Source organism: Lepidothrix coronata, unplaced genomic scaffold (genome assembly GCF_001604755.1).
Source record: "Lepidothrix coronata isolate B3197 unplaced genomic scaffold, Lepidothrix_coronata-1.0 Scaffold3, whole genome shotgun sequence".
Lineage (NCBI taxonomy): Eukaryota > Metazoa > Chordata > Aves > Passeriformes > Pipridae > Lepidothrix > Lepidothrix coronata.
In genome coordinates, this window is record NW_016690183.1 from 6,891,233 (window position 1) to 6,962,836 (window position 71,604).

General features: G+C 41.3%; 3 protein-coding genes across 5 annotated transcripts; 1 reads left to right on the forward strand and 2 right to left on the reverse strand.

Moving 5' to 3' along the window:
- Positions 1–16,739: 16,739 nt before the first annotated feature.
- CUNH7orf25 (chromosome unknown C7orf25 homolog) lies at positions 16,740–20,440 on the reverse strand. Of its 3 annotated transcripts, none has more exons than XM_017823619.1 (2): positions 20,350–20,440; positions 16,740–18,313 (listed from the first exon to the last, which is right to left on the reverse strand). In XM_017823619.1, the coding sequence occupies exon 2, from the start codon at positions 18,295–18,297 to the stop codon at positions 17,029–17,031; it is 1,269 nt and encodes a 422-aa protein (XP_017679108.1). In that variant the 5' UTR covers positions 18,298–18,313; positions 20,350–20,440; the 3' UTR covers positions 16,740–17,028. The 3 variants fall into 3 exon arrangements, with proteins under 3 accessions (XP_017679108.1, XP_017679127.1, XP_017679117.1); XM_017823638.1 differs by lacking the exon at positions 20,350–20,440 and adding an exon at positions 19,932–19,949; XM_017823628.1 differs by lacking the exon at positions 20,350–20,440 and adding an exon at positions 18,586–18,831.
- A 2,847-nt stretch (positions 20,441–23,287) lies between these two features.
- On the reverse strand, positions 23,288–30,182 carry PSMA2 (proteasome subunit alpha 2). The gene is made up of 8 exons (XM_017822493.1): positions 30,073–30,182; positions 27,869–27,945; positions 27,179–27,311; positions 26,663–26,785; positions 26,222–26,303; positions 25,065–25,138; positions 24,555–24,612; positions 23,288–24,473 (listed from the first exon to the last, which is right to left on the reverse strand). Exons 1-8 carry the CDS (start codon positions 30,111–30,113, stop codon positions 24,357–24,359), a joined length of 705 nt encoding a protein of 234 aa, XP_017677982.1. The 5' UTR covers positions 30,114–30,182; the 3' UTR covers positions 23,288–24,356.
- Positions 30,183–30,321: 139 nt separating this feature from the next.
- MRPL32 (mitochondrial ribosomal protein L32) lies at positions 30,322–32,842 on the forward strand. Its single transcript, XM_017822506.1, has 3 exons — positions 30,322–30,577; positions 31,474–31,658; positions 32,226–32,842. Exons 1-3 carry the CDS (start codon positions 30,337–30,339, stop codon positions 32,478–32,480), a joined length of 681 nt encoding a protein of 226 aa, XP_017677995.1. The 5' UTR covers positions 30,322–30,336; the 3' UTR covers positions 32,481–32,842.
- The last annotated feature ends 38,762 nt before the right edge of the window (positions 32,843–71,604 follow it).

Below are 71,604 nucleotides of genomic sequence, written 5' to 3' on the forward strand. Positions count from 1 at the left end.
TTATGTACATATGACCAAGTGTAACAGAGTGCTAGTAGAGCAAAGGCAAACAGCTCGGTCTCATACAAATCTGAGAGTACTTGGGGAATTTGGGTTTGATGAGAAATACATATAAATATTATAATCTGTGACAGATATAATCTTGTTCCAATATTTTCCGCTTTATTTAAAAGGAAAGCTACCTATTTTTTTCAATCCCACAGTCTGGAATTTACAAAGATAAAAGTACCTTTCAGCATAAGCAAACTGCAAAACGTATTTGAAGATAAATTTGCAATGACAATTGGCATTAAACAATTTATTTTCAAATACATTCTGCAGGCAGTTCATTATGGGGGGCGCTTTTATCTTCTGGATGCTGCTAGGCTGAGCAGAGATGAAGTTTCCTCTTAACTCTTCCAGTACCTTACAAAGAGCAGAATCGATCAAGATTTTCTTGATCAAGTTCTTACACCTGTATTAGATGAACATCACATTTCAGGGGCTCAGTTTCTAGTCCCAAATAAGAAGCAGATAACCACAGCTCTCCCACATCTGACACCTACTTCTAAGTCAAAGAATATTTCTTCCTTAATACAGTCCCTTAATGCTTTTTCTCAACAGAAACCCCAATTGCTGTGCCAACAGTGCCTTTTTGGTTAGCTACCAATCATAGCAGCTTTACCTACTAAGTAGCAGGCACGCTTCACAAGACCAGAATTTCCTGTCTCCCAGGTGGGAATCAGCATCTTACAAATAGCTCCTTTGTTGACAAGGGAAAGGCAAGCTCTGCCTCCATTTCTGGCATCTGTTCTGCTTTGTGTGCCTTGATCTTCACTGCAACTTAGTTGCTTTTAAAGTCACAAGGTAAACCATGACCCTGCTGAACTGTGTAGTCCATTCTCCACACCTCTGCCTTGCTACTATTATTACTATCCTTTCCCTATACAATGAACCAGGACAGAAAACAAATTCAGCAGAAGTCAACCTTTTTTGTTTTGAGTCCTTTTTCAGCAAATAGTTCCCCTGGCTTGTCTGACTGCATAGCTAGACAAATGTTGCAGGGGCAAACTTAGAGGGTGGGAATAAGAAGTCAGGCATGGGGGAGTGGTAGACACCTATTCCCAGCATTGTGATTTTTTGTTGCATTTAAAAAGTAACTGCATGACTTCAGACTAAAATAGAGGTACAATAGAAGCTTCGATATCAAATTCTCTCTTAGACCCTAAAGAAAATTGGGATTTGGAGGCATATACATTACCTGGTAGTATGAACCACCTAGAGACTGCACCACTGTGCAAACCTACCCATTATTTCCATTCCAGCTTCACGCTGTTAAATAGGGAAACTAACTAAACAATGGAGAACAAGAAGCGTCTAAAGACAGGCAGATCGTTCTCGATGTCACTGGAATTTAGACTGGGCTGTAGAATGTAATCCTGCCTCTGTGAATACTCCATTTCTATTTTGAGTAGAATGAGAAGAAATGGAAATCATCTGAAGACAGGCCTTAAGCAGTAAACATTACAAGACAAAGAAATTCTGAAACATTCATTTCTGCCCAGCTTGCTGTCTCAGGGAGGAGGTGGGTAGGGGGAAAGTTGGAAATTATTTTGGATCACTACATCCAGCCCCCAGCTATCTCCATCAGATCACATAATCACTTTCTATTTGACAGGTTAAATTTCCTTCATACTTATCCAGTGCTGCATTCACAAAGATAAACAGCACATGCCATAACTGCAAACTGAGCAGAATCCACAGATATTCAAGCCCACATCTAAGAGAATAATCAGGATGCTAAGGAAAGCTATTGCTTGATCCAACAGGTGCTGTGCTCAAGGGCTGTTGATATGGAAAACTTATCAAGAGTGATAACAATGAAGTTATAAAGTTGGAGCAAAGGCACATACCAAAAAGGTATTCATGGAGAATGAAAAGTGCCAGGTGAGATTTAGGTTAGATATTCCTGGAGGTTTTTGAGACTGGATGTGGCGCTTAGTGCCATGGTCTAATAACCGCGGCAGTAGTGGATCAAGGGTTGGACTTGATGATCTCAGAGGTCCTTTCCAACCTGGCTGATTCTATGATTCTATAATTCTATGAATCCAACCTACTGGTGTGATATTAACCTCAAGAGGAACATTCTGGAAGGGGAGCAAGATGACTTTTTTGTTTATATAAGATTAAAAAATGCAGAAAATATGACCTCTAGCATTCTTCACAGCTGCTTTCACTGAAGTTGATAATGCATCTTCCATTAGCTTTACAAATACTAAAAAAGGAAAAACAATTCATGATACAACATGCTTCCATGGTACAAGAAATCTATGGCTTTATTATGGTGCTCACAAGCCATTTCTAAAGCATACGGTGTATTTCTGAGCAATGTTTCTGTTTGTTCCTCTCATAAACAGAAATTATACTCTTGCAGACAATGTTGCTGTGTTGTATGAATATTGCCATCATTCGGTGTGTCATACAAAAGTTTAAAAATTATTGAGAGCTACAGAGTCTTGAAACATTTTTTTAAAAGTGACAGAGGAAAATAATAAAATCATTTTGCATTGCATCTTCCACATTTCATGGAGATGTGTTCTGCATGGCTCCTGCAGAAGAGCCAAGGTGTCTCTGCTAAGCATTCTCCCATTTCCTCATAAGCTGCTGGAATTGGGATACTACAGTGAACACCCTTGACAGAGCAGGTGACCTCTGGTTTCTGTGCTGCTATGGTACTTGTTTTTCCATAGACCTTTCCCTGCATGAAGCACTCCATTTCAGAAGAGCTTCCAGAGGTAGTGGGAAGCCATTACATATGGAGCCAAATATGCTGCTTGGTAAGCCAAAGATTTCAGCGATTGAGAAGGGTCACATTATCTCTGAGTAAGCATTTTTGCCCTCCGGCAGAAAGCTGAGAGGATGAAGTTTTACAGATAAGAAAATATTTCTGTCCACTCCTTCCTGGAAAAGTTCAGGTGAGCTCCTTCCCTCCTGACCTCCTTCAGATGACCCTCCATAGAAGGGAGACTAAAGCTGTCTTATGAAATAGTGATAAACATGCATTTAGAAAAGAGTGACAGGAGAAAACAGATGCAGAAAGGAAAGGCAAAAGGGCTGAAAGGACATGACGCTGTTGTGACATGAAAAGACAAGGAACAGGAATACAAAGTGGAAATTGTTGTCTTGATAAAAGCAGGAAAAATATTCAAGCCAGCATCTCCTACTAAACACACTAGCAGATTAATACATCAACTAATCCCATTTGTCTGTCTTTCCTCCGCAGAGTACCACTGCATATTGCACATCTGTTTTGCTAGCTCATACTTTCTTGCCTGGTCTCAAATGTCAGTCCCTGGCACTGTCAGTAGCTATGGACAAAGCCAGGGTGGCATGAGAATTTCCACTAAAATCAAAGAGGCTTAGGGGGAAGCCCCAAGTGCACTTCAGAGCTGTAACACTGCAATCCACAGCTCTGTCTGGTGCTGCCAACTCTACTTGTGACAGAACCTGCATGGGGGCTCTTCTGATACAGCATTATTTTGTCTGACCTAAAGCTGCCACTGCCAAATCAGCTCCATTTGGACTAATTACTGCCAACTTGTCCTTACATAGGCAAGGACTAACTACAACACTAATTTCAATTTATGTAAAGGCTTTTATATCACTTCAGATGCAAGAATTCAAATTTACATCCAAATATACATGGCCAAAATTAGAGTACCCTTAATAAAGAACAGGAGAAGTAAAGATTCACGTGCTCTGTCTTTTACGTTTCTCCACTCCTTCAGCTGGTACAATTAACAAGAAGTCAGAGTGAAGTGCTTAAGCAATGTGGAAGCTGTCTACAGAGGAATCTACACAGCTTCATAAAGCTCCCAGCTTACTATATTCTTTTAAACTGAAAGTCTTAGCAGAAAAGACAAGTTATAAACCATTTCCTCTGTTGTTAGAGCTTTAGAGAAGCTGCCTCTTATTTCTCTACAGTATTTTCATTACATTCACCGAGTAACATTATATTAGGTTACATTACCTAATGATTAGGTGTTCTGGTACCAGACTTAAATAAATAGCACACAATTCTCTGTGGAAGTGCATGAACCACTCCTGGGAGATGACCATTTAAGCAAAACAGAATCAGATCACTCTCTTCAACACACTGAAGTGGCTTAAAGTTGCCTTACTCGAGCAGTTGGATATTCCCTTTACAAAGTGGACCTGTGGGTTGATTTAGTTAGTCAAACATCAAACCCAGTTCTCAAATGTCTTTAGAAAGGAAGACACATAAAACCTGTGACTTCTGACAGCTTTTCTGCAAAGATCAACTCTCCACCTTATTATTGGCCATGCATCATGGATTAATTTCTCAACCATTTCATTCATTTTTCCATCATTAGCTCATGGAAATCTCTTTCATCAAATTTAACAAGGAAAAAAACGTAACTATTCCAGAAGCACTTAACTTTATTGGAGAGAATGAGACAATCCAAATAACACCCACACAGAGCAGAAACAAACATGGGATTTAGACCTCCCCAAGCATGTAATTAGTGACAGCTAGAAAGAAGGGCTCTCTGGGGCAAAATTGTCCAATTAGAGCTTACTACATGGCTTCTTCACCCTCTCTGTGATAAAAGTGGACCTCAGCTTTGTGCAAGGCTCAACTGAGGACAGCAGGACCTGTTTCAACTTTAGCATTCATGAGTTGTTCTGCCTACAAAGAGCACACACCCAAAACACCAATTCCTTCTGACCTACCAAAGGTATCTTAACTTTCCATAACATCTTTCTCTCTCTCATGACCTCCTTCACCTCCTCTATACGGCTCCTCCTCCCCCACCCTCCCCCTCATTTCTGGAAAACCTGAGATAAATACTTTATTTTGAGACATTTTTGAGAGGTAGCAGGTTATCATTCATTCAGTCTTGTAGTCTTATTTGTGCCTCTATCCCCAGCTGTGAAGTGACAAAAACTTATTTACCTTTATAAATTACATTGAACATCGGGGAGGGGGGAAAGTGTCTATGTTCCAAGTAGTGCTGAAAGTCTGGCCTGAATCACAAAACATTATTTCAAACTGCTGTATTTAGAGCTTCTGATATGTAACTTAGCCTACACTTATCGATATATAAGAGATCCTGACTTAATATTTTTCTCAGATTTTCCAGAAAAGGCCAAAATCTGCCTTACCGACAAACCAAAACAATCAAACAGTTAGTTCCAAAAAGCCTCCTGAAACATTAAACAGTAAAGTACACAAAACTCTTCTTTTTCCTGTGAAATTTGACTAGAGTCTTTGACTTTCCTTTTCTCTCATGTTAATCTCCACAAAAAAGGAGAACTCTTTGCAAAACAAAAATAAAGTACCTGAAGGGACAATACCACAGATCCTTTTCCCAAGACATGGTTATATCTTACACAAGATGCCCCAGAGCACTTACATTTGTAAGCCCTAGGGCATTAGCTCACAAGAAAAGAATGCACTAGTCTTAGCATCCTTCACCTTTCCGGAAAGTCTGGTCCTTAATGCTAACAAAAAAAAAAACTTGCTTTTAAAACAGAAGTTTCTGTCTCACGTTGTGTGATCTAATCTCACAGCTCCTTAGCACTGAGCCTACTTCTCTAAATTAAACAGTTTTCCAAATTATCTCCTTTGGTAAGATGGCAAAACTAAAAATTATTCTACCTAAAAGGTATTCTGCAAAACTCACCCAAAAAAACAACCATATAAGAATTTGCTTATTTTTCAAACAGCAATGAAAATAATGAGAGACATTTGGTTTTAAGTGTTCTGCAGCTGTTTCAGAGATCCAAATTAGAATCAACACCTTTCCCTCCCCTACACTAGTCTAACAAAGGATGCTATTCAATATGTTTAACATAACCCAGTCTGACCAAGGATCCATCTAACCTAGTGCCCCATTTACAAAGGTGGCCATGAGTTGATGCCCAGAGAGAAGAAAAAATTTAGAGTAAGTCTTTATATTCTATTCACATAATAGAATGTAATATATCAGCCTCCAGCTAATACTGTCTCACTTTCCAGATATTTATGAAGGTTATAAAAAGGCTTGACAGTGGCACTCAATGCAAGAACAAGAGACAACAGGCATAAGTTAAAACATAGAAAGTTCAGACAGAATATAAAGAAGCACTTTTGTACCACAAGGACTATCAAGCATTGGAGCAAGTTGCTCAGAGAGGTTATGCAGGCTCTGTCCTTGGAGGCTTTCAAAACCAGGCTGAGTAAAATGGTATAATGCAGGTGACACTCCTTTCAGTGGGACATTGGACTAGAGATCTCCCAAGATACTTTCCAAGCTGAATTAGCCTATGGTCCTATTTTTCATCTGAGAAACTCTTGATCTGGATGTTGCTTCCATATCCTAAGTTGCCTCAGTTTTACTTTTATATGCAGTCTTCTCCTGAGCCTGTATAAACTTCTGACAACTAGTTCTTCCACCATCTGACAAATGACATCCCTTGCTTTGATCCTAGCTCCACTGAGCTATATTTCATGATGTTGGCTTGTTTTCAAGAGAAAGAGATAAAAAATAGCAGCACGGGAAGAAAAGAAATACATTTTTAAAAATTATTTTAGTATCTTTTATTCACAATATTCTTAGTCCATGAAAACACTTTTAATAAATACCCTGCACTACATTTCCAAATTTGGAGGTGAGAAGGAAAGGAGGCTACATATCACACGCAGTTACCATTACTTGCTGTCAAAACCTCTTAGCACTGTGCTTGCTTGCACATTACACCTTTGGCATACTTGCACTCAATTGTTAAAATGCAAAATAAGTTCTCACATCCAGTCATTGCATAGGCACAGAAGCACAAGAAGGAAGAATTGCTTGTCTCTCACCTGCTAGAGTCCCAGCTGCAAGTCTCCATATCAACCAAGGCACCTGGACCAAAAAAGTACTAAGAATGAGTGACGTTGGCCCTCCACAGAGATGGTTTGACACAGTAGCATGACAGCCAGTCATACTCCAGGTGTCAGCAAACAGTTTCAGTCACTATCGGGTTTCTATTAGGTATCCTTCAAAATTCTAATTCAGTTAAGATAGAGTTCACTTCTCTTGTCCTGACTAAAGAGGCTCTGTGGACACTTGCACAGCTTTCCATCTTCTGCACGTGAGTGAGGCAGACATAGTGTATGAATAGTTTGTACAAATGTGCCCACTGTGCTGCAACCTCCTGCATTTTAACAGAGACACCAAATATTTTCCACCACCTCACAGAGGAAGGTGGTGATCCATCTCCACAGTATTAAAGTCATATTTGCTGTTCCCTAGGAGTCCAGTATCAATACATAATCTGGACAATTAAGACTCAAAAGACCACAAGGCTAAGAGGAACCACTGGATAATCATGCCTAGGGTTTTTTTTAATCCACCAGGTTTTTAAATACCACTCAGTTTCCTCATAGTAAATCCCATGATTCAAGCCACAGTCCCTGGCTATACCTCTATCCATCCCACTAATGACTGCTTTAGGACCCAGCTTTTTGGGGTTTTCCCCCTGATGGAGCAACAAAACATAAGTCAATCCTGTATCCTTCTTTTCTATAAAATAAACATATTTGGCATCTGAAAGCATTTCTTCCTTCATAGGGAGAATTTTTTTTCACCAATAAACATTTCCTTCTTTACCGTCTCTAGCTTGGATATATTCTATAATGGATGTCAATATTTGGACTGAGGACCACGTTTAGGAATACAGGGAGGGAAACTGTTGAAGCAAGACATTTCCAGGTGCAGCTGCCATTGCTTAAGTGCAGCTTTTATTCCTTTATTCTGTGCATGTAACTTGCTTTGTTGGCTGGGGCTCATTGAAAAAATTATAGTTAAAAACAGTGGATCTGTAACACACCTCTGTCCTCAACATTACTTATTCTTTCAGCAAGGTTAACTGTATTTACTTTCAGATTACTGAAGATATTAAACAGTGACAGGTTCTGTACTAATTCTAAAATCCAAACAAACTTTTTGAGATTTCTCCTTAACAGTATGACTGGCAGCAGTGAAAAAACAGCAAAACTAACTTTGTCTCCAGACAAACTAACCTGAAACCCTGCCTCAAAATGCTTGAATTCCCTGCTTCAAATTTTTAGAAACCGTAATAATGAAACAAGCAGAGGAATCTGGAAAAATCAAGACGGGCAACTCTGCTCAGTGAGCCTTGTTAAAAGGGAAGATAAATACTTCAGAGACAAAACTGAGATCCACTGAGGCAGTAACATGACAATTCCTCTTTCCTTGTATAGTAATAACTCGTTAAGAGTAACGGAACCTGTAGCATATTTGTTTACTGTTCCTACACAACTAACAGTCCCAATACCTCATGAAAATATGTGAAATTGTGTGTAGGAAAAACATTTTCAAGGATGCAAAACAAGACTTCTTAGTCTATACTGAGGAATTTTGCTCATTGCAGACAGTTATGTGCAGATTTCTGGCCTGTGCATCATATTGTTACCTCTTACAAGTGAGTCAGGAACAAATTCTTTCATATTGAAGAAATATTCTTCCACATTTGAAAAAGAAGAATTGTTACATATCAACATTCATTTGAAGCCAACAGCACAGGAGAAAGCTATGGCTGCAGACATGTATCAGTAGGTGTTCATGGGCATTGGTATTTCTTTTTCTCTTCAAGAAAAAAATAAAATCCTTCTGTTGCAGCATAAAAAGCTTGATTAGAAGAATAATGCCTCAGGCTAACCCTAGAGGTAGAAGCAACTTGAAAGAAACACTGTGCTGAAGAACTAAGCTGATGCAATATTAAACAAGTGAAATCAGGGAAAAAGGGTGGGGGGAAATCTTGAGAGCCAGATTCTGAATTCCTTTACACTAATTTGATATTAACCTAATTCTGCTAATTACTGCAGAATTGCTAGTTAGAACAATTACACCATTCACTCATATGAGTGTAATGTACAGAACCAGGCCCACAGTTCTCTATCTGCAACACAGAGCTGCACACACAGCCCTAAGTTCCACTACTACCCCGGCAGACCCCAAAACATAACTAACCTGGTTACAGTTACCACAACCTCTGAGTGTCTGATCGTGATGCACTTCCATGGATGGGGAAGGTCATGGGGAACTGAATCACATGCATGCAAACAGAGCAACTTCTCTGCATCAGAAAGGTCCCTTGGAACAATCGTGCATTGGTGATTAAACCACATACAGGAGCCAGGTCCTCCTTGGAAATTTGAATGGTTCTGTCCAAGCCTTTCAAGTGCATCATTCTGGGACCAGGATACTGCCTAAGATATCACAGACTGAACACACACGCACGCACAAACACACAACTTTTCAACAATGAAAAAGGAAAGGCTTCCCAAAGAAATGCTCTTGATCCTTGACCAGAACATCACAGCTCTTTCACGTTGTTATTATTTTCTTACAACACAGAAGTCAGCTGCACAATTTTTAGTCACACCTCACCTTTCACCTTTTTCCATAAGGTACATTCAATTTGTCAAGTGTCATATCAAAGGATTTTGAAGATCCTCATTCGAAACCAACAGGATCAACTGCTTTGAGAAATCAGCATTGCCAGAGGCAATCTTGTGACGCCACTGTCAGCGCTACTGCAATCTAGGCCACCACAGTCCCACCTCTCTGTCCCCAAAGTCCTTTACGCCTTGCAGAAAAGGTTATCTCACCCTGAAGCAAAGGGCAGGAGCTACATGATTACAGTTCCTGACAGGTCCTACATTTGTTTTGAGAATGTAATTTGATGCTGTTTTTGCAACCTGTTATTTTCAGGAAGGTGCCAAAGCATGCAGAGGTACGAGCTCGCCTTTAAATACCCAGAGTTTTCTGTCTGTTACTCACTTCAAGTTTTGCTCCAAAGGCTTAGGCTTAACGCAGCGTTTAGGTAACAATGACAAGAAAGACGGCAATCCTTTCAGCACTGCTGATTCTGGTTCTGGTTGATCTGCTAAAGGCACACGGTGAGTCAAAAACATATCGGAAAATCCACCTTTGTCAATTTGAAATAAGATTCACATTCCAGATTGTACTTTATTCTTTTCCCCTCCCTAAACTCCTACTTGGGCTCTCTGATCTATCAACCAACTATGTACATGTTCAGATATCCCTAGAAATACCTTGGTTTTTCAAACCATCCTCCTCATCCATGTAAATTCCTTTCGTTTCATTCACAGGTACCTCTGTTACTCCAGTGCTTGAGGCAACAAGCGTGGAGCAAAGCAGAGATCCCAGCACGCAACCAAGCACAGAGCTGCCCCTGGACTACAGCGGAGACTCACACAAGGAGAATGGCACAGAGCAAGTTGGGAACACTGGAGTGCAAGAAGGTGGACAGATCACTTGGGAGCTGAGCGGAGAGCCAAGTACCGAGTTTACCCCTAAGCCGAGTGTGGAACCAAGCCAAGAACCAACCCAGGAGTCATCCACTGAAATATCTGGTAAGACCAATTTTGTCTTGGATTGCCCACGTTATTGTTATCTACATTTTGTTACTCCAGTGCTCCTACCTTTCCTGCACTAATGCAGCAGGTCCATGTAGTCGATTTCTAGCGGGGTATCTGGCATGCCAGAGATCTAGTCATCTTCTTCTCCTCTCCTCATTCCAAAAACATAAATAAATTGCCAGCAACAGAGAGAAAGGTAATGCTCCTTAAGACAAATTGTATTATTATGGATGAGTGCATTTTACAGCTGTATGTGAAGTAAAGAGGTCACACTTCTCCTCTCCATGGAAGAGATTTCTCTTGTGAATATAGTTAAGGCTGGCTTATAGTGCATTTTTCTAATGTGGAAAAAAACCATGAAGCCAACAAAATCAAAAATATTTATATGGTCAAGTTTCATTGTTATGAAGGTTTGTGGTGCACTTGAGTTACATTTTGCTCTGGTGAACATCATCCCCATAAAGATGGGCCAAATTAATCCCTACAGAAGAAAAACCTGAGAAGGATCTTGGTACCTACACAGTGTAAACTTCTGTGCCCTCTATCTCCATGTTTCTCAGTACCACAGCGAGTTGCTTTAGCATGTACTCAGTCTCATTAATAAATAAAGGGGCACAGATTCATTATCAGATGTTGTTAATCCCTTTGGGGATTTGGGGGAGGTTGGGGTGGTATATATTTTGTTGGTTTGAGGTTTGTTTTGGTTTTTTTTTATTAAGAGATTAATCTCTTATGTAAGACATTATAAGCGAGGATCTTTTAAATTTACACAAGGATCTTCTGAAAAATGAAAGTGTGTGTGTGTGTGTGTGTGGGGGTTGTTTATTTGTTCTTTACAATAGTTTATACAGGAACAATCTTGATTTCCATGCATTGATAGGAAACAATTTGCAAAACCCCAAAATCGCAATTCTGAGCAGTGTAGTAGTTTTACATTCACTGTCTTTGTTTTTACTCTAGAATAAATTGCAACATTAAAACTTGATGGAAAAGCAACATCCACATATCTACAGAGGTGACTTCATCAACAAGAGCACACGTGAGGTGCCTGTAGCAAGCTAGATGGCAGAGCTGTTCCTAGAAGTACGACTTGCAGGAAAACTGTAACCATAACCTTCAGTTAAAGAACTCCACCTAATTCTTCCTTACTTTACCAGGTTAATTAGATACCAGGTGACCTGTGCTGTTTTGCTTGCACAATAACCTGAAATAAAGAATGTCACTGCAACTATACATGCTTCGTCATTATTGTAATCCTTTTCTTGGTCCACTTTAACAAAAAAGATTAAAAAGATTTTAGGATTTTTTTTTAATAGGTCTCCTCTCAAACACATTCCAAACAACTGATGCTTATGTTTTCTTATTTTGTTACTGCTGTGACCAAGCCTACCTTCAGTTTGCAGGAACTAGGGGCAGGGTTGTGAAAATATTTTCAGACAGTCTCCAGACAGTATCATCAGATGAGAGGGGCAGTTCAAAACACAAACTACTATTTAGCCCATTAAACTACCAATGAATAACAGTTTTACACAACAGTGGCTACAACACCAAAAACTACCTCTGACTGTTTTCACAGCTTGCAAGTACAATGACAAACAAGTCATTGATCTGCAAGTTTTGTCAGACAGAGCAATAGCAAGTAAAGAACATATACAGAAACATGAATGTATTAACACCTTAACTTATTGATTTATTTATCACATAATATCCAAGTGCTTTCTACTGTCTGGCATCAATTGCAGCATTCCTTTTTGCTATTCTTACTGTTGGAGCAAATAGAGCAGGCTGAGCACTGCACAGAACAGAGATGCTGGCTCTCCTCAGAGACTATAGAACCATACAGAGATAATGTAAAATAAATTTAAAGTGTCAGAAGAACAAGGTTCCCTGAAACAGTTTAGGAATTCATCTTTGCAAAAGAACTTAATACTGAAAACTTTAACTGAAAAAACCCCAAACAAAATCCATAGCAGCAAATGAGATGTCTCCAGATCCTCTAATGCCTGGTGTAGCATAGACAAAGCAGTTGTGTGATACTGGAAGAAAGGATAAGCAGTCTTAGATTTCCATTTTTTTCAACTTAATTGCAAACATAATTTTGTATTTTCTAATTACTCATTTGGAAAGTCATAAATAAGGGAAGTTCTATGTCTAATCCCCTATTTGTGAAATTAAGTAGAAGATATCTAAATGCAACAAACCAGAACACTGGTTTATACATGTAGATCACCAGTATATTCAAAGGTAGTATAAAAACCATCAAATATTACACATTTTTTCTCCAAGCCAGCATTCAGTTTTGGGTTTCATCTTATAAAATAATTTTTACAGCCTGTCAACATCACACTTCTGTTTGACTGATAAGCCAGATAACCACTGGACGGAAAAAAAAAAAATCCACATTCTGAGTTTTTTTATTGCAAAATGCAACAGGGAGACAGAAAATAGCAATAGAACCCTCAAGTTGCACAGGGGCATGCAGGAAGAGTTTCATATTCCTAAAATAATGCTCATATGATTGGAAGAAATTAGTAGAAGAGAAAATTGATTCAATAACAAATAGCACATTGGGCAAAAATGACTGGTAATGACGAAAATCACCACACGATGGCTCCAGATACAGAGGCTTTTAAACAAAGTTGCACTTACTAGTCATACAAAAGTATCACTACAAAACAAGTCAGCCAGCTCTGCAGCAGTAGGGGTGAAGGAATACAGCAAACAGAGCTCACCCACTCCTAATCCCGGTAATAGAGAGGTTACTGGCTTTTCACAGCTTTTCCTGGGTCACCTACCATGTACAAATCCAAGCCACTGCCCTCTCATCCATGGTTTGGAGAAACTTCCTTAGAGAGTGCCCAAGATTGCTAAATGGAATACTACAAGGAAATTGATGGAAACCCACTCCTCGAGTCACAGCGAGAAGCAGAAGGAAGCAGCTGTCTCCCATTTATTCATCCAAAGTCCTCATCACTTTAAAAAGGCTGCAAGCAAATTAACTTAAATACAAAGGATTAGTTCTTAAAAGGCCATAATGAATTACCATGCATAAGTGCACTGTTACCATGCACCTAGCTTCAAATATACCCTGTAATATTGAAAAACAGATTAATCAGTGATAAGTCATTGGTGAAGAGGGGGCATTTCCAGGAGCACTGAGGGAGATTTAAACAGCTTCAGGGAACATGAGAGACCCAGGCTGGCAAACAGGGTGTGGCGCAGGCAGTTTGCCAGACAGTGTGCAAAGATAGGGCACAAAACTTTGGGAGTGACTAGAAGAGGACTAACTGTGCTTTCAGCTCTGTCAAAAGCCACTTTCAGAAGGAACATGATGAGCCAGATGGACCTCACACAGCACCATGCAGTTGTCCAGGTCTCCAGCTGCAGTGACTGTCTGAGCTTGTCGCTGATACCAGAGGACAGTGGAGACAGTATCTGTCTGAGGTGTGAACAGGCTGACAATCTGCTCAACCTGGTGGCACAGCTGAAAGAAAATGTGGAGAGGTCAAGGAGTATGTGCCCTGGTGGAAGACCTCCAGAAACAGGTGATCAAGCTGCAGGAAATGCAGGGAGGGCATTAACACAGGCTTGGGAAGTTGTGGGCAAATCCCGCCCCCCAAAAAAACAAACAAACAAACAAAAAAAAAACCCAAACCAACAAAAAACAAAAACCCACAACAATAACAAAAGAAGAGGAAAGGAACTAATAAAAGGAAGGAACTTCCTTCACAACCAAACAGGGTGATTCTCCCCCTATACTCTGCTCTTCTAAGATGCCACCTAGAGTAGTGTGTGCAGCTCTGGTGTCCCCATCATAAGAAGGACATGGAACTCTTGGAGCAAATCCAGAGGAGGGCTTGGTAAAAGGACTGGAGCCCCTCCCCTATGAAGAGAAGGTGAGAAAGTTGAGGTGTTCAGCCTGGAGAAGAGAAGGTTGCACGGAGACATAGCAACCTTCCAGTATCTGAAGGGGAAACAGGAAAGCTGGAGAGGGACTCTGTCAGGAACTGTACAAATTGAAAGAGGCGAAATGTAGGATAGATATTAGGAAGAAATTTTTTAATGTGAGGGTGGTTAGCCACATGAACAGACTGCCCAGGAAGGCTGTGGATGCCCCAACCCTGGCAGTGTTCAGGGCCAAGCTAGACTTGTTCAAGGCCTTGAGCGACCTGGTCTAGTGGAAGTGTCCCTGCCATGGCAGGGGGGTTGGGATTAGATGATCTTTATGGTCCAACCCCTTAATATTTTCTGTTTCTATGATTCTATTAAATAGTAAGCTGTCTGTTGGGACCTCAACTTTTACAGGTCTGAGTTGCAAACAAAAAGAAACCCTCTCTCCCAGGCTGTTTGTTCATAAATTATTCACTAGGAGGTTTCTTGTATCTTCTTTCAGGACTTGATACAAAACAGAAACACAGTTCTTTTTCTCTATGAAAGATGACCTTCTCCACCTCTATTCCCACATCTACTGGAGAGGAGAGCCATCATACATGTGGCCAGAGCAAGAAGTCTCATGATAGGGATGAAAGGCACTTTCCTTCCAGCTGTTTCTAACATTTCATAGACATCTGTGGTTGTGCTCTGGTAAATGATCATACCATGATGCCTCCCTGAGCTCCTGTATGCTGTTAACTACTAAGGCAGACTTGCATTTCTGCAGCAAAGCCAACATATTATTTATATTGTTTCATTGTGTTGGTCCTCCTTTCCCCTCAGAAGAAGTTTCAAGAAAATTAGTGGATACAGTGGGGGTTGTATCCTGCCAGGAGGTTTCATTACACTGTGTTAGACTGTAGGAACAAGGTAGATGTTTTGTTGGAACTCACCACGGAGGAACTGTGAAATTGGCAGGTAGTAAGTACAGCGGATGCTGAAGCCACAAAAAACCCAAATCCAGTTCCGCTCATCTTAATTAAACCCCTTGTACTACTTCAGCAACCCACAGAAACAAGGGGCAGGTAGAGAGCAGACTGCCCTCTGCATTGTTAAAAGTTTAAGGTAAAGCTATGCAGCATGTGGTTACTGGTGACAACCACTAAGAGTTTACTCTACGGGCATAGTAAGAGCAGAGCAAGTCACGTGGACAAGAAGCACACTTTTGCTCCTTGGAGTTCAGCTTATTCAGCTAGATGAGGCTGGCAGAGTGGTTTTGTGGGCACACCAGTATCTTTACATCACTGTTGGGGACCAGAAAGTAATGGGTTGAGGCCATGGCTAAGGGCAGCACTGCAGCCACACTGTACTGTAGGAACAGATTTAGAGTGGAGGGAAGGAGGCAAGAGAATGTTCTTTGCCTGAACCATAAGCTGCATAACAATCCTATCATGTTGAAACAACAGCCTATAAAATATTCAGTGGTTATCTCTTTCACTGACCTGATAAAAATGTATAGCTCAGGGCCGAGAGGCTCACTCTGACATCTCAAAATTTTACACTATGAAACTGATGCAAATTAATACCAAAGAGCAAGTGCTGTCATTACAGCATTCAGGAAAAAACATGAGAAACATTTCTAAAACAGCAAAACTCTCCTGGGGAAAGAAAAAAAAAAGAAAAAAAGACAAAAAAAGGAATTGTTTATTCTACACGTTGAATAAAATCAGCAATTACAACACCAGTGAAAAGGCTTCTCTCTGCTACAGAGCAAACTAGGATTTAACAACATACCCCGCAAACCTCCTCATCTGCCACACTAACACTAAAGGACCTCACTGAGGCTTTGTTTCAGGTAATCCACATGCAACAAAGAGAGACTCAAGTTCACTGTGAGTCCTCAGCAGATAGCAGACTAGTATCAAAAACCACCTGGGTGCTGGCTCAGTTTAGGAGGATTCTGTTATTCCGAGCTGGGCATTGCACCCAGCAAGACTTTGCATTTGGTCAAAGACTAGGAGAAAAGGGAATCAGATTTGCATTCTTGGTCTGCTACCACTGGCTGTCAAGTTTAGCCCAAGAGTCACATGTTAATGCAAATAAACTCTGATTTCAACTGATTTTTCCAGGAATTTTAAAGCTGTTGCCCAATTCAGTCTAACATGGTATACAATAGAGGTTCCTTTCAGTAAGAGAAAGAAGGCTTAAGTTGGTTTCTATTCATGGCTACTAGTCACGTCTTCATAAAACATCATATACCAAAAAGGCACAGGTGTCTATGCAAGGTACCTCTGAATCAACAAAGATTTCAGTCAAATAGGATAGGTGAAAGAAATATTTAAGTTCCACAGAAGTCAAGCCCAAAGTTCGTCTATGATGGATCTTACCTCTCCGTAGAGGACAAAAATGACAAGGGTACAATAGTTATTGTGCTTTAACTGAACTTTTTAATAGGGATGGACACAATTAATACACTGTAAGCCAGTTAACAATTTTCATTGACATCTTATTACTTTAGTGAATAAATTAATGGTCAGCTGAACAAAAAACCCCCAAGGAATGAGTGAAGATATTGCAAATCCCTCGAGGAGTTCTTCCACTGCTACATTTACTGTCATCACTGATACACACCCAAAACTGTATTGCTATGATTCTTCTGTTTCTCAAAAAGCCTCCACTGCAGCACCTACAGTATTTCCATGACTAACTGATTTAATGACTTATAGTCCATTATCAGATGGGCAGCTCTTTGGTAAAGGTGTGGCAGCAGATTCTTTGCTTTCTGTCAGTGCTCGTGGCTGATGGACAAAAACGCTGAATCTGACACCTTGGTTTGCCGCTGCCCTCACAAACCCGCTATTTGCGGTCATGGTGATGGCTTTCAAAGTGTCTCCTGTCCCAAAAATGGTTAGAGAACGGCTGTTGATTTTTGAACTAGCCACTAGTCCTAAGGCACGCTCAGATGGCTGATCTGGCACTACGGTAACCCTTTTAACAAGCAATGCAGCTCGCTCTTTCTCCCCAGGTCCTCCTAGCGTTTCCAAGATGGACTGAAAATCTCTGACAGCAGATTCGCAGGCAAAGAGCTCTTTTCCCTCCATGAACTCCTCCAGCTGAGGCAGCACTCTCTCCCTCCTTTCTTGGGCTGCTTGCTCTGTCAGTACTTTTTCTTTGAAGACAAAGTAGCAGCCTCCATAGCTCAGAGCAGAGACATAGGTTATTAAGGTAGTGATGTCCAAGTTAACTCTATTGCAGACATTTACTTTGATCTGAGTAGGAAAAGCAATGCTGGCCACTAAATTCTCCCGGTCCACTCTGGTCACCTGCAGGAGTTCAGGGCCTTCTTCATCTGATTCACTGGCACTAGGGTGCTCGCTGTCTGCAGACGGCTCCACCAGTGAGTTCACAGCAACAACATCTCCTCTCACAGATATTCCCATCTCCTTGAGTCTCTCTGCCATAGGACTGGACACGCTGTTGTAGAAGGCAAAGATGATGTGGGGATTGCTGTACTCCACCGGCTGCTGACGGCTTGCTTGTAGGAAGTCCTCTGCCTGCTCAATGACACTTTTGTCACCATACTGGCCTCTCCCCAGCCAGATGTTATGCAGAGCCTCAGCTTTCCGACCGATGGCCTTCACCCATGTGTGACCTCCGTTTGCAACAACATCTACCACCAGGGTCTGTTTGTCTCCAAACCTGTCCTCATAAGCAAAGACATGGAGGACACTGACAACATCCTCCAGATTCTCTGCTGACTGAATAATGGCTTGGAGGTGGGTAAGGTTTGTACTCTGCAGATGGGACTCTTTAATGGCCACTTTCCCTGCCTCCACCTTGTGTAAGAAGTTTAGCTCAGCCTTCAGTTTGCTACATAGTTTTGCCCCACCTTCTATTCTCCTTTTCTGGGACTTGGAAAGGGCTTCTGCTCTCTTGATCAAATCTTTGGCAACAGCAATTCTTTCACAAAGCAGTGACTGCGCAGACATGTTGGAAACATTATTCCTATCAAGTGAGAGCAAAAGAGAAGATTGTTATTGCATGGCCAAGAATAAAGACAGTGAAAAGAGGTCTTTCCAACAGCATATACCTAAGCTTTGCGGTAGACTTCATGCAACAGCTACCAGTATTGTAAAGCACAAGCATCTGGAACCTCAGCACAAGTCCCAGCAAAGAGTTCAATTCCTTTCCTTTACCTTTGGACATCCAACCCACAGACTCAGAAAACCTCAATTCTTATCTAGGAAGAACAGCAGCATTCAGGTCTCCGCACACACCTTCCAGGTTTGTAGTTTCTTTCCAATGCCCCCTCCTCCTTCTCTGCATAGGAGCCCTTCACTGAACCAGTCACTTAGATGTTAACTCTTACAGCTCGTTTGCAAAAGCTGCCATCCAGAGCAAAATCAGAAATACAGTTAATGCCATAAGTAAATGCCTCTCTCTCTCATCACAGTTATCATTAAAATTAAAAGATACCCACCATGCTCACAGATACACATAAAAACTGTGAAGTCTGACTCCCAGCAAGTATTTTAACACAGCATAGAGGAAGCCCATTGCACTTTACAATTCTGGGGAGCACGGCTCTATCCTCTCCAGCTTCCAACCTGCACTGTTCAGCTCAGTGGATTAGCCCCTCAGAGACTGGAACGAGTTGCCCAGAGAAGATGTGGATGCTCCATGTCTGGAAGTATTCCAGGCCAGGTTTGATGGGGCTTTGAGCAACCTGGTCTAGTGGAAGGTGTCCCTGCCATGGCAGGGGGAAACTAGATTACCTTTAACGTCCCTTCTAACCCTAACCATTGTATGTTTCTATTATACGGCATTGCGACAAGACTATGATTCACAATTCTAGAGTCAGGAGAACCTAGAAATTGCTATGCTTTCTAATTCTACCAAGAGATGTACTGTGTTGCATCTGATAAATCTATTCCTTTGCATTTGTATTATTTTAGTATGCCTCCCTTAAGTAAAGTATGATAGGAATTGCTTCACTGAATCCGTGCTGTCTTTGAAAAATGTAGGATTCGTGCCACAGCAAACAGCAGCACAATGACGGGCAGTAAATAACCATAGTGAATAGTGAAATTAATCAATTTTGACTCCCAGTTACAAGTATAAACACTGCAATTCTTACCTAACCTGCACGTTGAAGCAAACTGGTGTTAAAGGACAAGATAAACGAGCAACAGGACATGGCCTGGGTCTTACAACAGGCTCTGCCAGTGCAGCAGTGGAGCCTGCCTTCAAGGAGTGGAAATCACCCTTGCACTATGCACAAGTGGAAACACAGTCAGAATTAGCTGCTACTGGCCCAGTCAACATCCAGCGTGACCAAGAAGCCCAATGCCTTCCGACCCGACCTACTGACTCTCTTTAGACAGAGCAATCAGCCTTTCCCCCCCCCCCCCCCAAAGTCTTCTTTTACAAGCTTATTCTTGTGTGTAAATCAATGAGTAAACCCCCAAGGTTAGCACTTGGGCACCTTTCCCCACAGCAGCTACAACTCCTACTCCAGGCACACTGAGACTTAAACAGAGCGAACATCAAGGGTTGCAGTGAGAGTAAACCCACAAACCCAAATACTTTTTCAGCACAACTGCACGGTGGCCCCATTACGAACCACAGGTTCACACGCAGGCTCCGCTTTGCCCCCTCCTTTCCCCTCAGGGACCGATGTTTCCCGTGCGGGGACCGCAAGGACCGGCCGCCCCTCCCCGCCCCCGCCCCGCCATCACGTGGCCGCAGCACCGGGGAGGCCGCGGCGCCATCTTCGGTGAGGGCAGAGCGCCCTTAGCACTCGCCTCCGGCCCGGCGGCCCCGGCTCCCTCCAGGCTCGCCCTCCACCCACATTCTGGCCCCGGCAGGGCGGGCGGCGGGACGCCGCCGGACGCCGGCTCTTGTCCCCACTGTGGCCCTCGTCCCCCAGTCACTGCCGGGGCGCGATGTGCCCGGGCCAGCCTCGCCTCTCCGGGCGCTCCCAGCCCCGCTCCCTCCCCCGGGTCCGCCGCCTTTCCCCGGCCCCCGCAGCCCGTACTCACAGCCCAGCGGCCACAGCCCTCGCCCCGAGCCGGCGTGGCGTGTGGCTGCTCGGCCCGGCCGGCACCTCCCCCGGGGCCGCCGGGCGGGGACACGGCACCACCCGCCTCGCTCCGCCGCGCCCGGCCCGCCCGGCCTGGCCACGCTCACCAGGGTGCCCGCGGCTTGTCCCGAAAAGCCTGTAAGGGCCAAGGGCAGTATGTCAGGTCAGACACAGTCACTGAGTCACAGAATATGCTGAGTTGGAAGGGACCAACAAGGATCATCGAGTCCAACTCCTGGTCCTGCACAGGACCATCCCCAGGAGTCACACCATGTGCCCGAGAGTATTGTCCAAACACTTCTTGAACTCTGTCAGGCTTGGTGCTGTAAGCACTTACCTGTGGAGCCTGTTCCAGCGCCCAACCACCCTCTGGGTGAAGAACCTTTCCCTAATATCTAACCTAAACCTTTCCTGACATAACTTCAGGCCGTTCCCATGGTCCTGTCACTGGTCCCCACAGAGAAGAGATCAGTGCCTGCCCCTCCTTTTTCCCTCACAAAGAAGTTGTTAAACTGCATTGAGGTCTCCCCTCAGTCTCCTCCAGGCTGAACAGACCAAGTGACCTCAAGGAAGGGGGAAGTTACCGTCCTTTGGATGCTAACAGCTTAATATCTTTCTTATACTGTGGTGACTAAAACTGCACACAATATTCGAGATGAGGCTTCAGCAGTGCAGAGTAGAGTGGGAACAGACAGGCCAGAAACAATTTGGCCTTGGACTTTCAACTTCAGCAGAGAAACAGCCATGGCTCCATGCTCGCTGGACCCACGCCCATTGAATCCATGAAGCTTGGACAACAAAACTAGCCCATACAAAACGATTCTGTGCTAAATGTGAGCAAGTGTCCCCTATGCTTGCCCCAAGTTGCTGCCCGCCTTCGTGCAGCAGACATAGCCATGGTCTTGCCTCTCTCCATGCAGCAATATTCCCTACCTGCATGGGAAAGACTTGCCTTCTGATTGCTGGTTCCTGCAGGGAGTAAGTGCCTAAATGATTTCACAAGATCTGGAAAGCAATAGTAAGACAAAGTAAGTTGTAAGGGGCTTACTGCACCTGTACTTTACTGTGTGAGTGGCCGTGCACTGTAAAAGAGGGGTTGTACACTCTCCCTCACTGGAGATACTGGGGAACTGTCTGGACACAATCTTGTGCCATGTGCTCTAGGATGATGCTGCTTGAGCAGGGAGGTTGGACTGGGTGTGGTCCCTTCCAACCTGACCCATCCTGTGACTCTGTGACTTAAAGTAATAACTTAATGAAATGATAATACTGTTCTCAGAGCCCGATCCTACTAGTTAATAAATCCCAATTCTCGTAGGTGTCACACTGCTCTACCTTGGAGCAGACCATCTTGCAGGACAAACAAATCAACATCACCTGCTTTAAGTGATTGCTGTCTCCTTTCAGATTAGGAACAAGCTAAATGAAGCAGTCACACTTCATGACTAGCTGAAATAATCTCACCTGCAATTTGTCATTTCTCACAAAGAGTATTTGTCTGCTTTATTGCCCCTTGACCCCACTTTATGCAAGGAACAATAAATCATTACTATGGAAATTATGACTTGGGGCTCTCATATCATACTGCAGAGAGACAGCCTGAGGAAAGCACTCTAAAGGGAAAGTACTCTCAGAGGAAAGTTATAACTGCTCACCATTTTGAAGCTTTTTGTTGTAAGAGGAGCCTAGTGATAGTATTCTCATGTTTTTCAAGGCACACTTCTATTTGTCCTCAGAAGAAAAATGTGCCACCATTGAAAAATAAATCAATTCAAACAGTTTATATTCCTAAAAAGCACTCAGTGAAGCAACCTGGCAACTAGAGGTGGTCATTCAGAGTATCTGACAAATGTAGTAGCTTCATGCTGCCACACATTTGCAACATTGGTCCAACATGAAGTAAACTCAGCAACACTTCTGAAGTACTGAAGTGCTAAAATTGCCCTGTGTTGTAATGATTGCCTGTCCTGGCAGGATGGGGGGGAGTGGGGAAACACCACCTCAACACTTATACCTATTATCAGGTATCTCACAGACAGTATTTTCCTAATTCAGAACACAATAGCTTCTGTACAATGCACAGAACAGTTACTACATTTAAATTATTAAACCACAGGAAACTATGGATGATACTGGTTTTTTTCCCCTTCCCTTTGCCACCCGTAAATTAGTAACATTCTCCAGATGGCAGGTGCTCAATTTTTTTAAAAACCAAAACCACAGCCCCCAAACCTCAAGAGATTTTTGTTTGTTTCTCCCACTGTTGCCATCTTGGCAGTGAGAAAGCATGATTTATTTGAAACTTGCTTTGGTTTCAACTACCCTTCATAGGGTGTTCTTTGCTAAACAACTGTTTCTAGTAGCAGAGACAATTAAACTACTGCAGTTCAGGCTAACCATTTTCTGAAGTACTTATCTACATTTTTTCATATAGAAAACCCTTTTGAATATTTATATATCATTAAAACATGACTATGTATAAATATTTTAAACTGAAGTTGCAGCAATATCAAGTCTTCAGTTTCAGTTCCGAGTTGTTTAATTTTCTCTAGAATAAGGATCAGAGTATGGACTGGTTTTCAGAGCCAAACACTCAAAAAGTGATCTGGAGGAACTGTTTGGACAGAGCTTTTATTTCTGACATTAGGAAATAAAATTTCATTTATGGCATGCTTCAGAAACTCTTATTTACCTGATGATAACATGAACCATCAGAAGAGACACCGGAAAACACAGGTCAATTAGGTTATACACTACTTTCTGCAGACTAACTGATACTTTGTATTTCCTTCATCCCTTCATCAGTTATGGCTGGATGACATGTAGCCTGCCAGGCAGCTCCCCTCCACCCTTAGGCTTACACACAAGCAGAGGGATGCAGCTGTCACTCCGAGTTCATTATCAACATTTTAATAATGAGATTGCTTTAAAAAAATATAAAATCTGCAAACAGTAACTTAAACGGCTGCAGACCAGTTTATTTCTGCTGAACCCCCCACCATATATTTATCCTTTCTTTTGTAGTAAATTCTGTGTTTCTTTATGACCTGACCAACTCCATACATGTAACAAATGTATTGATACATACACCCCCCACAAATAATATCCAAGTTCTGCACCTGTCTTTAGAGTTATCTTGCAAGTTGGAAAATATTTGAGGACAATTCAAGGGATAAAGTCATTACATTACGTACTCTCATTCTGTTTTGTAACTCCTGTTGATTTTTATTGATGGTGATAAATGCATTTAGTTTTCAGCAAGAGTTATTACTTCTATTTTTTCTAACAATATTTCAGGGTTGAAAAAGTGCAATTTCTAGGGCCACGAAAATAACTCAAGTAATGGAAAACAAGTTCTTGTGACACAAAGACGAAGAAGGTCAAAAGCAGAGAGCCTCAAGTAGATTGCAGTTCATACCTGAAATGGAAGACTGTTCTGTCTCTTTGTGAAAGTACATGATTTTTTACACCAGATAAAACCATTTCTGGAAATTACTTAACATTTAAACAATATTCCAAAGTGAAAAATTATCCTGTCCGCTCAACATTTAAATTCTTTAAAAGGTCTAACATGAATTCATCATGGCTGTATGGGAAAAACTGTTTCCTCAAAAATAAAGATACTGAAATCTAAGCTTTATGCAGATAAACAAGCTAGGATTAAAAAGACACACAGACACTTTCCCCCAAAACAGTGGCCTTCGATTTTATTCTTTAGCCTTTTTCAAGCTGTCACTATAACTTTACATTTTGTACAGTATTTTGTGTATCAAGGGAAAGAATTATCTTTAACAAGATTTAATGTATTACAATATTAAGGACCGTTGTATTTGCATCCATGATGTTTAAAAAATCTCTCAGACAAACCATGTAGAAATAAGTATGCAAAAACTGCAAAGAAAAACATTTAAGTAGCCAAAATTAAAAAGACCTTTGTGTGAACCACACAGTCTTGCTTGGTTTCTACTAGGCTATTGCAGCCAAGTAGTCTTTAACCTCAGTTGGAGTGAGCCTCCTAAAACCAGCTTCATTACAGATGCCAACTTCAATGTTGTCTTCTGTCATTTGCCCTTCAAAGCTCTCCTATTAAAAAAAATACAGTTCAGTGGATCATATCAATGAAGTCATAACATAAGAAACTTCTTTCTTAAATATTTTGCTCACCTTTAGTGTTAAAATAGCTGTATGAATGGCATCTTCGAGCTCCAAATCTTCATTGTATCTGTAAACAGACATTTATGTATTTCAGCAAGGGACAAAGCCCTTTCCAAATTTTACTAATCCCGGAGTCTCTAAAAACCCAAACACTACTAAAATCTTTCTCATACAAATATTATTTGTAAGCACTGTAACATTATGAGTCAAAGTTATTATTTGTCAAAATAAGAACAGTACTTTTCATACTGACACTATATATAACAATATTGCTGCAAATTATGTTGAATATAATGTTTATTGCACTCATACAATTCTCCATAAACAAAAAAGTTGGAGTTTAAATAAATCAAACTTCCTGTGCATATGTAAGTAAGTAAACTAGAAGCATCACATCTTAAGTATTTTAAAACTTTATTCTGATAATCTAAAAAGTGTGCATTTTTTTTTAATCTGGCTGTTTTACATGGAATCTGAACAAAACACAGTATCCTTTTAGACAAGTATCAAATACATTACCTTTTCTCAAGGAATGTTTTCCCATTGACATAATTTTTTCCCATTGCTGTTGCTTTCCATGCAAAGTAAGCTCCCTGTAAAAGCAACAATCTATTGAACTGTTTTGTGTGACTTAGTCAAACACTATGTATTCAATTACTTGGGAAAAAAGTACAGCAAACAATTACGAAAATACTGAATGTTCTGAGACTATGGGAGATAATTTTGGATCACATTCAGAATAATTTGATACAGGAACATATGCTGTGAAAATGTACAGAATGTTTGTATGAGGCCCAAACTATTTTCATCCTCCCACTACTTTGAAAGATGAACTAGTAAGTAGTTAGCATAGCTTTGATTTGGGATTCCCTAAACAGAAATAGTATGTTTGCCTTTGAGAAAGTGCACAGTCAGATCCTTACTGAGGTTCACTCCACTCTTCTTTTTGAAGACTAGGTAGTGTAAAAAACTTGTTGCAAATCAGCTATCTGATTTATGTTAGCTACTAACAGGATATTTAGCCATCACTTCTATTCTCTCTGGCATGAAGACTATCAGCAGGTCTGTGCCTTAATCAAATTGCCTTAAGGCATCTGCATTTTGTTTTTTACGTTGGAGAATCAGGCAGTAATTCAAACTTCTGAAGCTCACTGATGATCATGACAGTGACCTCCTCGTTTTTTTTGTCTGAAGCACTGCACCTCACATGCATCAAAGGGTAGTTTTTCAGAAGTGCGGAGCAAACCTAGCTAATAAAGTCACTTAACCACTGTCATTAAATACAAAGGCATGTGCATTATGTTTCACAATACAACAGCTTTTGACTTAACTTCCATTCAGTTTTGAGCAGCATAAGCAGACTTTTTTTTTTTCTGGTATCTGTTGCAGAAGGCCGTTTTTGCTGGCACAATCAACTAGGAAAGGCATGAAAAGGGTTGGTGATCTCCCTGAAAAGCAGCTCCCATCCCTCAAGCAGTTCAGGAACATCTAGGTCCAGAATGATCCAGACTTGCTCCAAGCACCTACTGAAATGGCTCATTTTAACTTCTGAAGTTATGTTAAGGTATCTTTTGTTCTAGCTCTGCATTGTTCTCATCACAGAAAGTATTTCATAAGCACCTGTGAAATTTCATGTTTTATAAAAGCAGCAGAATTTACAAATGTAAGATACTTACAGATGGATCCGACTGAAATAAATACGGCCGCCCTTCATTCCAGCCACATATTAGCAGTGACACACCAAAAGGACGAACACCACTACAGGAAAACAAAATGATAAATTATTCAGTGAAAGGCAAAGGTGACTAAATTATTTTGGATGTGTTAACCTTCCCCCGAATGGTTCCCACCAGACTGTAGCTGTGATGAGGAATGACTAGTCAACCACCAGAACAAGCCCAAATAATGCTGCCTTGTCTGACACGTTGGTTTGCAAGATATGGAGACTCATTCTCAGCCAGTGCCAGTCCACGCTCCTCCAACTGGCCCACTTTCTGTGCATGTTCTCCACTGAAAAACTAACTGTCTTTGACACAAAAACTTGAATCATTGGGTAGCTGTTACTCCTTACTTTTAAAAAACATCTTTCTAAGCAACTTTGCAATTCCACCACATACCCAGATTGCGTGTATTCCTGCATCACAGAAGCAATTCTCTGTACTAGCTGAGCTGTTGGAATGGGCTCATGATAAACCAAGTAATACTGTTGGGCCAGCTTCCGAGCTCTGTGCACGAGTACTCTAAAAACAAAGACAAAATTACTATGTCAAAGAAATTCTAACTAGAACTGAAAACTCTTAATAAATACAATGCTACAGAGTTGTACCTCTGTCGTAACATTAATGTAAGAAAACAGACTGTGCTGGTTTACCTTTATCAACTGAGTAATCTCTGAAACACTTAAACTGAAACTAAGGTTGAATAACACCACTTTCATTCTTCCCATAAAAGGTTATTTGACAAGGTATCAGATATATTAAGGAAAATTTCAAGTGAATGTCATTTTATTATAATAAAATATGGTATTACAACATATACTTAGAAAGACTTAGAAACAGCTAATTGCTACCTGCTTCTTACACTTCTTGTATGAAAATGGATCTAAGTGGTGATCAAACAAGATGTTTTCGTACCTGTAATCTGGACCCATTCCACTGTACACTAAACCTATATGTTTGGTAATTGGTTCTACTTTGTGGACACTCCTTTCATCATACAGAATGGATTTCTGCTTCTTCTCAGTTGCCAACACCACTCCATTTGCAGCTGGAAAAGAACAGGAAATTTTTTTAAATATTAAACTAAAACTATGGAAAGCAGTCGAAACACAGAACAAGTTTATCGGACTAAAAATTTTCTTCCTCTATTTTTAAAAAAACTCTTCAAGTTTACAATCGTGTTACAGAGAGATACTTTGATGAATCCACCCAACCCATTGTTTCGCATTTTAAATAACCATACAGCTCCCACAGTCCCATTCTAAAGATTCTGAATAACATATTAATAATTGAGTAATCAAAGTAACTTTTTTGTGTGTAATTTCTATATATAAGGATAGGAACAATCAAAAAAAACCCCAAACCAAACACCTATCTCTACCACCTGAACGTCTACAGAATCACCCAGAAAAGAACCCCAGAAAACACTAAACCTATTAAAACATTTGAAAATCCACTGAAAGAGTAACAAAATATGTAACAGAAGGAAAGATAAAGAAAGGTCCAATACACAGGACCCAGTACATAATCCAAACTGATTTAGTTCTCTCAAAGGATAGTCAGAATCCCAAATCCTTCACTAAAGTAGTTATTTTCTGGACATACCTTTAATCCCAACTGATGGAGCTCCTGCAGCTACTGCAGCCAAAGCATATTCAATCTGAACAAGCTTTCCAGAAGGACTAAAAAGGAAGATGCAAAAGAAAGATTAACATAATTCCAATGCCCTCGAATCTTTCCTACAACAATCTGATGCCAACTTGCTTTTTTAAGCCACTTTACATCCGGCAACAGCATATTCTGACCAGAATTTAAAAAAAAAACAAAAAACAAACAGCAAAACCTCACAGGTCTGAAGACTTGTAAGAGCTTCTAAAGGAGTTGGACTGGTTCAGCACAGAAGTCACTGCTGCACAGTGCTACTGGGATACTCACACAGCATTAACCTACAGCCCTCATGAAAGCTAAGGAGTCACAGGTAGGAAGCAGTGACTGGGATGCAGGTTGAAGGAGGACGAGTCCGTTCTCCAATTTTATACCATTTTAAAAAAGTTTTCCACTCAGAGGGAAAAATCTTCAGAGCGTGTCATGAGTTTCTACTCACGATATACATTATATGTGTGGTGTCCAAAAGTTTTCAAGACACTGATGTTCTCTGCTGAAAGGTACCAGCAAAAAACAGCTATGCTTTTTGACAGATAAGCACAAGACAGAAACAACCCCTGTTCCATTTCCAGGTATTCCTGAATGTCTCTTTAACAATCCATGTGCTGGTAATGGATGCAGAATCATCAGAACAGAAATAAAGGAGTTAAAGCTGGCATGGTAACTTACTCATAAGGAGCAGGATCAAGAGGTCCATTCTTGACCCTTAGGGAAAAGGACAGCACAGAGACAGCCACTCACTTGTCAAGTGATTTTGCAAGTGGGATCTAGTGCCTGGGCTGTATTTCAGACACTGCTGCTTTAACAGTTGTGGAAGTAAAATAGAAAATTATGTAACTTGGTGCTTAGGTGAGTCAGAAAGAACAAAGCAAGCCATAACCAATCACTGTAGTCATTTATACACTGAGGAAACAGGTTATAAAGGTGACAAAGTAATAATTCTGGCTTCTCCACTACAAAATACTAATAAATCAGAACAAGAGTTCCGAGCACATAGTGCTTCTGTACAATACAAAAAGTTTGTAACTCCTCCAGGAAACCATTTGCAAAAGCTAATAGAGAATTCAATCTGCTAGAGCACAGCAAGCATGCTGGGCTGCTTCCATCCATTAAAAACAGTCTTTTCATCATTTTAGGTCATGAACTGCTTCATTTGCTTAACTGCAACAAGCCTTTAGCAACTCACTCTGCGATTACACAGCACAACTCTCCTCTGAGGTTAAGGGGGTCTAACTTCACCACAAGCAGCATATAAAGGTTCTTGCTTTTTTGCCAGTTTTTCTTTTTTATATGTATAACATAGTCCTGGATAGCTTAATAGTTTCATCAAAAAATGAATGGAAGGTAATTTCCTTTTCTCTGAATTAATCTTAAGTCTATGTATTAGAGCAACATCTCAACAGACACCACTCCAACAGCAGCATATTCATTCCGTGCATGCAACCATCCCACATCCAGGCTGTGCACAACACGAAGTGCACGGAAAGCAGCAACTGCAGAGTGCAGCAAGAAGAAAAATATACTACTTTATAACTCATCTGCTTCATTCATTCCCGCATCTGCAAAGCCTGTTCTGAAGCAAGCTCTCAAGATACCACAGCTCAGCTGTCATCACGCATTTCCAGGTAGCTCAGAACCACAGAATCACTCCCCAGCCTAAAGAGTGGGGGGGTGGGAGAACCCTGCTAAGCCGTTTCACCAAGCACTCGCTGCAGGGCCAGTGCCGAGACAGATCTTAGCTTGGCCCACAACGAGAACAGACACAAGCAGCGCCCGCAGCGGCCCCCGAGGTCAGCGACAGACAGCCGGTGGGAGTCGGGACTCTCCCGCAGCCCCTGCCTCCGCCCCCGGGGGTGCCAGCAGCCCCTCAGGTCGGCAAGAGTCTGTTGCAGCTGCATGGCCCCCTCGGGCCAAGGCAGCACCGCCCGATCCCCGCCGCTCTCCCCACGCCCGCCGCCCCCGTGCGGGTCCGGCCCCCGCTGCCCCCCAGCGCCCGCAGGCCCGATGACTCTGCAAAGCGACCCCTCGGTCCTGCGTCGCCGCCGCCAGCAGGCCGCTCCGTGCAAGCTGCGTGCCGCCCTCCCGCTGGCCCGGCAGCCCGCCCGCCGCTGCCCCTGGGCCTGCAGCCGCCCCTGCGCCGGCACCTGAAAGTGGTGAGGGAGAAGCTGTAGCCGCGCTCCGCCATCTTGGCACCAGCCCCTGCGCTCTCCGCGCCGGCTCCCTCGACGCACGCGCGGCCGCCGCTCCCGCTCCCTGCGCGAGGGCACGGCGAGCGCGCTGATTGGTGCGGTGGCAGCGCGTGACTGAGCCTGCCGGGATGCGGTTGGCGGAGAGGCGCGCCGTGAGGAGCGCTGGGAGTTGGAGTCCTCCAGGCCCTCCACTGCCCCTCCCTCCCGGTAGCGAGAGAAATGCTGGGACTTGGAGTTCCCGTCCAGTGTCCCTGCTATGCCGCGGCATGCGGCGGGCACTCGGTTTCCCAGGAGGCTCAGCGACAGGCGCACCTTCCCGGAGGGCTCGGCGAGGCCATGGCGGTGCTGGTGCTAGTCCGCTCTCCGCTGCCGCGGCTTCGCGCTCTCCTCCAGCGTTGCTGGGGGCGACTGGAGCGCGGCCTCTTGCCGGGCGGCCTTGGGGGCCAGAGCCTGCCCTGGGGTAAGTCCCGCCCTGTTCTCCGCCCGCTGAAGGAACGGGACGCGTTCCTGTGCCACCTGCTCTTGGTGACTCTGCCTTGGCTGGGGGGCTGGACTAGATGATCTCCAGACACCACTTGCATCTCTACAATTCTGTGAGGGGGCGGTTTCGGGGCTGCGGGACTCGGTTTACCTTTGAACGGCTGGGGCGCGGCCCTGGGATCCGTGAGGGCGCGGGGCGGGGGCCGCCGCTCTGACCGCCTTCCTTCGGGGGTGGCCGCAGCATCGTGTCGTGTTTCCGCGGCCGCCAGCTAAAATGGGGTTGGCTGTAAGGAATTTCGCAGAATCACAGCATATGCTGAGTTGGAAGGAACCCACAAAGGTCATGAAGTCCGACTCCTGGCCCTGCATAGGACAAGCCCAAGAGTCACACCCTGTGCCTGAGAGTATTGTCCAAACACTTCTTGAACTCTATCAGGCTTGGTGCTGTGACCACTGCCCTGGAGAGCCTGTTACAGCACCCAGCCACCCTCTAGGTGAAGAACCTTTTCCTGAGATCCAACCTAAACCTTTCCTGACACAACTTCAGGCCATTCCCATAGTCGTGTCACTGGTCCCCACAGAGAAGAGATCAATGTCTGCCCCTCCTCTTGCCCTCACAGTGAAGTTGTTAAACTGCAATGAGGTCTCCCCTCAGTCTCCTCCAGGCTGAACAGACCAAGTGACCTCAGCTGCTCCTCATACAGCTTCCCCTCAAGGCCCTTCACCATCTTTGTTGCTCTCCTTTGGACACTCTCTAAGGGCTTAGTATCTTTCCTATATTGTGGAGCCCAAAACTGCACACAATATTCAAGGTGAGGCTGCACCAGTGCAGAGCAGAGCGGGACAATCCCCTCCCTCTTTTTCTTTCTCCTTCAGGACCAGCACTAGCTGTGCAAGCTCCAGCTGTTCTTCCACAAGCAGCAGATGACGCCAGTGAAAGTAGCGCTGAAGCACCGGGTCTGTTGGAGAGCATCCTGTGGATGGCAGTGCCCAAGAAACGGCGCACCATCGAGGTGAACCGCTGCCGGCGGAGGCATCCCAGCAAGCTTATAAAAGTAAAGGTAATCACCAAGTTTCCACTGCCTTGCCACCATATCCACCATGAGTAATTTTGTTGGTGGCAAATAGGGCAGAGTAATATTTACACCAGTCATTTTTCACCTTGCTTGTTTTAGAGAATCATCGCAGTTGTCAGTGCTGACTGAAAAAGCTTTCTGAACTTTGTTTATAAATAAAGAAGCATAAAATCCTTTGGAAGAGGTACATTCATCCTGTGTGACAGTAGTCTGTCGTTAAATAAACAGTGAGACTTTAGGTGCAAGCCAACAAAATGAATTTTGGCTGAACAGATAGTGTAAGTGGAAAAGATCTGTGCTTTCTATGCACCTAATTGAGTCATTATCGATAAGCGTAATGACTTAGATACTGACTTCACAGGCTGTTTTTAGTAGTAAGCATTTGACACAGCAACACATTACAGAAAAATTATATAGAAGAATAGATTTTTGAATGGTAATTGAACTTCTCTGGTATTTCGTTTAAATTTTTTAGTAGTTTGTGATTGCTCCCTGTTCTTTTGTTGCTGCTGTTCAAATTATAAAATTTCCTGTTTTCCACTGTTGTTTCAGAGGAACATAGATGTTTGTCCTGAGTGTGGAAACTTGAAACAGAAACACATCCTTTGTGGCTATTGCTACGCGAAAGTCAAAGCAGAAACTCATCTGATACGGATGGAAATGCGCAAAATGGAAGGAGGACCATTTAAGGCTCCAACTGTAGAGACTGTTGTCCTTTATGATGGAGAAAAGCCTTCAGAAAAAGATGAAGGCAAACGGATCATTGAAAGAGCCAGGAAACGCCCATCTTGGTTTGTTCAAAATTGATGCTATAGATTTAATGCTAACAAAAACAGTTGCTGCAGCAAGAGAAAAAATTATTTTCAAGAATGTTTTCTCCTTCACTCAATGTCAGTACAGAACACCTATGGGAAGTCTGCTTGATTTGTGTCATGCCATGTGATTTGCAGTCAGGTGTTGTTTCTGTAGCATACAGTAGGAAGTGCTTCTCAGTGATACATCACAGCAGTCAACAAAGAGAAATCGGGATCTACTTTGGATTTGGACATCTCCGTACAGTACACTGAATAATTTACATGCTAATGTTCTGTGCTGGTTTTTGTAAATAACATCTTTTTAATAAAGGGAAAACATTCACAAGTGTACAATAAAGTATGTTAAGTTTTCGGGGGAATCTGCTTTTTGGTTTTGGCTGCTGCTGTTTCCGAGGGAGAAAAAATGTTGAAAGCCAGTGTTGTTTAGAAACAAAGTTTATTTACAAGGAAAGATACAGTTATTTCCATGGTCTGGATCTCTCCACAATGCTGCTGTTTGAGATAATTGGTGATATTCCTGGTTTTGAGCAAAATAGTGATTGATACATAGTATTGGTACTTTTTCTGCACTGGATTGAAGGCTGAGTGTTCCTTGCTGTTGTCAGTATACAAAATTATTTTCTTTCTTAAAGGGATATGGAAAGCCTATTTTCCCCCCTTTACAGTGCACTTGATTTCTTGAGTAAAATAGCAAATTGAAATGTAATGACTGAAAATCTGTAAATTTGACAAGGGTCAAATCTGGCTTTTTGCCATCATTGCCCTTAAGTCATCTGGGTGGTCAGTGTGTGCTTGGGAAAACTGCAAACAGCCGTCCTGCCTTCGTCTGGAGTCCTCTGTGGAGAGGGGCAGCTTTGCCCTCCACTGTCCATTGCTGCCCCTCAGTGGTGCAGTTACAGCACCTCACTGTGGATTTTCACTTAGGTTTTAACCACACAGCAGCACCACTGCATTTAGGATTTAAGTTTTCAGTTTTTGTTTAGGATTTCAGGATGCAAACAGTACTCTTTGGTATTATGGCTCAGACAGCCCAATTTGCTGCCAAAAAATGCAGGACTGCCCCAACCCAGTCTGGGTTGCCCCTGTGTTTCTGTGGAGCTTAAGTGTATATGCTCCTGTGCTCTCCTAGTTCAGGGAGTTGTGCTGACTTAGAACTGTTGCCTGGCTTCATACATCTTGTTTTTTTGGTAGGGACCTCCCTGTAGCTTGGCTTGTGTCAGAGTCAGAAAAGTGGCAGTGTGGACCATAGGAATATGAAAGTAGAGGACACAGGACCATGCTTTCCATAATAGCCTTCATTTGTACTTGGCTGAGCTCCTTATGCCTCCTTAAGGAGTGGGCTTATATGTGCTGGAATGCTTCACTTTTGCTTCCCTTGCTCTGGATCCCGTGTTCTGAAGCATAACTGGTAGGAATGGATGTTACTGGAGATGTTACATTTCCTCCATAGAATAAGGGAATAATGAAAGCTGATAAGTGTAAATTGATGCCATTTAGTTGACAGTATCCAAGCAAAGTCCTTCTGATTTGTCCAAACAGGATTTATTCCAGTCATATCTGGTTTTCACGCATTCAGAAGTGAAGCCAATAAAAGATGGCAAGCAGAATGCAGAGTGGAAAGCTAACTTTTGACAGAACTGTATGGGATGAGACTGACATACCAGAGGTGAGATTAGCCAAGCAGTAAGACAGAAAATATACACCTTTCCCTCAGGACAGTATATTTTAGGGAGGGGTGGGGTTTTTTGGTTTTTTTGTCCACATATTATAGGACCAATTACACCTTACCAACTACACTGTCTTAGTTGCTTTTTGTATATTAACATTTTTGACAGTCCTCTCTAGAGAAATAAGCTAAATTAACCTGGGATATTGCAAGTCATGGGCTAATTTCTCAGAAACACAGAGGTATCATTAAAAAACCCCCACTATTTTTCTCTAAACATGAAGGAGGACATGCAGCTCCTGCTAATGGAGTAAAAATTATAATCATCAGTACATTGCATTAGTTTATTGCGTTACAGTGTTGGTGAAGCAATGAAGATGCTTTAAAAATAGAGTCCTTACAAAACACGAGTGAAGTGAGGCTGTGTGAATACAAGATATTTTAAGATACTTGCCGGGTCACCGTTAGGTAATGATTCCTACTTGGAGAAGTCCCATTACGTTAGAGCTCTAAGCAGTAGTGGGAGCCAAGAGAACTGGTTAATATTCAAGCATCACTTCCTCTGAGGTTGGTGCATCCCCATGGGTAAGACATCAAGCAAAGGGAGCAGGAGACCTGCATGGATGAGCAAGGAGCTTCTGGCAAAACAGAAAGAGGGAGTCTACAGAATGTGGAAAAAGAGACAGGGCACTTGGGAGGGATATAGGAATGTTTTCAAAGTGTGCAGGCACGGCATGTGGAAGGCTAAGGTTCATTTGGAATTAAATCTGTCAAGGGATGTCAAGGAAAACAAGAGGTCCTCCTTCAAGTACATCAGTAGCAAAAGGAAGACTAGAGAAAATGTGGACCCATTGCTGATGGTGACAAAGGATATGGAGAAGGCAGACTTACTGAATGTCTTTTTTACTTCAGTCTTTACCATTACTGCAGCCCTCAGGAATCCCTGACCCTGTAGGCAAGTGAGAAAGTCTGGACAAAGGAAGATTTTGTGTTGGTTGAGGAGGATCGGGTTAGAGTTATGGGTGTCAAGGCAAACTTGTCTCTCACAAATCCATGGACCCTGATGGGATGCAGCCTCAAGTGCTGAGGGAGCTGGGAGATGTTATTGCTAAACTGCTCTCCATTGTCTTTGTAAGATCATGAAGAAGAGGTGCCTAAGAACATGAGGAACTTCAAAAAGAGCAAGAAGGAAGACTCAGGAAACTACAGGCCAGCTAATTCATGGAAAGGTGATGGATCCTGGTAGTCATCTCTAAGAAAGCAGAGAAAAAGAAGGCTGTCAGAAGTACTAGCATGGATTCACCAAGGGGAAATCATGCTTGACCAATCTGATAGCTTTGTATGATGGAATGACTGGTTGGATAGATGAGGGGAGAGCAGTGGATAACATCTACCTTGACTTCAGCAAGGCTTTTGACACTGTCTTCCACAATATTCTCATAGGCAAGAACTGGCTGAATGGCAGGTCCCAGAGGGTTGTGATCAGCACCACAGCGTGCAGCCAGATGCCTGTAGCTACTGTATTCCCCAGGGCTCAGTATTGGGTCCAGTCTTATTCACCTTATGATTGGCCTGGATGAGGGGACAGAGTGCACCATCAGCAAGTTTGCTGATACCTCAGAGTGCTGTGCAACTGTTCTGTGAGACCTGGACAGGCTGGAGAGTTAGTTGGAGAGGAACCTAATGAAGTTCTACAAAGGCAAGAGTGGGGTCCTGCACCTGGGGAAGAATAACCCCCTGCACCAATACGGGCTGAGGTCCAATCTGCTGGAAAGCAGCTCTGCGCAGAAGGGCCTAGGGATCCTGGTGGACAACAAGCTGCCCATGAGTCAGCAGTGTGTTCTTGCGGCCAAGAAGGCCAATGGTATCCTGGGTTGCATTAGGAAGAGCGTTGCCAGAAGGTTGAGGGAAGTGATCCTGCCCCTCTACTCAGCCCTAGTGAGGCCGCATCTGGAGTGCTCTATTCAGCTTTGGGCTCCTCAGTACAAGAGAGACATGGAGCTCCTGCAGCAGGTTCAGCAGAAGGCAACAAAGATGATTAAGAGACTGGAGCAGCTCTCTTACTGGAGCAGGCTGAGGGAGCTGTGAGATGACCTTATCAAGGCATACAAATGTTTTAAGGGGAGGTGTCAAGAGGATGGTGCTCAACTCCTCTTCAGTGGTGGCCAGGAACAGGAAAAGGGGCAATGGACACAAATCGAAACACATCTGAATATGAGGAAAAACTTTACTGTGAGTATGGCTGAGCACTAGAACAGGCTGTGCCAGAGAGGCTGGAGATATTCTTCTCTGGAGATATTCAAAACCTGCCTGGACACAGTCTCATGCAACCTGCTCTACATGAACCTGCTTTAGCAAGAGGTTGGGACTAGATGATCTCCAGAGGTCCCTTCCAACCCCAACCATTCTGTGGTTCATTTCATAGCCATGTAGCTTATGTTAGTACTGCTTTTGTGCAATCCAGACAAGAAGAGATGCTTGATAATGTTTCACAGTAATTTCTGAGTGATGTGAAGGGAACGTCAGTAAAATATCTGGTATTCATGGTGTCTAAAGAAAAATTTAGAACTAACTGACAAATATTGAAGATTCATAGATATAGTACCAATTGATATAGTACCAATTAATTTTCTACGGCAGAAATTCAGTGAGAGTCAGAGCAGTTTAGTTTGAATGACTTTTCCTTCAAAAGAAGAGCAAAGGAAAGCTCATTTTCAGAGCTTTGCTGTATTAACTCTGATAATGCAAAGCTCCATTAATTAAAAAAAAATTAAAAAATCAAAATTCCTCTAAAATATGTGGCATTGTCTGTTACTTGAAATAAGCCCTATTTATATGTAATTATGAAAGAAATGTAAATGGCGATGGTGCTAATGTAGGAACATGCACTTTTTGAAACAGTCTGCATTAAAATTAACAAAAAGCAAGCTGGTTGTTGCAAATGCTGTAATCTAGAAGCCATTTACATGTGCCATTTGATTCTTTGGGTACCTGCTAGTAGTTGAAATAGACATTTTTTGTCTAAAAATTTCATATGATCATGTTATATTTGATTATATTTTTTCTTCCATAGGGATTTTATGTAAAAATTATTTTATTTTACATTTTAAGAAGATTCAGGAAGATGATGTAACATCCTAAAATACAAGGATGCAGGTTGCTAATCAATTTTGTATCACACTAAGATCTGCAGACATGGAGTTGATCTCTGGCAGTGATCAATTCTTAGTATCTTTAGTAGCTGATAAACCAAGTTTCTCCTTGATCACCTATTTAGCAAGAAAATATGAATAAAATGTTTCTGCACGATCCTCATCTATTCTGTTGAACACACTGAACAATCAGAGCTGGCCTTTGGTATAAAATACCCTTCTTGAAAGCACTAGGTGGCAGAGCAGTGTAGCTTTCCAGTAGGTGCAAAACAAAAGCCCGAGATCACAGGTAAGATAGGAAACAGTGTGCCTGTGTAAGAAAAACATTTGCAAAAGGACTTTTTTAAGTATGAAGAAAAATACAATAGTTGTTATGAAATCTAAACTAATACATTGTAATTAATTTTTCCAACTATAGTTAATTCAGTCTATACAGAGAACTTATGCACTGGCTTTTGTGGATATTTATGCATTTCTTCTCTTTGCTGGGTGAATTATTTGAATTGTACCTATCATTTTTCCTTAAATACAGGTAGCTTTGTATGTTCCTCTCTATGGCTAATATATTCAGTTAGCTGACATTTTATTTATGCAGCTATAAAGTCCTAAAAGTAATAGATCTGGTGGCATTCCAATTCCAAGCATAACTGTCGTGAGTTTATAGAGTCAATAAGGATCAATTTGCAAACAGCAGAGAGAAACTGAAAAGAAGAGGAAACCAATGTGGTCTTTAAAAGAATATTAGTTGCTCAGAAGGCAATAGAAGATTTTGTGCTCCTTCAAAGTTTTAAGATATTTTGGAAGCACACAAGTGATAAAAGTGCCTGTGTCTTTAGAACTTGTGAATTAGTATTTAAATATGAGATACTAGCAAAAATCCTTCATTTATCTCGCATGACTGCATTGTGTAATTTATGCAGTGAATGAGGATCAGTAAAGACAAGGTGTTTCCAAATAATTTGCCTCACTCTTAACCTGCCAAAGACTTAAAAATGGGGCCAAAGGGAAGGAAAATCCATTAAAGGAATAAGTAGTATTACAGTAGTATAATAGTAGACTATGCAGCAGTGATGGATCTAGTTTTGCATACTCTTATGTATATTCCTAGGAGATTCTGTTGAAGTTAGTGGCATATAATTCAAGGCAGAATTTGGTCCAATGTGCTGAAACCCTGACCATATATATATATGCAAGTATATATATATATTTAATGCAGAGCATGTATACCAACCCAATTTGGTTCACAGCTGAAAACTAAGATTGAATGTAGTAAACTGAGACAAATCAGTTGATACTTGAATTTCTTTCAAACATCCTGTATTTCAGTTTTCCCTGGTTGAGGTCAATACACAAACTCTTCTCTGCACAAGATGATTCTGATGGAGTTGTTCTCACTACACGAGCATATAGAAATGTTCTGACATATCCTGGGTGTAAGCTAGATTAACCCTTTGGGATCAGCTCATGAGGCTCAAGAGGAATAAGTACCATAAATGCAGCGTGTGACATGGTATAGGAAGGAAAATTGGCCCCTACTTACGAAGCTGCCAGCTTTTGCATCCATCTCCAAGGAATATAATGTTTCTATTCCAAGCCCCATCACACAGGCTCATCAGCTTGTCCAGCAATATGGCTTACAGCTCTGTTTCCCATTGTGCTGTAGCTCTAGAGCACGTTAGGTGACATTCTGTCAGTGGAACTAAGGATTTTGAACAGACTGTTGGAAAGATAGATGTTTCATTTTATAATCTGGGATTACTATTTAATACAAAGAATAGTGGCTTTATAGGGGCTATATTGAATAGCTTCAGGCTCAAAATTGACAGGCCAGTCCTGTAGGTAAGGTTTGTTCTAAATATAGCAGGTTTGGAAGTTCCTACTCATTCATCTTTTGGCTGTTCATACTCAGTCATAGTCAGATCAAGTAGAGCATCTAAGGTGTTTTGAAGAATAACATCAGTTTTCTGTCCAGTTATACATATCTTACATAATTCTGTCGCTCTTAAACAGGATAAATGATACCTTGATCTTCAAGAAGCCATCGACTTCAGTAGGATTTCTTTTAAAGGAAACTGTAATTCCAGGTGACTGAGAGTCAGGCTAAACAACATCAAGCTGTTGGTTACAAAGTTACTTAATGAGATCGTGAAACCTTTACTTTTAAATTTTCAATTTTTTTAATTGAAATCAAGGAAATAAAAATTAATCCTGTCTGTTGCCAACACCCATCATGATACATCACTTGAGCCCAAGAGTCCAGTTCTGCCATAGTCCTTTTGGATAAGGTCATTTATGAATAAATAATGTAATCTTTTCAGGGTTCAGAATAATGCTGACACATTTGAATTACTCTTGCCCCAGATGAATTCGTCTCAGATATTTTTGTCCAGCACAGAGCAGATTACCACAAAGTTGCTACAAAAAAGGAATGGAGGAAGGGTTGAAGACCAAGAAGGTATAGTGATTGGCAAGTATGTAGAAGTAAGAGGCATCCTGTCCCTGTGTATGTAATACAAGGAGTACAATAGAAGTTACAGCATGAAATAGACCTACGTTGTGCAACTGAATGAATAACTGCGAAGTGCTTGTGTGTCCGGCACTGCAGAAATGGGGAACATAGCAAATATCACACCATCATACATCACTTTGATGTTAGCAATTCCTATTGGAAGCAAAATGACACAATTACTACTGATAGGTGCCAGAAGAGCAAAGGAATGCCCCAAAATTGCTCCCTCGGTCAGTGGCAGAGGAAGGAACTGAAGCTATTTGCAGATGTAGTGGGTTTCTGTGGCTAGGTTTTGGTAGCAGTGGGGCTACAGGAGTGGCTTCTGTTAGAAGCTGCTAGAAGCTTTCTCTGTCTGGTGGACCCAATGCCAGCCAGCTCCAGGATTGGCTTCCTGCCTCTGGCCAAGCCCAAGCCAGTCAAGAGTGATAGTAATGCCTCTGTGATAACATATTTAAGAACAGAAGGTTGTTGCACAGGTGAAAAAATTCCAGCCAGGGAAAGGCACAGTGAGAGCATGTGAACAACAATGTAGACACCAAGGTCAGTGCAGAAGGAGGAGCAGGAGGTTCTCCAGGCTCTGAGGCCCCTGCAGCCCATGGTGCAGCCCATGGTGGAGCAGATGGGCCCCTGCAGCCCATGGGGGATCATCGGGGTGCAGAGACCCACCTGCAGCCCATGGAGGAGCCCATGCTGGAGCAAGTGGATGCATGAAGGAGGCTGTGACCCTGTGGGAGGCCCAAGATGGAGCAGGGTCCTGCTGGAGACCTGTAGCCCATGGAGAAAGGAGCCCACACTGGAGCAGGTTTTTCCTGGATAGGACTGGTGGCCCCTGTGGGGGACCCACATCAGTACAGCTCATCCGTGAAGGACTGCACCTCATGGAGGAGTGACCCACGGGACAGCAGTTTCATGAAGAACTGTTGCCTGTGGGATGGACTCACATCGGAGAGGTCCATCAAGGACTGTCTCCAGCGGGAGGGACCCCATGGGAACAGGGGAAGGACTCCTGTCCCTGAGGAGCGGCAGAAACAACAACTGACTGTAACCCCCATTCCCTGTCCCCCTGCACTGCTGAGTGGGAGGAGGGAGAATGTGGAAGGAAGGAGGGGTGGGGTAAAGGTGTTTTTAGGATTATTTTACTTCTCACTCTTTTGCTCTGACCCTGTTAGTAATAAATTCAATTAATATCCCTACTATGAGTCTTTGTTGCCCGTGATGGTAACCAGTAAGTGATCTTTCTCAGCTCTTACCTCGTGAATCCTGTGCTGTTTTTTTTCTCTCCTCTGTCCAGTTGCAAGGGGGAATAAGAGAGTATCTTTAGTGGGTACCTGGCATCCAGCCAAGGTCAATCAACTGCAACAGATTATCAGCCTGTTGTATTCTCTGCTGTGTCACAAGTTAGGGAATAATGACCATTATCACTTGCAGTGGCCATTAATGTAGTTAGGTTTACATTTTGATCAAGTAAACTGCAGCAAAGGTACCATATATCAAAACATTTGATAGGACATAAGCCCATGAGGGCCTTTATCCAGAGCTCTTCAGATAAGCTGGAAATCTGATTTATTACTATATGATGCCCCCTTTATTTTTATATTTTTTTTCTTCTTTCACTTGAGAACAGGAGGAAAACTGTAATTTTTGCAGGAAGCTTCCAAGGACCAAACCCAGTCACTTCTCATCTGCAGAAACAGTGTCTTCCCCTACAAGAAAAGCCATTCTGTACAGTAAGTTTTTTTATAAAAGTATGATTCAGCTGGACAACAATGGCAGAATTTGTCCTCAGGAATTTTTAATGTATGAATATAAAAATAAGTGTAGTCCTAGAAGTAAAAGATTTCTCCTCCACAGATTAGATTCCTTTAGTCCAGGAATAAGGTGCTTTCTTTATCTATTATATACAAGACATTCTGTCTAATAAGAAAAACAAACAAACAAACAATACAAGTGATAAAATTGTTTGGAAAGTAAAACAAACAAGAACATAAGATCCAGAGATCATTCACAACTAAAACCAGCAGTACCAATGTGCAAAGAATTGGTTTAGATCACTTCTCACAGAAATAATTTTTCTTCTGAGACACTAAAAACAAAAAGGAATAGAATTTGCAATAATCTTTTCCCTTTCCTTTATGATCAAAGAGTTGTACTTTGCTTTCAAGCTCTCATAGTGTATCTTCCTCATGTTGCTGATTTGGCTGATATGAGTATCAGATTCAACAGGCAAACTACTGAGAATAGGTAGTCTTGATCAAAAGTAATTGAATTTTCAATTTATTGATGTTTTAATAACCCTGTTATAATTATTGATGTTTTAATAACCCATTGCAATGACTGAATCTTCCCAAGAGCATAGACATTGGCTTTGTTAATATGATTCTCAAGAATGCTATCTGTATCAGGAACATATTGCTTGAAGGAGAGAAAAAAAGGATTCCATAACCTTTCACAGATCTTTTAGCTACATTTTGGTCTGAGAAATATGAAGGAAATTCTGAGACTTTAAGCAAGATTCCTTTCTTTTCAAAGATAAAGTTGAAATGAAAAACGTTTCACTGAGTTTTCCCAGCCTGTGGAAGTGAAAAAAATAAGAAGATGAAAGTTCATTGCTGAATTTAAAGCTTTAGAGAGGATTGTCAGGCAGGATACTTTTTGTTCATTCTATATCTGTATCCCAAGAGAATTTCTCTTACACATTTGCAGTCAGTGTTAATCGTGATCACAAGTAGATCTCCTTAAAAGAGCAAGGAGCAGAAAAAGCTGTAAGGAAAATGTGAGTTATGAGTCCCCTACTTCAACAGTAAAATCCATAGTTAGTTTGGTCAAGTAATAGGCATCTACATTTCATAACTCAGTATCTCCCCCTAAGTGGTTACCATAAGCTATGGTCCTTAGTGGGTATGTTGTCAATAACTGGAGAAAATTGTCCCCGTCTCTCTGTGTCTCTGTTTTCTATCTTCATTGATTCTGATTCTGTGATCACTGGCCTGCACAGAAGCGCTAACAGCAGCTCTGCACTGACAGTCTCAGAGGAGTAGTTGTAAAAAATGGTCATTCCCACTGATTGCTGGGGGACAACAAGAAAACACAAAGCCTCGTAGAGACGGCACAAACCACATCTTGGTTTGATTGTATGCAGCCAGCGGCAGCAGGCTCGTGCCTGTGTGTGGTCTGTGTGTTTTCCTGACTGTGCCATGCACTGTGGCCCCTAAACGGTAAGGGACAGATTCTGCCAAATGTAGTGGCCAAAGGAAATATGGACTATCTAATCATCTTGGGTTCTGAGGGAGCAGAGGCAAAGACTTTTATTCTTATTCCTGCTGCAAAAACTGCCAGCTGTTGTCTTCCACGGCCTGCTTGGTTCTCTGCTTTCCTGGACTCCATCCATGAAGCAATTCTTACAGCAATGCCTGAATATTTAGGCATTTGCATGGTAACTTGGCCATTGTAGACTCCCCTATGCTGCTTACCACACTGCCAAAATATGCATAGATTTGGCATGTCTTGTGATTTCTCAGTCTAATCACTTATTTCCCCAGTTTGAAATGTTAAGAAAACACTGACTGTTTAAAACCTTCCTTAAAAGAAGATCTCACATTTTATACAGCCTGATTTTCTTAGTATCCTCCTCCTATTTTCTGCGAATGGCCTTGGGGCTGATTTCACCTTTGATAAACTATTGATATAAGCAGTGTATAGGGGGAAAAGCATGGTTCCATATTTCCAGCCAACCTACTACTGGGCTCTGCAGTAGTCCCTATGAATTTTGCAACAAATGAGTTCCTGCAGGACTGAAGTTAAGCCATATGTTCAGGCTTCCTCCATGTTTTGTTTGAAATCCTGGACTGGCGCAATTCCTGCTCTCTTCCTCAGTCATTTTCCAGTAAAGCCAAAAACAAAGCCAAAGTTCAAGAACTGGTCAACAGCTTAGTGCAAATTACTTTCAGCATTCAGTCCCTGAGACAGTCAATAAACATGGAGGACTCTCTGTACCTTGTTGACTTCTTCTTTCCGGTTTGTATTTTCCTTTAAAGAAAAGGACACTGTGCTTTTGTGAAATTCAGCTCCAACAAAAGAAGGCTTTTGTGTCTGCACAGTTCCAGTGGCAGCAATACGTAACACTAATAACAATGAAGAGCCCGTGCTGAGAAGGATCCTCCATTTGCTCACCCAGAGACATGTTTCCAATTTTTTTTTATTTCTGATCAGCTTGAAAGACAGAGGCAACATACAGAAGAAGAGATCTGCTGCATCACTCATTATGCTGAGACTAATATGGCTTTATATCTTATTTTAGCCACAGAGGAAGTCCCAGGGCCACAGGGGATTATCAGAAAAGCAGCAGTATGGAAATGTGTATGGAGGGGGGATTGAACAGCTAGAGAGTACTCAGTGCTGGTACTCTGTAGGGAAAGCAGAGATCTCAGCATAAGTGTCAAGATCGTGTTGTAAGCACACTGATCTCGCAAGGCTGTGTAAAGACAGTATGGACTGGTAGTTGTGGACCACCACCAGTTGTAGAGTTTATATTCCATAATGGCCATCATGGTTTTGATTCACCTGCCATGTGCTGCATCTGGCTGCAATACCTTTCAATTAATTTATGCACTGTTTTTCTCAAAGCCAGCAGGAAGCTGCATTTCATAATTAATTTGTTTTTAATATTGTATTGGTGTATGAGAAGTGCTTTAATTAGCCCAGCACTTTCCTTGAGGGGTAAGGTTTTTTTCTACTACTTATTCACACATATTCCATATATTCTTCTAAGTAGAGGAAAATTGACTTACTATTTTAAGAACTGTTATTGCCTAAACAAGTTCTCTAACAGAAAAATTAATTACTTCATTGCTTTGTTCAGAAATTCTTTTCAAGTGGATGACCTTTTCACAAGTTAATAACTAGAAATGTGGATCAATATGGGAAGCATATATGCAAATTTAGCAGCTGAAAGAAAGCTGCAATAAGGATACTTAATTATGTCATTAAAAATGCCTTTTTACTTTCTCTCCGCCATGTCATGTATAATCCCAAAACTGTTCTTCCTCTTGCTTCACACATTCCTTTGTCTCAGTGAAGCTATCCACTTTCTTTCACTATTCTCACATCTCTGACCCATCTGTTACACCATAGAATGGTTTGGGTTGGAAGGAACCTTAAAGATATCTAGTTCCAACCTGCTGCCACAGGCAGGGACACCTTCTTCCCATATTTTCCTTCTTCTCATATTTTTTTCTAAGGGCTGGGGGGTTGGACTAGATGATCTCCAGAGGTCCCTTCTAACCCTAACAATTCAGTGATTCTGTGGTTTATCTTTTTCATCTTTAGCTATTATATGAAACCCTTATTTTCACCCTACTAAAGTTTGAGAGATCTTATGCTCTTCCCTAGCTCCTGAAAACAAATGTTTCCTTGTTCTTCTGATGCCCTGAAGTGTGTTTGGGACCTGATATTTTCACTTAGTTTACTGGGGAAGCCACAAGGACACACAAAAGCTTTGTTTAGGAAAGGTGATGGGAATCGTTATTAAGAAAGAAAAACATGAAGGCAGAAAAATATGGAGGCAGGGAGGAAAGAAGGGAAATCCTGTGTGTTCAGAGATTAGGCTCAGATGGAGAATCACTCCAGGACTCGCTCTCCCAGATGTGTGTGCACAGCCCCAGTTGCATTCCTAGAGTGCTCTACCTCACATGCTCAGTTGTGGATTTTTCCACTCTTCTACTTAATAATTTAACTGGTGAGACTGAGCAACTACTGACTGAATTATTGAAGGTGTAATTAAACTGGCAAGAGTTGAGTGGAGCATGTGAGCAGCTTCTTAGCAAAAAAAAAAAAATGTTTCATGATGAAACAAAATGTGAAAGCTAAGTTCAGTTACTACCTTGAACTTTTTCCCCCAATAAATAGCTGATGCACCAGCGCAGTAATTGTGAATATTGGTAGTGAGTCTTCAGGAAAACCACCCAGCTGTTTGGAAGGTGACTGACTTCTGACACCACAGGGAAAAACGAGGTCTCATCTTCCACTTCTTTATCTTCTATAGTAGCAATGATGAGCTCTGTTTAAAGGCAAGGTCATGACCCTACATACAAGTCTGGGTAAATTTTGAGCTATTGTATGCAAAAATTTATCAGCCTCTGCACTGCAAAGATTAATACAGACAGTGAAACTGCTTCCTGGTTGTCTGGAGTTCCTCTAAGGTAGAGATAAGGAGCTCACAATTTTGCCATATGTGTAGCAGAGTTCTAAAGGGCTGTGACAAAGATATAACTCAGCTCAGTAAAATTAGACCTGATAATGAAGAAAAGGTTATTTTAGGTGGGCTTCCTTTTTGAAAGACTTTGGCTAATTTGACTGTCTTGCTGTAACCTAAGAAGGCATAATCCAGCTGTGGAAATCAGGTTTGACAGGATTTTATTTAGCCTAGTAAATGCTTGCATTAATTCTGGGATTTAATAATTCCAGAGCTGAGAGCTATTCTGTGATGAAGTTGTGATGGATGACTTTATCATTCAAATTATTCCAGCTCCTACGGGACAAAACTTTAAACTAAAAAAATGCTTCTTTTCCTGCTTTGCCTCCTCACATTTGAGTTTGTGACTATAGTTAGTGGGAGATGGCATTTCCCAGGGAATTTTTTCCCCCCACATCAAATTTGGCTACTTAGCTGGTTTTGGTTGGTTCTTTTGGAGTTTGTTATCCTTAATCCTCTTAAGAGGAAGACAAGTTGTATTAATAAGATACAGTTGGCATAACTTTCCCTTCACAAACATTGGGTTGGAGAAGCAGGACAAGGAGCATCCATTTTGCCTCTACCTGTTCCAGTACAGAAATAGCCTTCACTCTGCAAGTGTGATTGAAGTAACATCTAAGCAGCATTTGATTCAACATCACAGTGTGGCTGGTCCCAGTCACAGTGTAGCTCCTAGTTTTATTTAATAGCCCGAGAAACCCCTATGTTTGGCAGAATTTGTGGGGAAACCTGTAGTTATGTAAGGAAGGCAGAAGTGAAAAGGTGTGGAGAAATCGAGAGAATTTAATGAAACAAATACTTTGGAATTTCAAACAAACAAACAAACAAACACAAACCACAGTGTAAGCACTTTAAAATAAAGAGGAATTTGTCTCCATAAGCATAGGCTGCTTTGAAAATTTCACATATATTCTGTAGTTGTATATTTCATTTTTTTATTTGTTCTGACTCAGCTTTTTTGAACAGTTAATGACCACTGAGCACCCAGCAGATTGTTTCTGTCTAGTCCAGATCCTCTTGGGAAAATGGTGAAGCTAATTTATTGAGCAGTTATCCTATGACCCGAGATATGTCAGTAATACAGTCTGATAATGAGAAAACAAGTGTTGCCAGAGACAAAAGGCAGGTGAAATATGGTTTATTTTGTGATTGTGTGAGTTGTTAAGGAATAAGACAGTTGTCATAAAGAGAAGATAAGCTCCACACCTTTCCAGGTATATAAAGGTAAACATCAGATTGTCTATACTAGCAAGCATTCTGAGCACTTCTTTAAACAGAGAATAAAGTGGCAAAGTGAGACTTGTATGAGATTCCTTAGGTGATTTCTGATGAATTGGCAGAGATAAAATTGACTCTACAGCAGAAATCTGACTCACAAGAGTCTTGAAAGCAAATATTCTCAGTGCTTCAGGCAATTATATAGGTTTGGCAAATAAACTCTAGTATTCCCTCAACTCACTCTCTTCCAAAAGTCTCCTTCCCTGCTTCTTTTGTGTCGAACTTGTGGTCTTCACCCGACCAACTTGAGATAAAACAGAGGCAAGATGCATTTACACAAGGCACTGTATTTTGTTGCATTTCAGTTAGTTACTGTACTACTGACCTTTCCCTCAAAATGATACTAGACTAAACTTCTTCAGTAAAGTCATGTGTGAGACAGCTGCCAAACACATTGCAGGTCACAAAGGCTGCCAGACTTGTGAGGAAAGGAAGCACTGGGAATAAGAAAACTTGTGTTGAATCATGAAGAATGGGTAAGCCAAAAAAAGGATGCTGAATGAAACAGGGAGAATGAACAGAGGAGCTGGAGGCAGATACTGGTAGAGACCCAAGTCACTTCCCACTGAGCCAAACTCATGTCCTGCATCCTTACTTGTGTGTGACAGTGAAGGCTGGCAAGGTTGCCTTCTGCTGTCATTGAGGTTGGGGTGTAGGCACCTCAAGCATAGTTGCCAAACTGCATTCTGGCAGATTTTGCGAGAGACCTGCAGCATTTTGAGGGAGACAGTTACAAGAAGCAGCAGCTACCACTGAGAGACAAACTCAGAAGAAAGGATAAGTGCTGTTATCCACACAGGCACATCACACCTCAGAAGAAAAGATAAGTGCTGTTATCCACACAGGCACATCACACCAGCAGCACATCTCCCACTGAGTTCTTGTCAGCATGCTGATTTGGAAAATAAATACACCAGCCTTGCAAGTTGCTGAACCCTTGATGAAACTGTTGTCAGCTGTAATGAGCAAAGCTTCAGAAATTCTTTGTTTTATCCAAGTTGCAACAATTGCACAGTCACAGCTCCAGGTCATATTGTGCCTCTTCTGATCCCTTGTGCTGTGCCTCCAACATGGAAAGCTCTGTCTAGCGCAAAGTCTGCCACTAGGCCTCCAGCTGCTTTCTCTTCCTGCAGACACTTACACAGACACTTGCTAGGTTTTCAGCTTTGTTTGTCCTTAGTCCCTCAGACCACTTGTCCTTTGGGTAGGAAAAGCCAACAACTGTATGTGATTTTATAGGTTATACTGCTTGGTGCCAGCTTTTGTCTCCATCTCTCCCAATGTCTTCTCAGTGCTAGATAAGCATTCTGCAGACCAATGAGTGTGTAAGATGTGGTGTGGGTGACCACCTCAGATATAAGAAGTCCCTTGACTGGTCCCCACAGGCTTGAGAAAGGTCCATTCCAGCAACCTGTTAGAAAACAAACAAGAAAGCATGTTTGGATAAGTGGGTACTTTTAACCTGAAGCTACAAACTAGTGCCTGAGAGTTTGGGGATGCTCTCTCCCACAGTGGGAAATAATAGAAACAGATTCCACAGTCATTGTGACTTTCACATCTACTAGAAACCAGTTGCTCACAGCAAAGATAGTAACATCCACTTTAAAACTATTCTGTCCTTGAATGAGAAATGAAAACAGACTATTAATTTTATTTCAGATATCCGGGGTGGTCTTTCAGGGTATGTCTTATGGCTGCTTCCAAAAATATTAATTTAAACCCAAATTTTATATTCCTATAAGAAATAATCCAAAAGAAAATGATGGTCTCTTCTTCCTTCCTCTTATCCTGCTCAATGAAGATGTATGATGAGTGAGAATACATAACATCCATCTCTGCTCCCTCCAGTTTTTCAATAATATTTTCAAGCCTTAGGTCTCTACAGATGTTTTGTTCTATTTTTTAAAAAATGGAAAAAAGGAAAAACTAAATTTAGTTTTCAGCCAGCCCTCTTTCAATACGCCCGGGTAGATCTCTTATCCAGATTCGGTGAACTTTTCCCACAGGCTCCAGCATCATAAAAACTCAGAAATGCAAAATCAAAACAACTGAGCGAATTAGCTGTGTGCATGAAAAATTTAGCTCCTTTGGGAGAAGGATAAAGATGTTGGGGAGGAGAAGTTGGGGAACAAAAAAGAAAAGGATGTTTTCCTCTTGGAAAATTTGTTGTCAGATTTGCAAATTTTCAAAGATGCAGAAAAAAATGCAGTCATCTGAATCTCTAGTTTAATAGTTTACTGTGCTGTGTTTTGTGATGGGAAAACAAATTTTTTTCAGAAAGGAAAACCAGAATAATATGTTCATGTCTGCTAATTATGGGATTTATCCGAGGTCTTCTATACTGCTGTTTCACAAGTATCCCAGGAAAGTATACAGTGGTGGTGCAGTTTTGTCGCTTGTGGTCTTAGCAACATTCTCAACTTGGATTTAAGGCAGTGCCTCGAGGGGTGAGAAGCAAGTTGATCTTCAAGGAAGCCATGCAAGCAGTAGCCTGTGCACTGAGGCAGCCAACAGAAACACCAGTTAGTGTTCAACTGGGTTATAACAGCAGGTCTGCATGCAAATAAGTGGAGACCACTGCTTCCTTGCAGCCTAACCCCCTTCAAGTGATTAACTTGTTGCCAAAGCAGCTGGATGTATTTGTAGTAACTTCCAAGCAAGGTGAAAGGATCGATGGCACCATGTGTGCTACCGCAATGGAGGGAAATCCCATTCTGAATTCGGGAGGCTGTGGGTGCCCATCAAGAGGAATGCCTTTTGTTTGTATACAGAATTGCCAAAGCATTAAGATTTATCTAAGAAGTGACCTGCTTATCACAAATGCTCCACAGGAAGGAGGCCACGTTAAGTCAAAGTGGTGAAATTCCAGATTTGAGTTCCTACAGAATTTCTACAGCTGCTCAAAATTTGGTGTGGCAGTCTAGATGGGAAACCCACAGGGCTTAGCTTTTTTCAAAAGGATTTTTCTAGTGAGACCTCAAACCTAAAGCACTCCAAATTAATTAATTGTATGTGTAGATATCAAGTTTTTTAGGATGATGTGTTTACTTGTGTTGAGGCTAAACAGAATGAGCTCTGAGGTAGGCTGTAATTTCCATTAATAACATTATTTACAATAAAAGCACAGATAATTCCTGAGACAATGAAGCATTCACTGTTGCCTGAAAACAGTGTTGTAAAAGGGCATGAGCAGCAGACTTCAGACTGGACATAAGGAAGAAATATTTTACAGTGAGGGTAATGAGGCACTGGAACAGGTTGCTCAGATAGATTGTGATGCCCCATCCCTGGAAGTGTTCAAGGCCAGGTTGGATGGGGATTTGAGCAATCGGATCCAGTGGGTTGCAGCCCTGGCCATGGCAGAAAGGTTGGACTAGATAATCTTTAAAGGTCCCTTCCAACCCAAACCCTTCTGTGGTTCTGAGGTTTTACTCCCACTCCTGTGGACATTTTCCTTCTCTCACCAGGGGTATTTTCTTGTGCAGCAGAATAACAGAACTTGTGAAAATGTATGTGCTTACTGGAAGTAATACAAAGTCATCTTTGAAAGTCCTGTTGCTCAGGTCCCTAGGTGCCTTTTTGCCCAGGCTCCCTGATGCTAAAGGAAAAGTAAATTTGGTGAATTGCAGCTGCCTAAGATGACTCCAGCTGAGGGGAAGCCTCATACAGTACATGTTACAGCAGCTGTAGTGATTCCTGTGCCAGTGCTGTGCGGGGTTGCTGCATGGCATATGCTACAAATAGCTTGAAAAAAATCAAAAAAATGAGTAATGAGATTAGGTGAGATACTGTTATATTCTCTAGATTTGATGTGGGGATATAGGGCTGTGCGATGCTCCTGAACAGTCCAGGCTTTGATGTGTTACTCTCTGGGAGCCTTCAGCTCTCTAGAAGTGCAGGTGAGGGGATCATCAGCTGGCTTTCTTGGAGGAGGTTACAGCTCCTGTAGGACCCTACAGAGGACAAATTCTCCCAGCTCCTCACTGGAGCTTGGGCCACCGTGCTGAGAAGCTGCCAGGCCCACAGGGACTCCATCAGCATCAGGCACTGCTTCACACAGTGCACGAAGCAAATAGAAAGTATCGCTCCTTTGAAAACTGTCCTGAAGAAAACAATTTACTCAATCATTCTTAGCATCACAATCTCAGAAGCCAGTCTTTGCTGGAATGAAGAAAGAGGCATTCATTTAATAAATTATGAGGAGCAGCCTGGCTCAATGCAGAGCTTCTTAATAGTACTTGGCAGTGCTACTGCTTGTGATGATACCCTTAATGCATTTGCTACTGAATAAGTAATAGATTTTCCCAATGTGATTGCACATTCTGCTCAACTCACTTTTCTTGAATATTCAGGCATTCTTTCTCAGATAATAGGATTATTTTGTTGAAATGAACAATCCTGTAGCCTAGATTTCTTTTGGGTTTCTATTAATTGCCATGGTGTTATTTGTTTGCAAGAGGAAAATTTAGTCCCTGAACCCAAGCAGCATTTGCCTAACACTAAGTAAGTGCAAGCAAAGTCACATTGATTCTTACATGATATATTGATATTTCTACATATTCAAGGGCCATGCTGAATCCTTGCTCATTAGGCTCAGTTATTTAAAAGAGATCTTTTTTCATTCTTTGAATTGTTTTTTATATGGAAATAGTTTTGCTTGACTGTGTATTACAGAGGAAATTTAGGTGCTTGAAAAATTAGGATTGCAGCATCTGTTTTCTCTTCACTGTAAACAACTAGCTCTGTTTGAGCGTAAGTGAGGATTCTGCTCTCTGAGTAAGCTTCACCCCAGGATCTGGGCAGAGGATGAATCAGCATTGCATCTCCTCCGTGTAGCCAACAGGCTGTTAGCTAGTGCATTCACCTGTATAGGAGACCTCAGTTCAAAACGTCCCTCTGTCTAGGAAACTTGACCTATATTCCTCAAAGCCCAAGACACTGCATTGATTCCTGGAGTCTTCCAGGTGAACATCCTAAGCCACTGAGCAGAAGGAAGTGGTGGTGTCCTCTGTACACTTCCTAGGCAGCACAGAGGAATTGGTGCATGGAGAGCACACCCCTTGGTTTGAGTCTAGCAGATGAAATCAGCAGATTCACAGTATTTTGTTGCTCAGGATGGGGCCTGGATGTGTACTAGATATACAGTGCGGGCCTTTGGACAGTGGTGCAAGCACCTGAGCAGTGGTGATACATAAAGATATCTGAGCCATTTCTGAACACACTAACTTGGTGTTGGAAGCAGCCTAGACATGTCGCTGTGGTATTTTACTCTGCTTCTTTTTGCCTTCTGGAGAAGCATCATGCATTGTCCTGGGATCCCCCACACTTTACTGTGCACCTTCTATTTCCAGACTTCCTTACTTACAGGTAACCATTATAAATAGCATGTGGCATTACATGTGGCATGTGGCATAACCTACCATTATGCACCTACAAGGCTAGTTGTCACTTGAGAGGTGGTTTTGTGAATATCAGTGACATCTCAGCGGTGTATCTAACCATCCAAAGCCCCTTGGAAAGCCAGTTTTTCTAAAAAGCCAATTTTTCTAAATGCCTTTCATTCATTCTTTCAATATGCAGAGAGTTCTTCAAGTGAGAAATATAGTTATTTGCACTGTATAAGCAAGAAGTTTAGTGGCTGCCAAAGTCAGCTTTAAGAATCAGGAAAGTTTTGGTCCCTTGTGTAAAATCACAGACAAAATACTCCCTTTGATTCTGTGCTCTTGTATTGCTCTTTTATGTTGGAGCTGACTGATGCCTACAAGGAAATGTGTTCAGCTATCTTGGGCTCTAAGAAGCTAGCAGGGGAGATGCTCACATTCTGTATAAATGTGCATCCCGTTTGCCTGCTGTTGAATAATTTAAATCTCTGCTATTTATGGAAGCTGTCAGTATGCTTTGCTCTGCTGGTTTGACAGGAGAAGCAAAGGAATCTGAGTGAAGTGACCAACTAAGAGTTAAAATTTATTATTAATAGTCACACTGCACTTGGTTGCATTTTTATGGGTATTTGGCAGTCCTCAGAGATATTACCTGTTACTATAAATAAAACACATGCTGCCAGGATAACTGTTCTTCTTCATTTCTCTGGCAAATGAGCCATTTCTTTTTTACTTTAAAAATATGCATTGTTGAGACTTCTGTGTGTATTTGGGCTCTCAGCACAGACAGCTTTTACACTAGTCTCATGTTGCTGTTCCTCCATGTGGATATTTGCACTCAGAAATGGATTTCACGTAGTAATGCTGAAGCTCCCACACACCATAGAGAAATGTGGACTGGGCTGCTACTGAGCTGACAAGGCAGACCTGGTGCTGCTCAGAAGCTAGTAAGCAGAGGAGAGATAGGAAATGGTTGTTGTGTTATTTTAGTGACATCAGATCCCCTGTGCTCTGGTCCACAATCACTTTCCTAGTCTTGAAGCCATCATCTGAAATAAAGGTTGGCTTAGGGTCAATACAGAGCCTTATCTTTGAAGCATTCCTGCTGCCATGCAGGCACAGAACCATGCAGAGGAACAGATCTGGCTGAAACATATCCAGAGGAGGGAAAAAATTAACAGGAAATTTAAAAGTATGATGCTGGCATTACTGCCAGCACAAGAATGCATGCAGAAAATAGGTTAGGGGAGCGACTGAAAGTACTTTTTTTTGGTGGTGGCAGTCTAATTAAGCCAGTTTTAAGTGGTTATGGAAGTGACCCACTGAGAGAAAACAGAGGCTCTTTTACATTGTTCCTGTAGATAAAAGTATGCTTAAGTGTTTTCTTTTTTATTAGTAAAAGCATATTTTTCCATTAAAAAACACATCAATAATTTATCTGGAAATATTTCACAGAGAGAAAAATGCCTTTCTATATACATTGATATCTCTGCACCCATATATATCACTTAATGTTGCAATAATCATCAAGTAGTCTTGCCAAAGTATTAGAAAGTGTTTTGCAAAGATTAATCAATTAATTTCAATTAGTATTGAGTATCTCAGTCCTACAGAAAGCATATGTAGAAGATGTTTAAGGGTCTCACCTCAAGACAATTGAGACAGAGAAAATTCTTCACTAACTTCCCTGGTCTTGCCAGAGGCCAAATAAGTCAATAGCAGAGCAAAGGATTGAGTGAATTGTCCAGATTTCCTATTTCTATTTTCTCATCCCTGGGCACCTTCCTTCTGTGTGTGCCATTAGTAGAATGATGGTGTTACAGTGACTATTACTTCTGGTGAAGGTCATCTTAACTTCTTAATAAAGCCATTTTTTTTCTTTTTTCTTTTTTTTTTTTTTCGAAAGGCACATAGCAATAATAATTTTTCCCTGGGATGAAATTCAGTCTGAGAACAGTTACAACGACCTTAAATTAGCATACCCGTTTCTTCCTAAGTTAAAGAATGCCAAAAAAGCACTTTTGTGGTTTCACATTATGTGCTTAGCCCTTCTCTCAAATAGCATAAAGTGCCTTTGAAAATGTAATTGATAGCATGAACTCAGCTTTTCTAATATTGAAATAGGGTAGCCTGCAAGTGAATCAAGAACGAATATTTCCTGCTGGGAAAACACCCCACGCACGAGGGGAAGGTGCCCATGGACTGCAGTATAGGGCTCACTTGGCAGGATTAAGTAACCACTGCAGCACATTGCAACAGTCTCTGTTAAAACTTTCCATCCTAATTGTGGCATTTGCTGTGTTAGGAAGGGTTTCTGTGAGCAGTTTCAAGTCCATCAGTTTGCAGAAGTTATTGGCTTCCGCACTTGCATTTGAAGATGGTAAGCACAGGCATCAGGATTGCAGTATGTGGCCAAGGGACAGAGCTGGCACAGCAGTGCTCAGGGTCAACACAATGCAAAGACCACTGTGTGTAACACTTACATACCTTAGTGTACTGTATTGTGCATTGCATGTGAACTCACCTCGGCACCTATGCAAGTATCTCTGCGGGAAGATTTGTAAGCAAGGGAAACACTTGACATGTAAGTCAATTCTTACATGGCTTTATCTTACCTCTTTCGAGGGTTTCCCTTCTCTTAGCCTAGGAAAGAGAATTTGCTTACAAAATAACTAATTTAAAATCAAAGAACAGGACAACATAAATGGGAGGGTTTGCTCACTCATGGACACCAAGATATTGTTCTGCAACAGTGAGACAAGGCTGTTTAGCTTTTTTCCTGTCTTTTCCAGTGACAATTTCAGTGACCTTTAGAGACCTCCTGTTATTTCCAAACCAGCGTGTCTGAAGTTTCATGCAACAGGAGCTTTCAGGCCTTACTGATATGAAAGAAACAGTTCCTCTGTATGGTTGGTGGAGCAGCAGATCCTGAGTAAGTACTCAGATTTTTTTATTTCTGAAGTGTAAGATGAAGACAGAAAGCAGGACACTCACTTTCATGCCTACCTGAAGATGCAGGCACTTAACTTCCATTAGCTAAATCCAAGAAAAAAAATCTTGGAGGTTTGATATACTTTTTAGTAAAAAAAGGGAGAAAAATTATCTAAAGTATTAGGGGAGATGTGGAATTTAATCATGTGAATCCATAATGCCAGTGATTTCTATGTTTGATCTCATGGAAACTGGTATTGTCTCATGTCCTCAGGGGACTTGCTTCTGATTTGTTCTAGCAGAATAGTCAGAGTATATGTAAGGTCCTAATTCTGGGATTTTGCTTACTCACTGAATAAGGGGGCAGAATGTGACATCTGGTAAATGATAACTTCATTTGCACTATACTCTTTTTCAGTGCTATGGCAGTTTTAAAATGTATGTACTTTATATTCACAGCTATCCTCAATTTCGGGCTTTAATGTAATTAGAATGACCCTCCCAGCTGCTTTTTTGTAAAGCAACTGAGAGTCCCAGAGATGGAAATATTAGGAAAGTTGGGCTTTTTAAGCAGTGACAGACAATAATTAGTGCCAAATAGAAGCTTCTGAGTTTCTAAGTGTTGTTTGGCATATCCAGTTCAGAGTGGTCACCTTTCATTTGGACAAGGTGTGCAAGCAAACTTAATATATAGAGAAATGAAATAAAGACACAGACTTTGTGACTATATAGAGAAATGAAAAACAATGTAGGCTTTGTACTCTTACCTGTCAGTAAAGCCTGTGGGTACAGTTGCAGTAATGAATGAGAGTGATGAAACTTGCGGTAATAAAGTGAGGCAGTGGAGGAAACAGAACAAAGCATGTGACAGACCCATGTCAAAATAAGCTCATAGTTTGGGAGAAACAAACAAATGATTTGGCATGAAGGCTGCTGTGGTAAATGGAGAGAAGGAGTGGGGCAGGGAGGGTGAAGGGGGACTCATACTCTGGCTGCCCACTGTTGTATCCTCCCAGTTCTCTTTCCCTCTATTTTATCAATCCGCCCAAATAAAAAGAAGTGAAAATTAAGCTTTCTAGCCCCTTTCACACATGGATCCACTTTTTTTTTGTGCAACACTGGGGATAATAACTGTTGAAGGGTCTGTTAACAACTGAGATTTGTGCACCTAATTACTTCTACACTGCACTGAGTGTTTGCCGACAGTGTGGGTGCCCCCCAGTCTGTGTTATAATTAAAACTCGCACTCTCTGTATACATGCACTTTTGTGAGCTCCTTCCCCCCCGCCCCCAACAGTCTCCTCTCCAAATTCTGCTTCATGCAGATAAAACAAGAGCTCAGGAAGCAGTGACACCAAACACATTAAGTACTGACATGTCATAGCTCCCTGGAGAGCACAGATGGGGGCTTCAGCTGCAGCAGGTGCCGAGAAGACAGATCCCAACTCAGCCAGAGAATTATTGTGCATCATCTGTATGGGCCTATTGTTTAGATGCATCCAGCTCTGTCACACGCTATGCGGGGCAGCGGTGATGCTGAGGGGAGCTCATTCAATCACTGCTTTTAATTTAGGAAGTGAAAAGGATGTTCTCCCATCACTCCCTTCCCAGAATACAGCATATACGGATTTCACGACAGACTTCACAGTCAGGCTGTGTTTGCAGGAGTGGGGAGAGGAGGGGGAAACAAGCTGATTACTATGCTTACAAATATATTTTGTGTCCCTTTCTAAGGGAGCTCTGTTCAATTGGTTGTGGCTAAAGAAAAGGGTCAGGCACTAAGGTTAAAATTACTGCTCCGCAAGCTGTAATCCAAACTGTATTTTTGGATGTGTTAATGAAACGGTGCGTTACATGCAGTGCTGGCCCGCCATCATGTGCTGCAGCAAACAGAGATAGGGCTTTTCAGCTGTAACTGACAGAGTTCCTGGGACAAACTGTGAAAATAGTCTGCAGTGTATGTGTCCTCAGGGCACCTAGGGATGTCACAGTTATGCTCCTGGCCCTAAGCAAACAGTCCTGGTTTAAACCAGAGGCTCTCTGATCAGATTTTTTACTCTCTGTGATGCAGTGTGATTGTGGTAACTTTATATGGAAATCAACCCATCCATCTGCATCTTGGGAGATGCACATGTGTGTATTTTTGAAAAGATATGTGCTTTCGCAGAACCTCACAACAGCAGAGTCCAAACTCTAAGGGGACAATAGAAAACAGGCTTTCTAACCAGGCTTCACTTCCCAGACTCTTATGGGCACAGACTAGAAAAGAAAGCCAGATATTGCCTCATTGAGACTTTTTTTGTGTGAGATGAGGGAAAGAAGGTTAAAAAATTTCAGCCTTATTCTTTATTATAGACTTCATATTCTTTAAAGTGTATTATATACTTTATATTCTTTGCTTCTATTTTATAATATACACTTTGTTAGACACTTTAAGTAGTTATATTTTTTAAAAGCTACAGGCGGAAACAGTATCATTAAATAACTTTTTATTTTTTCCATAAAGTACATTACTGCGAATCTGCTGTTTGTGAATGTTTGTCTTCTTTTTTCATTCAGGAACCCTACAATCAAAATGATAATTAAAGAAGAGGCAACACAAATCTTTCTGCATGAGATGTGAACACTGGAAGAGTGGAGGCACTAATAAATCAGTGCTTCTCAAATAATGTCTTTAACTCGGCAGGTCCATATTCTAATAGGATATAGGGATGTAGTTAGCTTGTATGGCAGGGCTGTGCCAGAGAAGAGAGAAGTGTGAGCTCCCTGAGTATGAGGCTATTCTACATAGTTTTTAGAATAGTGTTTTATGGAGTTTGCTTTATCTTGTGACCTTTTTAACCCTGGGCTGCTATTCTTTCATGAGTTTGAGGCATAAAAGTAGTAACACTTGAGCCTTCCACTTCCCATTGACACTGCTCTAATTAGAGATGTTAAAGCATTTGGGAAGAAAGGGGAGAAGAAGGAAAGGGGAAAGAATTATGTGACTTTGCTAAATTTATGCCACGAGCACTCGTGGCCCTGTAGTTCTCTCCTCAGCACTGGAGGAGGGAAGTGTGTTAGCCTGGGGTGGGGAGGACATCCTCTACTTTTCCTCTGCCCAGCCCATCCCTTCCTCTGCCAGGACACAGACTTCGTCGATTGCTTGACTGGAACAGCAGGAGCCAAAAGAAGCTGTCCTAATGTTGTGTTCTCTTTCAGGATCGCACTGACACTAGCCAAGAGCCACAGTCCTGTCCTGTGTCCAACACAGCCAAAGCAATTCCCCTCCTTTCTACAGGTCCCTTTCAGATGTAGAAGTAATGTCTTCCCCACTGACCTCCTTCAGATGGGAGACAGGATTCGGACATTTCCTTGGATGCCAGAAATGAGCCTTCTAAATGACCCAGCATAAAATTTGCACACACGTGACTGCCAGCAGGGATATTTCGCTTCTGTTGGGTGAAGTTTGTCTGCAGGGCTGCCAGTTGTCCTGGTGACATTCCCTTTATTTACAGACGTTAAAGCCATGAAGACTCAGCATCAGTGACTGAGCTCACACACTTGGTACATCTTTCTCTACCGTAGGATTTATGGTCTGTTCAGAGCAAGTGCACCTGCAGCTTGCCAGCTGGGAGAAGGATTTCTGTTCCTTGCAGGGAGAAACCTTAGTCCAACTGTTTTTCTAAGCAAAGTGATCTAGGCTTATATTTCCAGCACTGCTGGTACCTTTTTAATCACTTTCTGCAGATGGCTTCATCACAATACAGTGTTATTTGTGTATTTCCTGTTTAGATACAGTATTTATATATTCTCCCGTTTAAACGAGGTATCTCCCTAAATAGTCAAAGTTTTAAAATCTTACTCTAATCCAGAAGTGTAATTCCCAATATGTGTTTGCACTGGTCATCTCTATAAATTTCCCTCTGCAGCTGAAGCATCACTGTCATTAATTTCTTATCATGTTACCTGATCATGACCGAAGTAGGTATAAATCAATATTAATGAATTTGTGCCCCACGGAACGCTCTTAAAAGATCTGACAGATGGTAATTCCCTTATTTTTAAGTCTACTGTCTCAACCTGTTGAAGTTCACCATAGAGGGTTATTCTTCTCACTAGAAAAAATTTAAGAGGCATTTCAATGTTCTGAATAACTGTCTCTAATAAATGATGGTACAAAACCTGGAGACTGTTTTACACTGATGGTCCTAGAGTTGCTTACATTGTAGGTCTGCACTGCAAGTAGACATAGAGAGGGTCAGAGATTTTTCAAAGAGTCATATCTGAGTAAGGTCTTCTAAAGAAGTATTTCAGGCATGGAAAACTGATTTACTCCCTACATTGCTGTGCCACAACTCAAGCATTATTACAATTACAAAGGAATTACGCTTTATGTAAAATATTTCAGGAATCGGATAGTCTTGCAGAGGAGGTGCTCCTTTTTCTAAATCACTAACTTGAATTAGTCTTACCTAGTAGCAATCATATTTGAGTAACACTGTGAAAATCAAGGTCAGCCAAAAATGATTAAAAATTTAAAAAATTATTGGTGATTTAAGATATTTGGTTGATGAGCTTACTGGGCTAGTGCCAATTGCAAAGTCATGGCGATTTTGTGGAAGGATCTGAAAATTATAAAAAACAAGTAGCACTCTGTTTTTTTCTAAAGTAGAGAAAAATTTCCTCTTAAGAATTATCTTCTGTCTTTGGTTCCCTACAAAGCAAAGGATAAGGAGGATGCAACAAATATTACTGGGCATATAAATCTTTATTTTGAGTAAATTATGTGGTACGTAAAGAGATTGCCTTTGTCTTGGGACTCCTAAATATTTTCTCGTGGATGGAACGGAACAATGTTATGCGCACTAAAGAGGAAGGCAATCACTCCAATTAAAATCCTCATACTTCTGCAGGAACAACTCATGCTCTGGTTAATCCCTCATAAAGAAATGAGGATCTTTTGACTGTGATACATAATGAAAATACAGTATGTGTCCCTAACATAAATATACTATTGTATAAAACTGCAGTACCACAAAATATTTGGGTTTTGGGTAGCAATTGTTAACAATATACCTCTTGAAAACCTTATACCAGATGACTGTAGCACAGGAATAAAGGAGATAATGCATCGTTTCATTCACAGGTCTGGCGAACTCTCACTTTGATCTGCTTGTACGTATTTATAACCAAAACCTCTAAATAGTTAAAGAGAATCCTAACAAAATCTTTGTAAAGAGAAGTGTTTCACCAGAGACTGTATCTATTGGGATGGTATGAATTAACCCAGGCACTTGGCAGGAAGAAATAAAGCTCAGCTAAGAAATTTTTATGGATTTGAGAGAGACTATCTGGTAGACCTTTCCTTAGAGTAAACCCATCTGAAGGAAAGCCTTATGCTCTGACTGGGGAGCCTGTGTCATCTCTCCTAGCTGCTGATGGGAGTTCATCATTATCTCACTTCAGAAATGACCTACAAAGACTCAGTTGTGGTCACATTTGATCGGGCAGGGGGGAGAGAGATACTTTTCTTTTCCTTTTCAATAACATGCTAAAGCACTGCTTTTAAAAATAAATGAAAGGCAAAAATAAATTTGGAGACCAGTCAATTAATAATCCACTGCTTTTATTGCTGAAAAATAGCTTGTCCACGAGAGAGACAAGTTGGGACAAAATTAATGAAGCTATTGAAAGACAACTGTTCATAAAGGAGTCATCAGGATAATCTGATTAAGTGACTTCTGTTATTTTGTATAGCATTCCTCCTCAGGACTTGAATTCTTGGTTATGAATGGCATCAGGAGGATTTGAAAGGATTGAATTTTCCAACTTCAGATTAGTTGAGATATTTATGAAGGATTTAGGCAAACTACTGGTTCTTTTAGCACAATGTTGCTACTGAAAGGCAAGTACCAAAACCAGAGCAAGTGTTTTCGGTTCCTCAGAGGGATTTCTCACACACCATGTCAGTAAGTCACACATCCATGTACAGTGTGCATCCTTCCAAGAATACCTCAGTGCAGACCATGTGTATTTCACACTTGCTTGGGAAGACAAAGAGATAAGTTTAATTGGCTTGTATTGAAAAAACAAGCAATTCTGTTAGCCACAGAGTCCACTGTTCTTGCCTCCAAGTTCTCTCTTTCCCCTCCTCCCATACCAGTATTGCCACCTTTTTACCTGTGTCCCACCAGGAGCCACAGGACATCTGCAGTCTCTGAGTTGCCCCCATGCCCTGCACTCACTTCCCTGGGAGTGAAGGACAGACACTTTGCACACTTTGCACTTTCCCCTTAGCATGTCATTAATTTTGGTTTTTTTCAGCTTTATCCTGATGCTGACACATTTTCATATATTTTTTTAAGATTTAATGGCCTTGAAAATACATATTCCTCTCGGCCAGCAATTCAGAGGTTGTTAATGAAGAATGCATACCGTCAGCACAACCTGAATGCCTGTCGGCTGTTGACTGTCACCTAGAAATAATCTTTGTCTGATGGGGATGTGGAAGGTGTTAAATTTGGCAGAGAATTGTAACACATGGTGCCAAGATTACAGGGGTGCAACTCTCAGCCCACCTGCTTTTTTGTGCGGATTAGAGCATAATCATATTTATTCTACATGAGCCCTTGCAGAAAAATAAATCTGTAGCAATTTTTATTTAACTTCCTGGAAGTGTTTGGCTGGGGAGCAGCCTCTTCTTTAAGTTGAGAAATTGCCAAAAGGTATCTGGGAATTGTGCTTCTGAGCTCTGTTTTCCAAAAATTTGAAATATCATTCCTTTTTCTATTTATTCTAGTCATGGAATATGAGGGTTTTGTTTTAATCTGGTCTGTCCTTTAAACATTTGTACCCTCAAGCTTCTATCTGATGCATTTTGTTGAAGTATGTCTTTATTAAAACCTCATGCTCTGAAGGGAACAAACAGTGACAGGAAGGTCGTATTATGTAAAGTTGTTCAAAGAGAGTACAAAATTGTGTCAGAAATTCATAGTGTGAACAGACTTGGGACAAAATAGGCTGCTAGTTGGGCTATCTCAGAGTTTCTAATGTGATGAAATGGTGTCTAAAGATAACATAATATTTTTGCTTTTTTTTCCCCATGAAACTATTGGAGTTTTTAGGGAGGAAGAAATCAAAGACACTTGAAACCAAGCTGAAGTAAACACACTGCACTCCTGACAGAAGTCATCATATGTTGACCATATGACTGCAGATTGTGTGCATGACCGTGCCCATGCATTCTGGTTTTGAAAACCAGAGTTGTCTTTTTTTCAGTAATCATCATAACTTGAGGGGGAATTCTTTTGCACTGCAAAAATTATGGGCTTGCTATATAAATGGATTAGCTAGAGTGAAACACATAGAACTGTAACATGAAAGGCTCCTAATTTTCAGAGATAGAGAAACAATAATTTCCATGGACTGGACTTGTCATTGCAACAAATCATTTGATCGGACTTCAGCAAAACTTTGTGCTGTGACTGAAATGAAAGAGTTTGCAGAAACAACTTCAGGAATAATCACATTTTGCCATCATCAGACCAAAAGCATTCTGTAGATCCTATGCTGTAACACATGAATGATCCACTTGTCTGTTTAAGAAGTAGCATCTAGAACGGTTTTGTGGAGTGAGAAATGTAGTTACTGAACAGTTGATAGGAGGTGGCAAAAGTGGTTCATTGACTTCTCCAATGCAAGTTTTGTGGTTAGGTGTGCTGTTAAAGAACACAGTGGAAAAACTTTTCAAAAAGGCACAGCAAACTAGAACACAAGTGGCACATGGAATCTCTAAGTGGGCATACTGGGCATATCATGCTTGAAAGTGGTGCTGAAAGATGGAAAAAAGTGAACTACAATTCCTGATACAATAAATCTTTATAATGATCAGTGCTCAGCAAAGGCTCTGTGGCTCTGTTACCACTCCTTTGCCTTAAAATTAGCAGTATGGCAGAAAAAACGCATGTATTTCTGAGAGTTTTTATTATTGTAGCACCTAGAAATCAAGACATGGGACTTTTCATACTTAGGTCTCAACATATAACCTAAGAGAGCCCTTGCTTCTGATAGTTTATCATATGAACAAAGTAGACCTTGAAAATGGAGGAACAGAGCTGTCTTAATGTGCTTTCAAGGCATTATCTGTTCAGCTTACAATAAATGTGCTGATACTGTAGCAAAACCAAACCCAAACCATACTCTGTGAGGATGCTGCAAGCATTTTGGCCAGCTGCAGCAATCCTGATTGCTGGAGCAGGGAAGTGAGATTTGTCAAGAGGTGGCACATTCTTCACTGTCCTCGAAAATCCATCCAATCTCAGTTAAATTCTAAGCAACAGAAACCCAGTGACTTGTTTGAATCCTAATCTCTCGTTCTTGTTTCCATTAGCCCCAGCGTCAGTTCAGTTTCTGGTCCACATTCCTTTCCCTCCCTCCACCAAACGACTGCAGGCACACGGATCTGCTGCGCTTTCTAGCCTAAGCCTGAGCAGTCGAGTTTTCCCTGCTGCTTCGAACTGTGGTTTCTCTTTCCTAGCCCTCACTTGACTCCTTATTTTAGTGCACTTCTCCCCTTCCCCCGAACCGCTTTGTTAACCGCATTTGGACCAGATGCCTCCCTCCTCCCAGCTCCTGGGACACGGGACACCGGCTCCCGAGGGAAGCAGCATGCGCAGGCTGCGCTTCACCTCTTGCCTCCGCACCGTGGGCGTTAGGGAAAGACCAGTCTTGCCGTAGTAATCCTCTGGAAGGGTGACACCCACGCAGCTTGGCCGAAAGCTGGGGCACTGCGTGCTCAGTCAGGAGTGTAATTTTTAGTAGTCTGGATTTCTGAAATGCGATTTTCTTTCTGTCTGAAACTTGGCCAGCTTCTCTTCTATACCTCAAAAGCCATCTCTGCCAAACTTCAACTTTCTCTTTCAAAATAGCAAGTCACCTTAGCATTTCAAACAAAAAGAGTAAATATTCCTCCAGTGTCCAAACCAGTATTTTTTTTCTAGTATTTTATTTAGAAATAGTTGAACCATTTTCACTGATTTTTTTTTTAATAAAGATAATCAGCCTGAGGCAAAAGTTCAGTAGAAGCAGTATTACTCCAAATGGATAACGTTTGGCAAAGCCAGAAGCAACTGCATCCTATAATGCAAAGTGTCAGTCAACCTTATCGGGCAGTGCTAGAAGCTTTTTAAAAAAGAACAGGCCTGAAGAAACACAAATTTCCATGTCATACAGTTCAGAATTTTAGGAGATTGTACAAAGAAGGAGAGATGAACATTATGCCAGATGAACTGAAAAAAATAAATTAAAAGCTGCAAAACTGTAATGTTTTATATCTGCTTTGTTCTTATTTTATAGAGGCAACTTGAAATTTCAAAGCTATCCTGCCTGTGACTTTTTAAAAGCTTTTTATTTCCTGAGGCAATTTAGCTGCTGAAACTCAGTATAAGGTGCTGTGAGCGCTCATGACTTTCAAGAAAAGAAAAAGTTGTCCAGTTTCAGGTTTTATTAGATAAATTACTTTGTTCCCTCCACTTAGACACTTGTAGGAAAGCCCACAAAGCAGGTAAGTAACACTTTCAGTGTTTGCAGTACAATCCTTAAAGGTATATGGTGGGTTTTGTTATTTCATTCTCTCCCTCCTTCATTTTACAGGAAGCCTTGCAAGAGGAGTAGGCAACTGGCACCTCATACCTTTCAATTCATTAAAATTTTTTTCAAAACACAGCTGTGTTTAAGCCCACCTTCCTAGCCCCAACTGTAAGAATTCATCTTTCTCCTGCCTGAAATACTCTTCTCACCTGAATTATCCTCTGACACAGAACTCTTAGTAATTACAATGATGGAGGATTTCATAGAATACATATGAGAGTCTGATAATCTAATTAGAGGTGATGCATTTTACTAGATAGGTTTTATGCACAGCTACTAAATCCATTGTGAAGTCATTATTTGCTTCAATAGAGCCCTCCCTCCCTCAATCCTGTCCCCCAGTGCAACATTTGCTGTTACACAGGCCATTGCCTTTGTACCCAAAGCTAACAATATCCACCAATTTGGGCTGTGTCCTTCTAAATAAATCATTAGATCCTTGGTCATGCAAACCAACAGTCCTGGCCAGCTGTCCTAGATTTTTCTGTTGCAGCCATAAAATGGCAGTTTGTGTGTCACAGTGCTGACTTGCTGCATAATATTAACAGTCCTGAGGACTCTAATGGGGTGCCCTATGCCATGGTTCAGAATTTTGTCTGGTTTTTGCTCCTCTCTCAACTGTACGCCTTGGAATAATAAATGTGTGACTTCCTCTTTCAAATTCCACTTCTTTTATATCTTCAGACCATCCGTTTTGCCATGATGGATGCTATGACAATATGTGTTACTATCGCTGTCTTCCCCTGTGCCACAGCTTAGTTCCACAGTGTCAAAACTTAAGTGGTGTGGAGAACATGGTCTAAAAGCATCTTGGCCCATCTTTGCTGTCATAGTCCTGGCATAAATGGCTTTTTGTCTTCATATACTCCTCCCCAAAAGCAGTTCATTCAGGTTCAGCACTTGCAGTTGAAATCACAGGTGGTGTTTTTAAACCACCTGTTTAAATACCACTCTGTTGAGCCTCCCCCTTTTCCGGGAAGCCATGTCATTTATGTTGTGTGGTGTTAAGTTTCCACTTCCCAGTCCCAGTCATGTAAGCTCAGACCTGCCAGTAGTTTTCTCCTAGATTCTTCTCCCTGGTACTTTAGTTCCAATGTGTGTAAAAATCCCTTTCCCCTTCCCCAAAAATTGAGACAGAGAAGTAGCATCCTTGTTGTACAGGTGTAGTTTTGAGAGAGAGAGCTTACAGCTTACATGAAGGAAATTCATGGGCCAAGTACTGTCTTAGCCCTAGTCCCAGGCCAGTGGCATGTTTACAAAGTTGAACTATGTTTCTGTGAATCTGTAATGAATTCCATGTAGATAAATGCAACACCAGTACTGTTATTTTACAACACTGGGTCTACTTTCACTATGATCTGCATCCATATTTTAAAGCCTGACACTGTTGGCTTAAACTGGGCCTGATGCACAATTTCTTCCTCCTTCCCCTCTCCCAGCTGGTATTTCTAGACACCTGGTTTCATGGCAATTCTGTTAAAACCATGACAAAGACACTCTAAAATTAGCATCTTTTTTAGGACCTAATCCAGCAATCAGTTGCTGTCAGGTGTACTGCTTAATACCTTGACAAGTCTCATTTCAGGAAAAAAACCCCACCACCTGCAAAGGTCTCATAATTCCATTTTTTGCTGGTGACTCAAAATGGCATCTTTGACTGTACAGTCTCCAGTAAGAAACAATGTTTTCCTTTTAAAGCACTTGAAATACACTATTGTTTCATTTCTGGTTGGAAGGTGGGCTGCTGAGAACTACTGTCAGCTCTCATTTGTTAGACCGTAAAACTGGTGAAATGAAGCATAGTTTTGCAAAGGCACTCATAACAAAGATAACTTGCCTGGTATATTCATTTCATCCCTGTATGTGGATATGTATTCATGCTCAGTCCATTCCTTCAAGCCCTATGCATCATGCAAAATGAAAGACTTGCCAAAATAACCTGCTATAAATACAGAGTGCGTGACAGCAGCTAGCTTGGAGAAATGTGTGTGGCCTTTCTGTCTCTTTCTCACCACTTTTACTGTACATGGATAGCACACGGTTGGGAATAGATCCTCTCCTTGTCCCTGCAACGCTTTTCATGTAGAATGTTCTCTTATCCATCATAGTCTGCACATCACTTTTTCCTTCTTAAATTCTGTATTGGTGGCTTCCCTGCTAATAAGAATTCGTGTTTATACACCAAAGTAGTGCCACTGGTTAAAACATGGATGTTGAGATACACTCTCAGAAAATGTATGGTCGGACTGAGCTGGATGTAACTCAAGAGCATACATGGTACAATGTGTGTCTGCTTAAGTGTCAACCACATACAGGCACAGTTAAGGAAACCACTTGGCTAGCATATGGAATTCCAAAGCATAAAGCCAGACTCCTCTTCTCTTTTAGGCTGTGAGTCACTGTCTGGTAATGACCAGCAGGGTTTACTAGTAGACACTTAAGCCCCCAGGGCTGCAGACTGGCATCTGGAACTGCCCCAGGGGAACAACCAACTATCCCAACCACCCTCAACAGCTTCAGTGACCTCTATCAGGGCAGAGTGTTTGTTTAGGTCATAAAGATGCATGTTGGTAGTTCTGCAGTTCATGGTCACAGCTGCTGTGGCAACTGACAGAAAAATGAGTTTATCTCAGATCTTTTCTCTTAGGCAGAAGTCATTCTTCATCAGCTTTTGTTAAGCCTTTTTTTTTCCCAGTTCCAGTTGTTCCTTGTACAGAAATTAAATATTTAAAGCAGTTGTATTTATTTAACAGCAATCTCAAATGAAAGAAATTCTTTGCTTTTCATCTCTGTGAAAGAAATGGATGTGGGGACTCTTCCACATTCCTCATCTCAAGCTCTATCCCTCACCCACACATTTTTCTTTCCTTTGGCATGATATGAACCTTGAAAGGAGAAGAAAAGGAAAAAAAAAATTCAAAATCATTTATTAAAAGTCCTGAATCTACATTTGACTTAATGAGCTCTAAGCATGATACTAGACTATAAAGCTTGGTTTTTGAGGCTGTCACTTTGAATGGAGCTCATGATGGCACGAGTTAAAGAAATTTAATGCCTGACCAGTCTGGGAGGAATTCAAGACTTCTTGTTTCCAGTGGTGAAATACTCCTTCTCCAAAATGTGCACTGCAAAAATTTTGTGTTTAGCAGCCTTGTAGGACAGGAATTGGAGGGAAATTAAGAAAATTATTGTGGATAGCCTAGTAAGATTTGTGTTTGTGGCATATGACTTATCACGCTGTACTTTATACGGGGAATAAGTGAGCAACCTCTGGTCTCCAGGAATGTCAATATATTGCTTTTTGATGGGTATTCTGATTATTCTCAGCAGAGAGAGAAGGAAATGAGCTTGGCATTTTGATTTTAATAAAAAAAAGCAATATGAAAATCCTTAGTGTTCAGAGGACCCTGATGAATGATCTTGTGTTTACTCTTATCACTCAGGTTCTATGGGGGCCACATCTTTCTCAGCAGAGTGAAGGCTAAGAGCACAGGTCATGAACTTTTAGGTGGTAGCTCAAGAGCACACAGACAATTTGCAGGTACGTGTGCCTTGGTGTATTGCTGATGGCTGAAAACAAGCTCACTCCAGCTTAACAGGAGAGAAGACAGGAGAAATCCCTCTCTGTGCACAGGAGAATGACAATGTGCCCAGTGATGATTTTAATACAGAAATCACCTTCCAGATTCAGGAGATCAGGGCATGGAGCACAGACCCTTCCTTCACACCTCCCTTTCTGGCTGTTTTCCTGATAACCTCTACCTCAGCATAAAGACAAGTACAAATACATGGCAACTACATGTGAATTGATGGAAGTCCCCTTCAAAGTGTATCAGTCACCAAGTAAAATGCTGTGCTAGGCATTTTGTTCCTACCCTGGAAAACTGTTGAGCTGATTAAGAGGGAATATGAGACCTTTACAGGGTCTTTTATTGAAGGAAGTGACTAATACCCTAAGCTTTGGAATTTATTGGTTTTATATGTATCTGTATAATTTTGTATGATTTTAATAAATAATTAGAACCTAATTATCATATTATCATATGTCATTATTGATGACATGATTTCCAGGATTAAATACAAATATTCAAATAAGCGCACACACATTCTTGTTTTATTGGTGAACACAGTTCTCACAGCCAGTTGCCATGGCATTGCATGCATGTATTAATAATGTAGGTTAATGGGTTGAGGAATGTAACTGCACATGCTCACAGTTGCAAATAAAACGTTTATACACTGGACTTTTATTACAAACAGTAATTTACCATTTTGTGGCCTTTTGTCAGAGAACATAAAAACCTTTGCACTTTTTAGGAAGGATTTTATGTAGGGTCCGATAAAGACCAAAAAACCCCCTACATTAAGTCTTGCAGTAAGACTTAGGATACGAAGATGCAGATGTGGTTATGGATTAGTGGGGTAGGAGATGAAGGCAGGATCTAGGTGATTTGCTTGGAATTCATTTGCTTGGAATTCCATAGAAAATTTTATTGGAAATTTTATTGGTTTTGTAAGTGAAAATAGAAGACAAATGTCTGCCATCCAGACTGAAAATTGCAAGTCCATATTTTTTTCTGAATTAAATATGCTACTTATTTATCTACAAGCTAGGATGCTTCTGTCTTTAGTTGAAACAGACAGCCCTACAGAAAGTGGAAAACTAGTCTTCACTGATTCCCTGAAAGGCTGAAGAGAAATGAATTCACCTGATAAGTCTAAATTCACTTCTGTGACTGATTCATAAAGCCTTGTGCTACATATTTCTTTGATCTTCAAAAGCAAAGGGTAAACCTGCAAGTGTTTGCACTGCAGTTAATGTGGCTGAATTCAAGATTAATTGGTTGGGCCAAAAGAACCTACTGGACCACAAAGTATCAAAAATGTCTTATCGGTATATTTGACATTTAAATCCTGAGGCTTGTTTATGTTTTAACACTTTCAGGGGCAGTGTCACTTCAGTCTTGAAAAGTTCAAAGGAATTACATGAATATTTTTTAACCATTAGACAAATATTTACTGATCCTCAGATATTTTTAGCCAGCTTGAGAAGTTAGATACTTTTAGGACAATGTTATGCAGGGTATTTTGAGATTTCTTCATTGAAGTACACCTTTAGATCTAGACATGTTTAATTTGAAAGCATTAAAAATACTATTTTTGTTTTAATTTGCTATGTGTTATAAGCAGTGAAACTCAGTTTTGGATCTAAGGTTCTCCACAGCTTTATTCTGACACCCCCAATGGACAGTTTTCATGCCATTTTCCAATTTACAGGGATAAAATTTGCCCTTTTTCCTGAAGTGGCATCTTCTTCACTTCCCAGAAAAACTACCTGGGAGAAGTCCATAGAGGACAGCCATGGTAATGAATGTGCTCAACACGTCTTGGAACATTTGCCTTGCAGGATTGTGTTCATAGTAAAGAAGCAGCAGCCTTGGTTGGAAGAAGCAGTAACATCTATCAGCAGTTTGTACAGTCTCTTCTCCATCAGTTTTCTTTCCTGATACTGGCCCACAGAACCACCTCTACCTTTACCTCTGTGTCTATTAAAGAGCTTTCTCCAAATGATTATAGCCTTAAGTTATTACATGATTTGATGGCTCCATGATTTGATGGCTCCTGCAGTTGCTTAGGTTGTAAGTGCACAGATTTTCTTCCCATCACAATTTTTTATGAAATATCAGTGTAATAAAAGTAGTTATCAAAAATGAGAAGACCAAGAAAATACTTCCTCCCTCTTTCATTTTACAGCAGAAAACTGTTTTGACTTGTATGAATCTGAGCATCAGAGGGTTGTATTTCTGACAGCTTACTCAGCAAATGAACCACAGATGAACATGGGCTGTCAGTGAAATAACCACCTGGTGGTTTGTTCAGAGCTCAAGTGTTGAGAGTTAATGTCTACTGCTTAGGTACTTGCCACGGAGGACATTAAGCTCCATGGGGATGGTACCATTGTACTGTTTTGCAGTAAATAAAGAAGATGCTCCTAAACTTCTCATTCTCCTCTGCTCTGCACCCAGCCATCCTGCAACTCAGCTTCCTCACCCAAAGGAAACTGGCTGCAGCAAAGAGCAAAGTGAAAGTCTGGAGAGTGTCACTTTGTAGGCTATTCATTCTCTAGTGCCAGGAACTACTTCACAGTCCACCTGAATTAACTTTGTCATATGTAACTTTTTGCTTATGGAAGGAAAGGTACGTCTTTTTTGTGTCTTCTTTAAGCCTTTGTCATAAACATGAGGATCTATGGAAAGAAATTGAGTTCATAAGCACTGTGTACAGTCAGGTCTTCAAACATTGCCCTCTCCATTCTTGC

Coding starts and splice junctions, on each gene's coding strand:
- PSMA2 (XM_017822493.1), bottom strand. CDS start 30,113: ATGGCGGAGCGCGGCTACAGCTTCTCCCTCACCACTTTCAG. Junction 27,312..27,868: donor TCCATCAGTTGGGATTAAAG/GTATGTCCAGAA, acceptor GTTCTTTTCCAG/CTGCAAATGGAGTGGTGTTG. Junction 26,304..26,662: donor CAGGAATACACGCAATCTGG/GTATGTGGTGGA, acceptor GTTTTCCTGTAG/TGGTGTTCGTCCTTTTGGTG.
- CUNH7orf25 (XM_017823619.1), bottom strand. CDS start 18,297: ATGTCTGCGCAGTCACTGCTTTGTGAAAGAATTGCTGTTGCCAAAGAT.
- MRPL32 (XM_017822506.1), top strand. CDS start 30,337: ATGCTGGGACTTGGAGTTCCCGTCCAGTGTCCCTGCTATGCCGCGGCA. Junction 30,578..31,473: donor GGGCCAGAGCCTGCCCTGGG/GTAAGTCCCGCC, acceptor TTTCTCCTTCAG/GACCAGCACTAGCTGTGCAA. Junction 31,659..32,225: donor GCAAGCTTATAAAAGTAAAG/GTAATCACCAAG, acceptor CTGTTGTTTCAG/AGGAACATAGATGTTTGTCC.